Consider the following 72089-nt stretch of genomic DNA (forward strand, 5'->3'; position numbering starts at 1 on the left):
GGCTTAGGCAGGGAGAGAGCGATTAAACATGGCCCTGTATGAACATTGTTTCTCTTTCTCATTGGACCTCTTTTCCTGGGTGGAAGAGACTGCATATTGCTGGGCTTACTCAGATTGACTCTGAGATGTTTCTCAAGTGGGAAGCAGAGTCTTATGACCATTTCTTTGGTAGACCAGATGTTATGTTTGATTGGATGCTGCAGGGGTCCAACATTTCTGTCACTACTAACTTATAATATACCATCCCATAATGTCTAGGCCATCAGATAGACATGCCAAATTCCAAGAACTCTACCCCATAACTTCTGACTTTGGACTTGGCTCAAAGGGTATGCTGTTGTTGATGGCTGAGTCTTTCTTAAAATAGATTTTTAAAAAAATGCTATCAGGTGAGGATATTATCCATAACATTTCATCTCTTCAAGATGTCATTCAGTAAGTTCTGGAAAACTGTTGAGGTATTTCATAGACAAAATGACTTTTTTTGTGTGTTCAAAATGAGTTGAGCACCTTAGAAATCCATTCTCTACTTGCTGTCTTTCTAGAAACCAAAATTGTAGGTGTCTCCAAGTACAGATTTCATAAGGGTTTGTCCTGCATAGAACTGGTTCAAGAACTAAGTGCTCATGTGTAGAGAGGGTGTAAAGAATGTTGACTGTATTAAGATCTGAATAAACATGGAAGAGGCCATCTTTTCTTCCTTTTTTTTTTTTTCCATTACAAAAAGCCCTGAGGCTTATACAGGGAGGATGAATGTCTGAACAAATCTCCACTCCAATGTGATTTTGATATGTTGGCATAAACACAGGTCCTACAGAACAGATTGATTCCATAGCCATACCCCTTATGTGAGGATGTGTAGTTCCTCCTTTTCCTCCTCTCCCTCCTCGTCCTTCTTCTCCATTTCCTCCTTCTCCTTCTTGTGGCTCTTAATATGGTGGCAGACATCTTAAGGGAAAGAGTGGATGAGGATTATTAAGGAGATATATCACATCTATATAACATCTATAGACCATGGGGAAACATAGGTTGGAGAAGCTTCTCCTAGTCCTCTTCTTGAAGTTTGAAGCAAACCTTTTTGCCCCATCATTGGGTTTCCATGTTTAGTTTATTTTCTGGAGCCCTTTTGGACTGAGTGGGGAGCCAGGACTGCTGTATCTGGATGTGGTCTATCACTTATGTAAGTCTTACTACCTTAAGGTAGAATGAGGAGTCAGTGATTTCGACCACATCTGGGAAGTAGAAAATCCTTCCTATGACCAACAAAGGATGCACAATGCAGGTAGGACCCAACAGTTTCCTGGAAGTTGGATTGTATCTCATGGATATGGCATCTTTGGATGAGTGGGCTGCCCTGTTGTGGAGCAGGCACAAATATACATTTTTTTTTTCTGGGCACCATTGGGTTGTAGGTGAGGGTGCTAATATATGGAGCCCCTTTTCTCTGGACTGGAGGGCTAGGGACCATGCAAAGAATGAGCAGAAGGTTGATGGAGCAGTTTTAGTTCATGGGCTCAGGTCAACTCATGGTGCAGGGTCTCTGGAATCCTCAGAGCTGTATCTGATTTTGCTCAAGACCTGGCTAAGAAGCCAGAGCTCTAGGGTTCAGTGGGCCACCAATTCTGTCTCTGACATAGTCCATAAATGGCTTTTCTGTCTAGCTCCTAGCTGTCAGGAGCTCTGGTCGACTTTTTGCAGGAGCCTGCCATCAGAGGAAAGGAACTGCCCACTTTTCTGCATTTTCTGCCATAAATGGGAAGAAATAGGACAGGATTTGAATTGTTTTTCCTCCCCTGTGGAGTAGAGTATTTTAGTTGTGATTGTTTGTACCCTGCCTCATTCCACAAAGAATATGAGGTGGCTTACATAAATGCATATAATATAAAAGAATGAAAAAAAAATTGAATGAGACAGGTTGATGTGAAAATATTAGTAAAATGAAGCCTTGAGTAATTTGATCACCCCAAAATGCGTACTTCATGTATGTATCCTAGGATTGGACTGTGAATGTGTACCTCTGGTGGAAGGAAGTCGAAGTCCTAAAACACAATTCAATAAAAGGAATTCTAACAGGGGAAAAGGATCAATGCAGTCTTTGAAACTAGAACTCTATCTCATTTGGGATGTAAATTGTATTTCTAAGACCAACTTTTTCACTTTTTAAAATTAGCTTTTATATGCTATTTGATTCATACAAAAGAATATTCATAACCTATATATAGCTTATAAATTACAGTAATATAGTAAAAAGCCAGGATCCTTCACTCAACCAGAGAATGATACATTCCATAACTTGTATCTGTCTCTGTGCTCCCTCCTCATTCCCTGTCCTGCTTCTCCTCTCCCACCAGAGAGAATCACTATCTCAAATTCTCTTTATCATTCTTTGGATTTTTGGTTTTGTTTTATCCCAAATGTATAAACACATAAATGATATTTTGTTTAGTTTTGTTTTTTTTTGAAGATTTGTTAAAATAATATGCAGATTGCAACATGGGGGCTTAAGTGGGTAGGAGAAGAATAAATGAAACAAGATGGAATTGGGAGGGAGACAAACCATAAGTGACTCTTAATCTCACAAAACAAACTGAGGGTTGCTGGGGGGAGGGGGTTTGGGAGAAGGGGGTGGGATTATGGACATTGGGGAGGGTATGTGCTTTGATGAGTGCTGTGAAGTGTGTAAACCTGGTGATTCACAGACCTGTACCCCTGGGGGATAAAAATATATGTTTATAAAAAATAAAAAATTAAAAAATAATAATAATATGCAGATTGAAGTCTTCTGGGATTCTTTCTTTTCCATTCAACATTGCTTCTGAGAGCCCATCATGCTGTTGCATGAAGTTCCCTCTTCTTTACTGCTGTGTGACCACCTTTTAATGAATAGACCATGCTTAATCTATTTTCTGTTGTTGAACCTTTCGGCTGCTTCAAGTATTGCACTATTATGAACAATGGTGCTGAAATCATCTTTGAATATGTCTCCTACACATATGCCACATATGCGAGAGTTTCTCTAGGGTACACATGTAGGAGCATAAAGCATATTGGATCTGCTTCATAAGATAATGCCAAAATGTTTCCTAAGCAGTTGTGCCAATGGAAAGTCCTGCTAGTGGAGTATGACCTTCCTCAAGACATTAATTTTTGCTCTATAGTGGCATAAAAACAATCTCACATGGCATTAATTGCATTTCCTTGGTTAGTAAGGCAGTTGAATTTCATGTATTTGTTTTATATTTTTCTCTTCCGTGAAGTATTTTTTTCTTATTTTGAACATTCTTTCATTGAATCTTTTCTTATTGATGTGTAAGAATATTTTATATTTCTTCTCATAGGCCAACTGTTTTTTTTTTTTTTGTAGCCAATTTCATTTACTCATATGACTTCAATTTTTTTTTCTATATGGTGATTACTCACAAATCTAAATATCCAGTTCAATACTTTCTTTTGAGTGTCACACCCATGAATCCAGTTGCATACTCAACAACTTTACTTAGATGTCCCATAGGATTATGTGGCTCAACATGTCCAAAGTTGAGCTCATCATTTTCCCACCCTGGCCAAATTATTTTATTTTGTTTTCTATCTCAGGGATATCACTACGAACAAGTCAGGTGTCCAAGCCTTAAACCTAAGTGTGGTTTTGATGGTAAGCTCTCTCTCATATGCTATGTATTAATTAGGATACCGATTACTAAATGTCCCTTGAATCCATTCCTGTCTCTACATCCCCAATGTTCCTTCTTTATTCAATAATCACAGGAAACTCTAATCACCACAGAGCCCTCCTAACTGAACTTCTGGCTTGTAGTCTTGCTTTTCTCCAATCTATTCTCCATGCTGGAGCCAGAGTGATATCTTTCTAAAGCACTTCATGGGGTCAAGTTACTCCCTTGTTAAAAGGTTTTTATGGCTTCTATTTCTTACAAAGGTCCAAACACATCATGGCTCAAAAGACTCTTCATCTGACCCCAGTTTACCTCTTGTTCCTTATTTATTGTCATGTCCTCATCTTGTTCTGTGCTCCATTTATGCCCAGATATGGTGGAAGCTGTCTTACCTGATAAGATTAATAAAAAAAAGTTTGTGTAAAAATGCTATGTAATGTGTATTACATTTTAACTCGAAACACATAAATGTGTGTTTGTTCAGTAATGTTTTGAAATGGGGCCAAGAACTTTTCTTGGAGTGTGAGTAAGTTGATTGGTGTTGAGAGTCATCGTTCTCACATAAACCACACCAATAATGGATTATTTATGATTTCCAGTTACAGTTTTTAAAAAAGTGGATCATGGACTTGACACTGGCAAAACAATATGAGTGCATAATTCTTTTATGTTTTAAAGACTCCCTCCCCACCAAATAATTAAAGGTATTTCATCCACATCTAATTTGATAGTATTTTCTTTTTAGGACTCATCTGTATGAAATCTTTTCAAAGAATTCTGCTTCGAATGAAAATAGCAACTTTTTTTGGCAATTATTTTCATTAGGTTACGTGACATCTAATTAAATTGCATAATTAAAATAACATTAAGGAGTGCCTGGGTGGATCAGTGGGTTAAAGCCTCTGCCTTTGGCTCAGGTCATGATCCCAGGGTCCTGGGATTGAGCCCTGCGTGGGGCTCTCTGCTCACCAGGGAGCCTGCTTCCCACCCCACCTGCCTCTCTGTCTACTTGTGATTTCTGTCCGTCAAATAAATAAATAAAATAAAATAAAATATTAAAACTGGCATAAACAGCTTTGGGAACAGACACAACTGATCCTTGATAAACATGTAACTCACCTGGTGAAGCAAACGTACACAGGCTCACCAGTCACACACGCTCTGTGTGCAGCAGGCAGCAGTCAATTTGTTTTACAAATAAATTAATATAAGGAAAAGACTGGTTAAGAAAATGCCAACTTTATTTGCAATCCTTTTAATGCTCATCTCTGGGCTTTTGCCTAGCAGTTTCTTTTGCTTGGGATCCTATTTCCTAATTAAGTTCACTCCTAATTCTTCTTCATGTCTCAATGTACCTATCACTTCATCTGATAAGCCTTCTCTAATTCCCCAGAACATGGATAGAAATCTCACCATGTGCTACCTTAGGTTTCTGTCTTCCTTTCTTAGGTTCTCCATATTTTTGGGCCAGATGGTTCTTTCTCACTGGGGTCTGTTTTATGTACTGTAAAATGTTTAATAGCATCCCTGGCCTCGCCTAGATGCCAATAGCACTCTTTCCCAAGTCACAACAACCTAAGATGTCTTCAGATATTATCAGTTCCCAAGGGGACAAAATTGCCTTGGTTGAGAACCACTGCTCTAGTTGATAAATGTTCATTGAATGACAAAATAACCTTATTAGTTGGGCTGATAGAGAATTGAACAGCAACATAGCAGCATATAAATTTAGGAGAGCATGTAGGTGCTATTTCAGATAATATTTCCATGCTATAAAATATATTTCAGTGCATTTTTTTATCTGGAACAGTGCTGATGATTTAGGAAGTTGTTTTTACTGTCTATAGTAGAAACTTACTAGTGATGTTTTGTATATTTTAAATTATTTTTTTAACCTAATACAAGTCTGTCTCTTCTTCATTCTACTTTGCCATCTGCCCAAATGTTAGGCCTTCACTATGGGAAAGAAATACTCTATTGGTCAACTGAGATCTACCAATACATTTCCAAGTAAATTTTGAACTCCATGCTCCTTAAGTTTGTGAAGGAATGAATGTGTGTAAATAGGAAGGGTGGGTTAGAAGTGCTGTTAGTTTAGCACACTGTCCTAGCCTATAATCTCTCTGTACTTGAAAACAAAGCTCATTAAAAGTGAGTATCACTTTCCATATATTCTTGGTACTATCTCACCTACATATAAAACATTTAATCATTTGTTCGACAAATATTTCTGAGCACTTAATGTAGTGCCTGACACTGGATTAAATGCTGGCCATTATAAAGATGCTATGTGATCTACCTAAAAATAAGTTCAGGCTATATGGCTATTAGTTTACCTTTGGGCTAAATGCTGGCCCATATCCTCCATGTTATCTAGCATATGCTTCTCTTGATTTAAGGAGAAGCTGAAAGATGATTCAGAAGACAAAGAAATGGTCAAAAGGCTAAGGAATTGCTAAGATCAGTGAGGTTCTCTTCTGTGGGAGGATACTGCTAAGTGATAAGATTCATCTAAAAAAGGGATCTCTCACAGATGTACACGTTCATCCTGGACAAACATCACAGACATGCTCTGGACTTGCATGCTGTCATGCACTACAGGTGACTGTAGTCACCCACCCAATCTGAGGCTTGGTGCCTATGCCTTTCCGTATTTGTGTGCCAGTGACTTGGTTTTCAAGCCTAAGGAATTCTCACTATGAAATCCTTACCTGCTAAAGTTCTATGTGAGGAAGATGGGATCCACAAACATTTCCAGGAATAAGTGTTGTGGTTTGTGATTCTTTTCCCTTGAACTGTTGGAAATAACAGGTTTAATGACAAACCTCAGAAGGGCATGCTGGCTTTCTATTAACTTATCGCCAACAGAGCATCAGAGGGAAATTCCTGCTGGGATCCCTGCTGTGGTCCACCGTGGCTTCATTTTCCATCTCTGGATGCTTCCAGCCCTGCAAACATACACAGTGTCACCATGGCGACTCTGGACAGTTACACACATATGAAAAGAACATGAGGCAAAATATCCCCTCTGATTCTTTGTTGGGAGGGAAAAGGAACTTTCAAAGCTTTCAATATCACCCTGTTTATCCCCTAATTTTCACACAAGAGCAGCTGTCTCAGGCATCAACATGGTGTCCTTTGGTTTTTCTTTTCGTTTTCTCATGGACGTTAACTAAAGCTATGGAAGATCTGCAGAAGACACTGTTCAAGAAGAACAGAGCTTCATACCCCTGAACCCACCCCTAAAATAGTTTGCCAGTTGTTTGGTGGAGAAGTGGCATTGATAGATGACCACAGCTCTCCACACTGGACTGAGATGCTCCCTGTTATCTCACCAAGTCTTCTTACTTTGCCTTGTGAGCTTCTGGTTTTGGACCTCCCATCTCCATTCCCACCCTAGTTCAGGCTGCCACCTGCTCATGTCTGCATCATTGTGGCAGAATCCCAACAGCTCCCCTTTCTTCTGATCCCTCTGTCTACTCTCCTCCCCAGCTGCTCACTGCCCCATGTACTGAGGAAGACTAATTTTTCCAGAATTGTCCTTGCAGGATCTGGTCATGGCCATGTCACACTTGGCTCTGGTTCACATTCAACATTGTTTTCCATGGGAAATTAGGTTTACATGAACATCAAGTGGTGACAAGAAAGACAGCTGTAGCCTGAAAGCATATACATAGTAGCAGAGAAATGATTTTGAAAATGTTGGTGGTAGAGGGTGGTAGAGAGTCGGGGGAGTCACTAGAGGTAGAGGTAGGGTGAGGGAGGAAGGGGACAAAGGGCAGGGCTTATTCATCAGCCCTACGAAAAAGAATTGTGTCAAGAATGCCATCTCTGATCCCTTGGTGATGCATTTTTGGATGTTATATTAAGGAAGACTCTGAAACTGTTCTCTTGTTCTGTGATGAAGAGTGATGGTGGTCAATTGCTAATGCTTGTGGTTGGTGCAGCAAGAGGGATTCCCCTCCCCTGAAATAAAGGAGTGTATATTCTCTAAAAAGTTGAGTATGGAGAAAGTCAATGATCAAGGGGCCTGTTTGGAGGAGGAGCAGCAGATCTGAATAAATCAACTTTCATTTTCACCCCTTGGCTCTAGAATGAGGGTCCACCCACATCATCAAACCCAAAGTTTTCTGGATTTCAGGATTTTCCTCAGCCTGGCTCAGACAAATGTTAATTCCTACTTCTCAACATAGCTCTTTTGCTGAGGTCAGTCATATCACATTTTTAGTTCTTGAAGGCAGGTCCCAAATGCTTGCTTCTATATCTTGATTCTAAGCCCTATTCCTTCCCCTACTTCCTGAAATTACTTGGTGTCAAAGCCAAGTTCAGGACTGCTTTTTCCACAAGCTATGCGGACAGCTCCACCCACAGGGATCTATCTCATCCCCTTTTGTGCAGCTCCAACCCCCACAGTGCATACATTCCAGGTTGGCACTTCACCCATGTCTCCTTGTGTGTTAGGTCTATCCTATAAAGTGAGCTCCAGACCATAGACAATGTTCTGCTTTACCAAGCCCTGAGGACAGGGTCAACTTGTGGAAAGTGCTTGGTAACCACCTGTTGAGATTCTGTTTTCATTCAAAAGTTTGCAATGTAGGTGTGTCATACTCCTGATTACCTAATCAATGTGCATTCCTCTCTTCTGCCTTGGCCACAGAACCCAGTTTTTTCAGTAGTATTATAACTAGCTAAAAAGCTACCTTTCCCAGTCTACTACATAGCTAAGTGTTAACAATGAAAGTCAAGCAAACACTGTTGGGCAGGACTTCTGGACAAGTTTCTTAAAAGGAGGATAGAGACAGGTGTTTTAAAAATATTTTTTTCCAGTTTGTGGCTTGTCCTTTTATTTTCCTAACAATATCTTCCAAAGAGTAAAAGTTTTTAGTTTTGATGAAGGCCATTTTGTCGTTTTTAATTTTATACATTATGCTTTTTATGTCACATCTAAGTCTTTGCTCCTCATAAGATACTCTTAATCTCAGGAAACAAACTGAGGTTTGCTGGAGGGGAGGGTGGAGTAAAGGATAGGGTGGTTGGGTTATGGACATTGGGGAGGATATGTGCTATGGTGAGTGCTGTGAAGTGTGTGAGACTGATGATTCGCAGAGCTGTACCCCAGAAGCAAATAATACATTATATGTTAATAAAAACTAACTAAATAAAATAATATAACAAATGGTAAAAATTTTAAAAAAAGAAGTTTTTGCCCAACCCATGGTCACAAAGATTTTCTCTTATGTTTTCTTCTTGAAAATCTCAGTTTTAGTACTTCCTTTTGTGCCTATGACCCAGTTTGAGTTAATGTTTATATAAGGTGTCAGGTACAAGGTTATTATTTATTTATTTATTTATTTATTTATTTTTTACAAAGGGATATTCCATTATTCTTAGCACTAGGTATTGAAATGATCCAAGTTCTAAACGAGCATTAGAGACCTCTGTTGATGGACTCTAGGGGGTCCTAGAACCACTGACTTGGGAATGGGAGAGAAGAAATAGAGATGATTCCTTGGTTCACCAGATTCTGGAAGGAGCCCCTGACCTTCAAAGGGTGAGGGTCACCGCTCATGTCATTCAGTCTTTGTCTTCAATCACTAAACAAAGGCAGCCACAATACAGAAAGAAAGATGTCAAAGACTATGTGAACTACGTAGTCCTTGAGAAGAAACTGATAGGATCCCTTGGGAGTAAGCCTGTACAAACATACACAAATTATTCTTTATAATAGTATCAAAGCTGAGGCTATAAAACCTTATAAAATCTGATACCAGGCATCTTTAACATAACACATAATTCAAAGCAACTGTGCGGTTGTTTCAAAGTTCATTCTTCTGGGCCACTGTGTTTTCAATGGATGAAACTTACTGAGCAAGAGTATTGAAAACATAAATTGAAAGCAAAACTTTATTTACAAGGATTTAGTGAAACTTTCCAAAATTAGTATTCTTTTTTTTTTTTTTTGAAGATTTTATTTATTTATTTGGCAGAGATCACAAGTAGGCAGAGAGAGAGGGGAGGAAGCAGGCTCTCTACAGAGCAGAGAGCCCGATGCGGGGCTCGATCCCAGGACCCTGAGATCATGACCTAAGCCGAAGGCAGAGGCTTTAAGCCACTGAGCCACCCAGGCGCCCCCCAAAATTAGTATTCTGAATTCAGAATCTTGTAATCCCCAAACATTAACTAGCTGAAATCATCAGAGATCTTCTCTTACCTCACCAGACTGGTCATGAGGCTCTGCCAGTGGTGAACTGCTTAATGTCTACCACCTTGGATTGGAGCCACAGCAGACACTTCCTCATGGGGGTGAGGAAATTAGATACTTTCCTAATGGAAAAGCGAGCTAGACTTCTATTGGCCTTCCATTCACTGTAGAGCTTCTTGCCCCACATTTTCCAAGTTTTTGGTCAGATCACACATTGACTGACATTTCCATGTCCCTACTTCCTGAGGAGCACTGTACTGTGACTCAGCCTAAGTCCACAGCTCCCTGATTCACGGAACTTACAGAACCAGAGGGCTGGAAGGAATCTTGGACATTAGCTGCTCTGACCCCTTTAATCTGCAGTTGATAAAATTGAAACCCAGATAAATGAAGTCATTTGCCCAAGGTCATACAATCAGAGGTAGAACTGGCACTAGAAGCTAGGCATCCTGATTGCCAAACCAGCATTCTTTCCATTATACACAGAATAGAAAAATGGAAAAGCAAACAGACCTAGGAGTCAGCCAGATCTGAGTTTGGATTCTGACTTTTTGCTTGTAACCTATGTAACTTTGGGAAGGTCAGTTAACTTTTCTAAGCTTCAGTGTCCTCATTTTGAAAACAGAGATAAATATTCAGCAAATATTGATTAAGGATTTTTTTTTCTGGACTAATGCATGCTGTTTTTGGTTCTGGGTACATAGTAGAGAATGGGACAGGCCAACTCCTTTGGCCCAAGATGCAGAGTTTAAAATCTAGTGAAGGATAATAGAAGTACCTCATTAAATGAGGTGATAAATATGAATGTTTTAACATGACTCTTGGCAGAGTCAGCATTTAATAAAGGGTAATAGCCATGATACTTTTAATTAACACTATATATTCCAAATATTTATAAATTTACTGTCTCCCCGAACAAGGCAAACTATTAGGGTGACAGGGCCTGATCTCAGTTTTCTACCCAGTACCAAAGTATCTACTGTCCTCTTGGAAGCCCCTGATAATTTATTTGTTGATCAGAGTACTGCACTAACCTACCTTCAAACTTTCAAGTGGGTCCCCACTTCTGAACTTCTGTGACAGCTTGTTGATTAGTCCAGATTCATAGATCCTTAGCTTCTCAACTGGGACCTCACCTGAAAGACTGCAGAAGCTGGTGATCCTCTGCCAACCCCTTGTGTCCTGCAGCTGATACTTCCCCAGTGGACCACTCAACTCCTTCTTCCTCCTCTTATTTCTGAGCCATGGCCACCAGGCCCTGCTTAGGATCTGGCTCTGGCCTGCCATTTGGCCCCCTCATCCCTCATTTGGGATTGTTTTCTCTTTCTTATTTATCCCTGATGTCCTCCCAGAGCCCTCATACTGCCCATGACACCATTCCTGCCAACACTTTAGCATAAACCCTAAGGCAGGAAATTCTCTCCCTGTGTCGGTGTCATCTCATCCCATTCTGGGTCAATGGGACAGCTGGTAAAGGAAAAAGCCCTTGGCTTTAGATGCTCATAAACTCTAATTTATCCACCTCCCCTCACATATGGGCAGGGTGAGCCATGGCCCGAGTTGGTGGGTATGGGTATAGCCATTTTATAAAGGAGAGAAAGTGGGAATTAGAATGGCCCATGCATATGTAGCAGAGTGCTCTCAAAATCTCGTGTCTCTCCTTGCACTGTCAGATTTCAGTGGTGTTATTGTGATTTTTCCCCGATATATTGGTGTCTGCTACCCCAGTTCAGCCCCAGGTTCTCCAAACAGAGGAGGTTATAAAATAAGGAATATAAGTTTAAGTGGGTGTGTTTCGGTATAACAAACCTATTTGTATAGTCCAGGTCTTTCCACTTTCTCCTTGGTGAGGTTAATTGAAAATTAGGTAATAACAATAGGTAATACTTATGGAGTACTTGGAGATGCTATTCTAAGTAGTTTAGATATATTAACCTGTTTAAGCTTCAAAACAACCCTGTAGTAGGCATTATTATAATTCACTTTATTATAGATAAAGAAAGAAAGGCACTAGGAGTTGAGACACATCCCTGGCAGCTTAGCTCCTGAGCCATCATACAATACTACCCATGGTCCATTTATTTCTCAGTAATTCACATAAAAGAAATGTCTTTTATACCAGGGAAGAGTAGCAATTTAAAATGAGTGCACATTCCATCCACATTGTTGTCAGAAACCGTTACTAAGGTAGCAAAAAAATAGGAGGAGCAGTGATATGTGCTGGGCTGCAGTTTTCCTTCTTGCAGCTTTTAGGCAGGAAGGACACCTAATTCTTCTCTTCTCTTGGGAATTTAAGCTTCAGCCTTTCATATCTTTTTAGTGGCAGCTTCTGGTCTATCCAACTGGGAAGGCTCCTTCCTTGTCCAGACTGTCTTTGTTAAAAAAATTTTTAAAAAAATTCCAGAAGATTTGTAAATTAAGGTATTTTTTTTAGTGAGAAGCAATTATTCTGACTGGTGGGCTGGGCATGTATAGCTCAGCCTCTTCTCCTTCTTCTTTTTGTATCTGCCAATGCACTCCTATTATGCTCTGCTTCTGGAGGGTAGGCCCTGCCCTTGCAGGTAAGACATACTCATCTAGAACTTCCATGGCTGGGTGGTTAAGTCTGCTGAATTTCAGAGTCCAGTGTTAGGAAGCTCAGTGTTGCAGCACATTAAGCCACATTTTCCATTGCCTTTTTCAGTAATGAAGTTGATATTTTTATTTTCCTTTTTCAGTTCGTTGCAAACATAGACAGGGATAAGGGGAACTAGCCATTTCCTTTCTTATTACTAGAGTTGACCAAATAAATCATAGGTTACTGTTTAAAAATATATAGGTACATATGCACAAATGCACATATATAAAGAACTGTAAATTAAGAACTACAAATTTTTCAGGGAAGGCTGCATCAGGGGTTTTACTTTCTTCTCCCCAGGCTGAATATTCTGTGCTTGGAAACTGGACTACTGGGAAACGGAGGAAGTCTGAGTGTCCTAAAGTAAATGATCTACTGCTCATAGAACTGAGTTTTCCCCAATCTGTCTTTCTAGCCAGTCAAGATAGAAAGCAGAAGTAAGCCTAAAGCAGGGGCAACTTGAAGTTGTCAGTGGTAGTTCCAGGCTAAGGTCAAAAACAAATGTGAGTTTTGGTTAGATTGGGTTTGATCTCAAATCTTGACCCAGAGGAAACCTGTGTACCATTTAGAAAACATTTTGTTCACTGTCATAGATTAAATACAATAAATGTTTGGGCACTTACATAGTGCGCTATATGGGCACTAGCTTCTTTCCATTATAAGATGCTAAGGACATAGTGTATTAAGTGTGGTTATATGATATAGTCACTGTTTTTAAGTAGTTTACAGCTGAACTGAAAAGACAAATATGCACCCATCATACAAAGATTGACTATCATATATAGTCAAAGAGCCAAAGAACTAAAGAGCTAAGAAATGAACAAACACTAAGGAAATTAGGAAAATAATGTAAAAAACATAATAAGAATATTGAGAAATAGATATAAAAATTACGTAAAGGAATCAAAAAGAGATTTTGGAGCTAAAAATTACCATAACTGAAATTAAAAAAACAATAAGAACAACACACACACACAAACACACACACACACACAAGTAAGGATTTCAACAGCATATTTGAGTATGCAAAAGGAACAATAAAGAAGATAGTATAATTAAAATTATTATCAGCAGAAAGAAACAGGAAGGAAGAAAAGTGAACATAACCTAAGGGATTGTGGACAACATCAAGTGGACCAATGTATTTGTTAAAGGAGTTCCAGATTCAGAAAAGAGAGAAAGGAGCCAAAGATTATTTGAAGAATTAATGGCTGAAAACTTCTCAAGTTTGATGAAGGGCATAAATCTACAAATCCAGGAAGTTCAATTAACTCCAGGTAGAATAAACTGAGAGAGTCACATTGAGACACATTATGATTAAGTTGTTGAAATTACAAGACAAAGAGAGAATCTTGGAAGCAGCAAGAGATAAACAAGTCATCATGTGCAAGGTATTCTCAGTGAGATTATTAAGCAAATTCTCCAAAACTTTGGAAGCTAGAGGCAGTGAGATGATATATTTAAAGTGCTGAAAGAAAAAAAGCACAGTTAATTAAGAATTTTACATCTTGCAAAACTACCCCCCCCCCAAAATGAGGGGTAAATTGAAACATGCCTAAGTAAACAAAAGCTGAAGGATTTTATTATAACTGACCTGTCCTACAAGAAATGCTAAAGGGAGTTCTCCAGGTTGGTATGAAAGGATGTTAGATTGCTGTTTGAAACTGTATAAAGAAATAAAAATCTCCTGCAAACTTAAATACCTGGGCAAGCATAAAACTAGTATTATTATAATTTTGGTTTGTAAGTATTTTAATTTTCTACATTGAAAGATGATTACATAAAAAGTAATTACAAGGGAACCTGGGTGGCTCAGTGGGTTAAGCCGCTGCCTTCGGCTCAGTTCATGACTCAGGGTCCTGGGATTGAGGCCTGCATTAGGCTCTCTGCTCAGCAGGGAGCCTGCTTCCCCCTCTCTCTCTGCCTGCCTCTCCATCTACTTGTAATTTCTCTCTGTCAAATAAATAAATAAAATCTTAAAAAAAAGTAATTATAAATTTATGTTATTGGGCAATGTTTAAAGATGTACTTTGTGGTGCTAATAACATGAAGTCAGGACCAGAGCTATGTAGTATTAGAGCTATATAGTGATTAAAGTTAAGCTGTATTCAATTCAAATTAGATTGTTATAACCTTAAGATATGTATATAATCCCCACAGTAGTCACAAGAAAATATCTACAGAATATGCCCCAAAGGAAATGAGAATGGAATCAAAATGTGTCACTACAAAAAAAAAAAAAAAAAAAAAAAATCAGCAAAACACAATAGAAAGCAGTGATGGAGCAAATGAGAAACAGTAAATGAATAGCAAAGTATCAGGAGTAAGACCTTCCTTACAAGTAATTATCAGTGCATTAACTGCCCCCTACATCAAAAGACATAGATCCATGTTGCATCACCACTTCCTCATAGAGGGTATGTGCTTTGGTGAGTGCTGTGAAGTGTGTAAACCTGGTGATTCACAGACCTGTACCCCTGGGGATAAAAATATATGTTTATAAAAAATAAAAAATTATAAAAAAAAAGACATAGATCAACACAATTGATTAAAAAATATCTAACTATATGTTGTCTACAAGATATTCACTTTAGATCTACAGAAATAGATTGAAAATGAAAAAATGCGGAAAAAAGGATATTCCATGTAAAAAGTCACCAACAAAGAGCTAGTGTGACTATACCAATATCAGACCAAATAGATTTAAAATAAAAAAAAACAGGGGTGCCTGGGTGGCTCAGTGGGTTAAAGCCTCTGTCTTTGGCTCAGGTCATGATCCCAGGGTCCTGGGATCGAGCCCCGCATCTGGCTCTCTGCTCAGAGGGGAGCCTGCTTCCTCCTCTCTCTCTGTCTGCCTCTCTGCCTATTTGTGATCTCTGTTTGTCAAATAAATAAATAAAATCTTTTAAAAAAATAAATAAAATAAATAAAAAATAAAATAAAAAACCATTACAGATGCCAAGAAAGAGCATTGAATATTAATAAAAGCATTAGTTTGTCAAGAAAATCTAACAGTTATAAACACATATGCACCAAACATCAGAGCTCCAAAGTATATGAATCAAACAATGACAGAATTGAAGGGAGAAAAAGTTTTACAGTAATATTTGGCGACTTCAAACCTCAGTTTTAATAATGGATACAACAACTATACAGGAGATCAATAAAAACAAAGGGATTGAACAACAGTATAAACCAATTAGAACTTAAAAAAATATATAGCACATATCACACAGTAACAGTAGAATATTCATTTTTTTCCTCAAGTATACATGAACATTCTCCAAGATAGATCATATCTTAGGTTGCAAAACAAGTCTTAATTAATATTTGGAAATGGCTAAAATAGCAGATTTTGTGTTATTTTACCACAATAGAGAAATTAAAAAAGGATTTAATACCATTTAAAAGAGAGCTATAATGTTATATTATGAGTAGACACATTTACGTTCATATTTTCTAAGAAACAATGGATCGTATAAATCATCCCTGGTTCTTTTGTCTTTATGATTAATGGCATCCAAGTTCTTCACAAGATGGCCAAATGTGCTTATGTGAGAGAGTTCTATTATCCCCATCACTTCTCACTTGTCATATATATGAGTCTAACATATTAATATTTACTTAGTTATTTAATATTGATATATAATTAACACACATTATATTTAGTTTCAGATGTACAACATGATGATTTGCTATTTGTATACATTGTGAAATGACCACCACAATCAGTTTAGTTAACATTCATCACCATACATAGTTAGATTTTTTTCTTGTGATGAGAATATTTAATATCAACTCTCTCAGCAACTTTCAAATACATAATACAGTATTATTAACTACAGTCACTTTAGAACACATCTTTATATTTAGGCTTTGAAAATTGGATATTTATTGTGGTAGTAAGTCCTTTTTCTCTTTGGAAAGCTAAAATTGATGATTTATTTTATAATCAATGGCGTATGTAAATAGGTTAAATATGGTAGTGACCCTAAGATTTAAATGGCATGTTGAAGATCATAAAAGAATTATCTGTTAGGAGGGAATTAATAAAGGGAGACTTCTTGGTGCTGACTTCTGGGACTGGCTGGAAAGTGGCAACACAGAGTAGAAGAAAGGAGGAATGGTCACATTTTAGGTAAAGAGAATAGACTAAGTAGAGATGTGTGTCAAGGTATAACTGTTCCGGTCACTATTCCAAGATCTTTATATACGTTTGCTCACAAACCTCTTGACAAGTCTATTATTATTTTTTTTTTATTATTTTTTTGACAAGTCTATTATTATTAACCATACTTTACAAATGAAGAAATCCAGACACAGAAAAGATAGTCCCTGCATGGTCACACAACTAATAAATGGCAGAGCTATGATTTAAACCTAGGTAGTCTGGTGAGAGCCCACCCTCCAACTACTACTAGTTTTGCCTGTCCAGATCCTGGTAGGAGTCCTTATAAAAAGAGAAAGAGAAAAAGGAAGTCAGTATTTACTGAACACATAAAACTAACAGCAAATGAATTTATAATAGTTGAACACTATTATATGGTTGAATATTAGCCAAGGAATCCTTATCCCACAAGAAAGGAGCTTCCTGTTACCATTTGCAGTCTAATTCTTACATGAATATTTTGATCACTGTATCAAAGAAGCACTATTAGGCTTTAGATCTGTCACAGGTGAAGGTGTCTCCCTATGTATGGGAAAGGGTCTCTTGAGCAAATCACAGTATATTTTGGGTGTGTGGGTATGGGAATGTCTTGGATAGGCGATGGTTGTTAGGTAAATTATTAGGTGCTTGCCTTTATGGCTTCCATTTCTAAATAAGAAAATTGAGGCTTAGAAAAACAGAGTAACTATCCCACAGCTGGGACCCCAGTGCAGATCTGTCTGACCCTCAGTACTCTAAACTAAAGAGTTAGGGAAGTATGTGCCTTTAGGCAGACATATTTCTGGAGCTTTCCTCTAAAAAGCTTGGCAAGTTTTGTATTGTGTTTTAGTAAGGGAGGCATTCTCTTGTTCTTTTATGTGCTAATGATTAATGCTTTAGAGCCATTCCAAAGGGAGGCCTCTGGGGATATAGGACTTCCTGTGTTACCCACAAGTTTGATATGTATATCTTTTATGTCTTCATATAATCAGCTGATAAAAATGTTAACTATAACATGGCTAGAATGGGGAGGCATTTCAAAATAATAATCAAAAGACTTGAGTTATGGGACAAAATCAGTAAGATGAAATTCAACCGGGTAAAATGTCAAGTCCTGACTTGAGGTTAGAAAAATATATAAAAATGTCTAAATACAAGGTGGTAAAGAAGTGGTTTAAAAAAAGTTTGCAGTGTGGTTGGCTGCACTTGAAATATGGTGATGTTGTGAAATGAAGAACAAAACAGAAGGTGGATTTTTAGGTTGCTTTAAAAGCAGGATTAGTATTCAGAGCAAGAGAAATGGTACACTATTGTCCACACTGCTGGTCACACCCATCTAAAAATCACATCAATTCTACCTGAAAATGGATGTTGACAACCAGAGGACTGTGGTCAGAGGGAGTAGGATAGCAAGTGTTGAGAAAACTCTGACAAATATGGAATAATTCAAGAAAATTGAAGTAGAGAAGGACCTGGGTCAGAAAAGCCTTTGAGAATAGTTAAGTTACACACTCCCCACTGGGCTCATTAGAACTCTGAATAGCATGCTATTCATTGTCTTCCTTTAGTGCCCAGTTGCCATTTGAATGTCTTCTGTCCTGACTGAACTCTCTTATATAGTCTTGGCAAACTCTCGCATGTTTCAGGAACTACATGATCCTTTTGCACTGGCTTTACACCATACTCAGTGTCTTCTCCTATTTATAGGAAGTTGTATAGAGCTCTTGATGTACAAACCCAACCCTTCCAAACTTTCCACTCAGCATTATGCCTGGCAGTCCTCATATGCATGATGAATGGCGATACAGATAAGTCTTACACACTGAAGACAATGTGGTGGCTATCAGTGCAGGGCAAAGAGATGAAACACTCCTTGTTCTCCACAGGCCAACCCATGGGTTATGTCCATGCTCCTTGTTCTCCTGACTCCTTCGGGGCTTTGTTCTCCATCATTTCTCTCTCTTTCTTTAATTTTCAATACCACCTCTCCAGCTTTAACTTGAGACCCATCCCCACTTCATTCCATCCTCTCCCAGCCCAGCTCCCAGCAAATCCTTCTCTTTTCATTAACCTTTAGGAAAGTTGTCTGCATTCAGACTTTCTGTGCAATCCAGTTGTCCTTTAAACCCTGGAGTCTGGCTTCTGTGTGCATTCTGCTGGAATTGCTTTCACTCTGGTCACTGTTTACATCCCAGTTGTAACTGCAGAACTTTTCCCAACAGATTTTACTAGAACTTTGCTGCGTCAGCTCATCCTTATCGTTTTCTTTCCAAAATCCCGATTCCCTTGGCTTTTACTCCATATATCTGAACATGGGTTCTCTTTTCCCCACAGAGTTCCTTTTCTCCTGCCTCCCTTTTCACTACTGGTGCTTTTTGGATGTTCTCATGCTTGACCAGCTTCCCTTCTTACCCTAAGACTCCACTGGCAAAGTTTTAAACATCATTATGTGTAGAAGACTCTCAAGTCTGAATTTCCAGCCCAGACTTCTCTTCTAAGCATCAGATTTGACAAATCTAAAATAGACATGCTTTTCCTCTTCTAAAATACCTGGAATCCTCATTGGTTGGCACAGCTATATGGTCACTCAGACAGAAGGCTGATGTTATCTTTCAGGCTTGCACCATCTGATTCAGTTACCAATTCTTCCTGTTTTTCTTTTCTCAGTAGTCCTTGAACATTCCTTTCTAGTTCATCCCTACAGCCACAGCTTTATTTTAGATCCTCATCTTGTCTGCTGAGATGAAACAGCCTCAACATTGACCCTGCCTTTCCAAATCTCTCCCTCTCCTGTTCACTCTCCACAGAACCATCAGAGCCATCTCTTTAAACCTAAACCAAGCACGTGATCCCCTAGCCCACGGCTTCTCCTTTGACTATAGGCTCCAAACTGCATACTGGTGTATGCGTCTCTGTTATCTACCTCTCCAATCACACATCTCACCATTTCTGGCCTAATTCCTTTCCCTCAGCAACAAGGAGTGACAGTAGGTTTTGTCCCTTTTTCTGCACTTGGATCCCCTGACCTTTGTCCTCTCGGCCTCTCTCAGCTGTTGGAATTCCCTTCTAGATACTATCAAGACAATCCCTGCTCCCTGCCCCACTCCTGCTTGTCTATGTCAGTGATGCAGATATGTCTCAGTGCTCAAAGCATATCATCTGTGGACAGATGCCACTCACCACACTGATTTTGCAAACATATTTTTCCTATAATTAATTCTTTTTTTTAAATGACTGAAATACATACTTAAGTTGGCAGACTTGGAAGAAAATTCTTCCAATCTCACTAGTCTAGAAATTCCATTATTGAAATATGAATAGTATTTCAAGTCCCCTTTCTATGTGTATTTATACACATAGGTTCATATATAATAATGGTATCAGACATCATTCTTTCAAAATATATTGAGCATTTTCATATGTGCCAGTCACAGGCTCTACTCTCATTCAGCTATGGTCTAGTTGGACAGTCAGGCTTTAACCAGAATCACAAAAATAAATGCTAGATACAGTTCTACTTATACAGTTGGCACTATAAAGAAGGAGGGGTACACGGAGCTGTGAGGGCGTAAGAAAAAGAGAACGGACTTGCTCAGGAGATCAAGATGAATGAGTTAAGATCTAAAAGAAACTAATATTTAACTAGCTCAGAAGTTTTGTATACTGTTGAGTATAATCTGCTTTGCATTTTTTTCCTTTTCTTTTTTTTTATATAATTTTTTATTTTTTATAAACATATATTTTTATCCCCAGGGGTACAGGTCTGTGAATCACCAGGTTTACATACTTCACAGCACTCACCAAAGCACATACCCTCCCCAATGTCCATAATCCCACCCCCTTCTCCCAAACCCCCTCCCCCCAGCAACCCTCAGTTTGTTTTGTGAGATTAAGAGTCACTTATGGTTTGTCTCCCTCCCAATCCCATCTTGTTTCATTTATTCTTCTCGTACCCACTGCACTTATGAATAAACTGCAAACATTTCTCCTTGGTTAAAATTCATTTTTTCTTTCAGACATTGTCTAGGTATAGTATTCAATCAGATGGATATATTGCAGTTTAATAAATTCCCCAACATTAGATATTTAAGTTTCCTACTTCTTATTATGAATTATACTTCAATGAATATTTTGCACATGTATTTTTTTTCATTGGACATGCACATATATGTCCCTGATAATTTCCTGAAGATATATTTTCTGCAAGTGGGAGTCCCATGTCAAAAGATGTGCACCTTAAAGTTTTTGCAAATAACTGCCAAATTGCTCTCTGGAAAGGCTCCACTGATCTACTTTTCTTTCCACCACAGATGTGTGGGGAATGCCTGACTCTGCATGTTCATTGGCTCAGGGACTTCTTTCCCTTTTTAAATCTGTAGATTTTAACTATTAAAAAAAAGTGTCATCTCACTGAAGTTTTGGTTTTAATGTCTTCACTGGCATTGAGGATGAAATTTTGAATAGATTTTTGTAGCTTTTTTTTTTTTTTTTGGGCCAGTTGTTTATTTATGTCTATTGTTTTCTGATTGTCTCAGTATTTGTTTCTTATGTCTTTGAAGCAGAGGCTCTTTAGGCCCAATATAGTACCTAGAACAGGGTAGGTGCTATAAGAGGATGTTTTTAAGTGCTTGGTTTCTAGGGCTTTACCAGATACCGGCACAGAAGGAGGGTGGCAATAGTCAAGCTTGCTCCGATCTTACTGTCTTTGGCACCCACCATGGTTAGAGAATTAAAATCTTCCTTCTGAATCATATGATTAGGTCACATGGGCAAGTTTCACTTCTGCTACTACACAGCCCCATGTACCTACTCTTAAATATCCTTTAAATGTAAAGAAGAACTGAGCTCAGTGGTCTAAAATGTCTCTTCAATATTAACTTCTCCTTTAAACTTCCAACTCTCGAGGGGTCGTCATGAAACCTCCAACTCTGAAGCCACTGACTCTTCCCAAGGAGAATGGCATCAGGCAAACTGAGTAGCTGGCAAGGACCCAAGTTAAGGACCCTGACATCTCTAGGATGTAGGAATAATCAGTCTTCAATGTCCAAAAAGAAGAAAGAGGATGACTGAAAGAATATAAAAGCATATACCATAAGGAATGATTTAAAGATCCATGGGTATTTATCCAAGAAAAGGAGTGATTTCAGAAGTGAGAAAACATGAAATCTGTCTTCATTGCACTTTAATTATAAAAGCTATAAAAACATGAATTTTTATGGTGCAAATTGGATATGGCATAGTGGGTTAATAAAGGAACATAATTAACTTTGCACAAGCTACTTTGCTTATGTTAGTTTGTTGGTCATTAATTCATTTACTTATTATTCATTCATTCAACAAATGTATTTTAAGTTATTATATATATATATTTTAAAGATTTTATTTATTTGAGAGAAAGAGAGAGAGAGAGTGGGCATGTGCACAAGCAGTGGAGGGACAGAGGAAGAAGGAGAAGCAGACACAAGGGGCTCGATCCCAGGACCCTCAGGTCATGATCTGAACTGAAGGCAGACTAAGTCACCTAGGCACCCCTATCTTTAAGCTTCTAACAGGAGCCAGACATGGTGGTAGGTGCTGGGAACTCAAGGGAGAACAGTTATCTCTGCCATTGTTCTGGCTGTCATGGAGATTACAGAATCAGGAATAAGCCAGTGCATCAGGATCAGGAACTAGCTCTGCTCTGGGAGGACATAAGCTCTTGTGTGTAGCATGCTGATGTTGCCTGAAAGACCATGTCTATCTTAACAGTGAGAGGTAAAGGGTTAGAAGAATTTGTAAGAACTACTGTATTAATTATAGTGCTGGTAGTGATAGGAAAGGGAGAGATCTTTTGTGTAAAAGGTAAGTATACCCAGACACTAAATTTGCTCAAGGATGTTTAAGTTTTGAAACTCTCCAGGTAAAGCTATAAAGAAAGGTTATTGTTACAATATCTTCATGAAACAAATAAAATATTCTACTTTATTATCCTGAGTCTCAAGCTCTCTAGCTTTAATATTCTCCTTCTCATTGAATGATTATTACCATAATGCATTATTTTAGAATGCAAGCTTTCCTGGAATGCTATAATTGAATGATGGGAAAGACTGCATTTGAGCTCCTTCTCTTGTTCTACATAACCAAGTGTCAAGGAAAACCAATGACCAGAAGCTGTATGGAAGAATATTTTGGTTAAAGCTAAGGAAGAAGAATTTTGTTAGGGAAGAAAAACAGAAAAGATGATCATTTTTTTTTCCAGAGAGTAAAGAGTTGCCTCTATAATAATAATGATAAAGATGATGGTGATAGCAAGAGCAGTGACACTTGTACACTTACAATGTTCCCATGTGCTGTGTTGAAAGTTGTGAGTATATTATCTCATTTAATCTCAAAATACCTATGAAGTATTATAATCCATACATATAGATGATGAAAATGAGGACAAGCTAGGCAAAACATACAGCCCAAAGTCACAGAAAGTGGCAGCATGAAGCTTTGAACACCTGCTTTGGAGGACCAGCTCCAATGCCTCTGTTCTCAATTATTAGGCTATTATGTCAGGTTTTCATCACTGGAGGTGTTCAAGCATAAATTGGATTAGTGCATGAATGAAACAATAAGTAGGGGATTCAAACTTCAGATGAGAATGAGGGTCACTGGGCTGGTTAACAGCTAAGTTAGTAATTCTAAACATTTTTTGTAATGGATTCTGTTGAGAATTTGACAACAATATGTAGACTTTCTCCCTAGAAATACCCATGTGTGCACACAGATGCAAACCATCACAATGCAACATTTTAAGGAGTGAGGATGCTCATGCATCCCTTGACACCATCTGTGCACTCTAGGTTGAAATCCCTTGCTCAAAAGACACTTCTGCACTGCTATATGCTTTTGGAGGTGGATTTACCTCCAAGTTCTGATTATAAGTGTTGAGATGGTGCCACCACCATATGGCACTAGTAGAAAAAACAAAACAAAACACTGAAAGAGAAGCCCTCTTTACACATTTTTCAAAGCAGGCTTTATGTGCCATTGGAAATCTCTCCCTTGGCTGTTACAATTTCAGGTGCATTCAGAATGACTCAGAAATAGAGACACAAACCATATGTAAAGCCTCCACTCATATTATTATTTATGGGGCACAAGAGCCTGTCCCTCCCTAGCAAGCCCCATTGCCAATAAAGAAGTGAAGGGAGGTTGGGGAGGTGGGGCAAGACCGTGGGGGGAAAAGTGTCTGTGGAAGGAAATATTTTTATATGTTGTTGATTTCTGGTTCCTGCCTTGCCTGATAGTGCATGTGTTTCCAATCTGAAATGAACCCGTGAGCTCAGTATCTAGAGAGAGAGGCCATCAGGCATAGGGCCCCTCCTCTGCTGCTCCACATCCCACTCCCTGCCTGCACGCCAGTGGATGAGAGCTCTGGTACCGCGGGTCTGGAAAATATTCTTTAGCTGGCCTGGGCTCCTTAGTCTGGTACCCATTTCAAAAATATATACCTGTGTCTGTGAGCACGTGTGCATTGTATGGGGTTTCATTCTCATTTAAAACTTCTCATTTGGACATTTGGATTGCAGAAGTTTCCGGGGGATTATGGATGCATGTTAGGGCCTTTTGAGTCCCCTGAGGAGGTTTACAGTGTTTTTCCTCTTCTCTGACCAGCCTTTCTATTTTAATGCATTGTTACATGCTGAATTGCTTTGGCATCAGTCCTCAGAGCAGGGCTCTGCACAGGTTCCTGATGATTTCTGGGGGAGGCTCGGCAGGGAGGCAGAACTGCAGAACAGGGGACAGAATGCCAAAGGATGTGAAGAAAGCATGTTTCTGTTGCTCCACCCCTCGAGTCTGCTCTGCTTTGACTCAAGGCCTCTATCTCTCGTCAGGCCTTTGGAAATAGGCTCCCAAATCTTTTCTCTGCCGCTACCTTGTTCCCAGTCTATCCACCATACTGCTGCTGGGATAAACTTTGTGAAACACAAAAATGTCATTATTTTGCTTAAAAGACCCCAATAGCTTCTTGATATCTTGTTGTAAACAATAATCCCAATAGCTTCTACTGTTTATGAAGCTCTTACTCTGTACAGGCAGTTAGCAAAGTATTCTTCATGCATTACTTCTGGTAAGATTAGTTTTGAATAAGTTTTGAATAAGATTGGATAAGATTATCCAAACAAACTTACCAGACAAGGTTTACTGTTCTCTGCACTTAACTGAAGAGAAAACTGACATTGAGAGTCTGTAATCAAGTTTACATGGCTGGTAAGCCCTGACATTGCATAAAGTTGGGTAGCTTATACCCTGCACAAGGGCATCAAGCGGTAGGGTAGATAAAGCCTTAAATCTAGCCAGGCCTTTGTCTGCTAAACCCTTTCTTTCCACAAGCCTCCTCTCCTAATTTGCTCTGTATTCAGGGAGAAACACTCATTCTTCAGGTCTTAATTTACCATCATCTGTGACTGCCACTTTCTACACTGGTTCAATTTGGTGCCAGTGCTTGTAGAAACCCAGAGATAATCAAATACAGCTATATACCTCAGAGATTTACAGTCCTATAGGGGAGACAGATGACACAGACAGGTGATCCTTCCATCCACTGGAGGAGACAGATGGCCATGGGATAATTCCATTTCAGTGGGTTAAGTTTAAGGCAGAGCTATACACAACACATTCTGGGAGCACAGAGGAAAACTATCTTATCCACCTTAGTTAGGGAGTAGAATATAGGAAGAGGCCCAAGAAAACTTCCTGCAGGAAAATGATGCCCAAGAAGTTTTATTAATGGGTCCAGTTAGCCAGATAAAAGTGGCAGGAGGAGAGAAGGAATTCTAGGCTTTAGGAACAATACGGAGGCATGAACAACACGGGGTATCTATGGTCTTGTTTGGAAAACTCCCTTGTAAGTGAATTTACAGTGAACAAACGTGAAATCTTTAGGGGAGATTTGGTTGGAGACTCCAGAGTAAACCTATGAAAGTTTTTTACAAAAAATGTTCATGTTCTCTAAATTCAGGACAGTCTGCTAACAGGCAATGACCTTCAATATGGTGAAATTATCCCCAGTAGTCACTGGGCTTATAAAGCTTGAGAATAACCCTTCCTTGGGGATTTAGTGGGATGCTGTGAATACATTCTGCCAGCTAGAAGATGGTGGACATATTCAGAGGACTTTGTCTGTGTTTGCTTCTCTACTTTCATGTCTCATCTTTCAGATTTTATGACACATGCTTTCAGGTAGAAAAAGCTTTGAGTCACCTATACTGACTGGCGCATTGTTTCTGGGCAGGTATTTCTTATAACTCTTCCCAAGTATGTGGGACTTTATTGTTTTTGCTGTGGTCACTGTTCATTTGATGTCAAAGCCCACCTGGTCCATCACGCCTATTTCGGCTCCATTTTAATATTAAACTCCACCAACTAATGAATTCTAAGTTCCCTCTACTTCTTTAAGTCTAAGCCTTCATGGGATGAAGATCTATTCTCACTATGCCATTTGTTTTCCCTCTTGTTTTTGCCCTATTAATTTTTTTAAATCCTAGTAATGCATTAATATAACAGAGTCAAGTAATGTGATAGGGCTGATAACAGGAAGATAACAGGGGCTGATAACGGTCCCACCTCTCCCCATCCCTAAGCCTTCCCACTGAGAGTGTGTGTCATTTGCAACCCTTGACTTTTTCATTGTGATTTACTTTCATTTTTCTAAGTAATTTGTTTATTATAGTTGGATTTTTTTTTTAACTTAAGACATCATGCATTGGCCTCCTACATGGAAGATGAACATTTTAGGTCTTTCACAATAGTTAGTGCACATAGTTTGCATAGTTTAGTTCTCTGTCCCTGCAATATACATAAAGTTTCCCTTTCTACATTCCATAGTTATGTCACAATTTTGCTTAAGCCAATACTACATTTTTACATGATTATGGCTATATAAACATTATTAGTAGTTGAGCCACTAGATATAACTAATTTCTTTGTTACATACATTTTTTTTCCCCTTGGAGTGATTTTTCAAGTTTTCTATGAATCTATCAAAATTTTTCCTCAAACTCTTACAGAATCATACAATTCAGAGGGAAAGATGAAGCATGAGAGACTGTGGACTCGAGAAACAAACTGAGGGTTTTGGAGGAGTGGAGGGGTGAAGGGGATGGGAGAGCCTGGTAGTGGATATTAAGGAGGGCATGTATTGCATGGAGAATTGGATGTGGTGCATAAACAATGAATCTTGGAACACCAAAAAAAAAAAATTAAATTAAATTAAGATGTTAAAAAATTGAAGTTAAATCCAATTTTTTTTTTGAAGAAAAAATAAATTCCTCTGAGTAGGGTCAGAAGGATCAAGCAGATTATTGGTCTATGCCCTAACCCCTCTCAGGCCCCTCTCAGTGCCTTTCCCCACCTTGCTCTGACTACAGTTTCCTCTCCAGGCCTGCTACACAACTCTCCCTGGGATTCCCTCCACTATCATACCCTGCCATCATGCTCTCCTCTGATTTAAACCCCTTATTTTCTGCATACTGCATCTTCCTCTTTCTTGCTTTATTTTCTCCCTCCCCCACTCTTTTTTGGTGGAGCAGCAGCTTCTTGAGAAGGGTACATTGGAGATAAAGGGTACACAGGAGACAAACTTTTTGACAAAATTTTTGTTAAAAATTTTTTATTATGTCATGTTAGTCACCATACAGTGTATCATTAGTTTTTGATGTAGTGTTCCATGATTCATTGTTTGCGTATAACACCCAGTTCTCCCATCACCGAGTTTACCCATCCTCCCCATCTTCCACCCCTCTAAAACGCTCCTTTTGATTCCAGAGTCCACAGTCTCTCATGATTCCTCTCCCCCTCTAATTCTGCCCCCTTCATTTTTCCCTTCCTTCTCCTAATGTCCTCCATGTTATTCCTTATGTTCCACAAATAAGTGAAACCACATGATAATTGTCTTCCTCTGTTTGACTTATTTCACTTAATATAATCTCCTCCAGTTCCATCCACATTGATGCAAATGTCGGGTATTCATCCTTTCTGATGGCTGAGTAATATTCCATTGTATATATGGAGCCCATCTTCTTTATCCATTTATCTGTTGAAGAACTTCTCAAACTCAACACACAAAAAACAAATAATCAAGTCAAAAAATGGAGAGAAAACATGAACAGACACTTCTCCAAAGAAGGCTAACAGACACATGAAAAAATGTTCAACATCATTAGCCATCAGGGAAACTCAAATCAAAACCACAACTATCATATAGTTTCACTTACTTGTGGAGCATAAGGAATAACACAAAGGGCATTGAGAGATGGAGAGGGGAAGTGAGTTGGGGAAAATTGGGGGGGGGGAGATGAACCAGGAGAGATTATGGAGTCTGAGAAACAAACTGAGGGTTTTGGAGGGGAAGGGGGTAGGGGGTTGGGTAAGATTGGTGGTGGGAATTATGGAGGGCATATATTGCATGGAGAACTGGGTGTGGTGCATAAACAATGAATTTTGGAACAGTGAAAAAAATTAAATAATAATAAAAAAAAACAAAACATTGAGATACCACCTTGTACCGGTTAGAATGGCAAAAATTGACAAGACAAGAAACAAGAATTTAGAAAGGTTGTGGAGAAAGGGGAACACTCTTACACTGTGGGTGGGAATACAAATTGGTACAGTCACTTTAAAAAACAGTGTGGAGGTTCCTCAAAAAGTTTAAGATAGAGACACCCTATGACCCAGCAATTGCTCTACTGGGTATTTATCCCAAAGATACATATGGGAGTGAAAAGAAGGGGCATGTGCACCCCAATGTTTATAGCAACAATGGCCACAATAGCCAAACTGTGGAAGGAGCTGAGATGCCCTTAGATAGGGAGACAAATATTTAAAAATGTCTTTACTCTACTCTCACTCTTGGCTGAAAGTTTGGCTGGTTTTGCATTCTATTTGGAAAAGATTTCTGCACATAATTTGGAAGGCATTGTTCCACTGTATTTTAGCTTCTATTATTGTTCTTGGAAAGTCCAAGCAATTCTGATTCCTGATTCGTTATGGGTTCCCCCCTCCCCTTTCTCTGGAAGCTTTTAGGATCTTATTAATTTGCCAATTTTGAAATGTTATAGTAAAATATCTTTATGTTATTTTTCTATATGTTTCTGTGTTATTTTTCTATCATATAGTAATATAACTTTATGTTATTTTTCTATAATTTGGTGGGGTCCTTCAATCTAGGAACTCATTTCAGTTTGGGGGAAATTTCTTGTATTATTTCTTTAATTACTTCCTCTTTTTGATTTTATATCTTCTCTGTACTGGAAATTGGTTATAGGTCTGTCTGGATTTATCCTCTGACTTTTTACCTTTCCTCTCCTAGTTTCTATTCCTTAAGTTTGATTCTCGGAAATTTCATGAACTTTAACTTCTTGTCCTTTCAGTTGCTTTGACTTGACCCAGGACATGGCAGGTAGCAGGAACTTGGTGATGGTGAGGCATAGGGGCCATTACAGTGGCAGAAAGTATGGTAAGGAAAGATACAGAGGCACAAATTTGCAGGTATGCTTGAAGGAAACCAGCCAGGCTACCTTGGAGAGTATAGGCCAGGGAGTACTTTGGAGGCTCTTGACTACTGATGTAAGGAGTTTGCACTTTGTATTCTTGGCAGAAAGAAGCCATTGAAGGGTTATGACACATATCACAAAGACAAGCAAGCAGTTCAAATAAGACCTGAAGCATGTAAATATTTGCCTTAGTTATAAAAAATGACACTAGAGACTGATGTTATTAGTGTGTACACTACAAGTCACTTTGCAGGAGTGAAACTCGATTGAGTAAACTCCTCTTCTATCCAGCCTAGAGCTTTTTACATATATTCGGCTTTGGCTGGTTGGACTTCGGGGTTTGGTCTATGAGCAGATGAGCACTTGTCTATGGGCCACCTGACATGATTTATATGGGGATCAGACCAAATTAAAGGAATGCATAATGTTTTAAGGGCTGAAGGAAGGATACATAAGGGAGATCTGGCAGATTGTATTAATCAGGAAATGCTGGTGAATGGGGAATTCTGAAAGGAACAGGTGGCTTATTGAATCAAAATGTGGTAAAAATACAATGGAAGGTTTCAGGAAGCTCAGGTTTTGTAGGTGGCAACAGCTCATTGCCAAGGTTCTTCATCCTTGCTACATTAGGATCTCAACACTAGGTCATACAAGGACCAAAACACCATGGAAAATTAAAAATGTACCCAACCAATCAATTGTTCGGTCCATGTGATGCCAACTAATTTCAAGGGAAACTACTGTTTAATCTCAGTTGTTGGTTGCTGTGACAACAAATGGGCACAGTCCTTGTGCCTGACACATCTGACACATCACTCAGTGATGCAACAGCAACATCTGGCACCACATGATTCTTGTGGGCAACCCTGCAGTCACCACAGACCATATAGGCTTAGTAATTAACTTGTCAACATTCCCCACCAGTGGCCAGAAATTTCCATGGGTCCTGGAGGGCTCAGCTCATAGTATGAGCCATGGTGTAGAAAGGTTGTTTTGCCTTGACTCTTGGAACCAAGCCTGGCCTTTCTGGTGGGCGAGTTTACTAGGACCAAGTCTTGTCCTTTGCTTGTGTTGTGTATTTTCAGTTCTGCAGTCTTCGTTGCTATCCTTTAGAGGCCAGCACTATGGTCCTATTATAGATTGAACCCAACTCCAGGTAAATGCAATCTGAAAATACCCTTCTAATGTATGATTACTTCAGTTTTGTATATAACTAGCATTTTACTCACTATATGTTAAAATTTACTCTACCTAAACTTCTTCCCCTGAGGTCTCCCACTCACTTGAGAATTAGATCTGAAATGTTTTTCCTTTCTACAAAACCCTTGGCCCTGATTGTCCCTGAGTATCAAGATAATGCATGTAAAACACACTTATTGCTTAACATTTGACATACAGCAAACTCTGAATAAATGGTATTTGTTTAATTACAATTACCCCCATAACATGACAATTGTAACATCAACATAGGCACCCTCGGTCTAGAAATCACCTTCTATACGAGTTCCTTTTTTAGAGAGAGAAGAGTGCAGGGTTGGGGGTTGAGGGGGTGGTTGGAAGGGGCTGAGGGAAAGGGAGAGAAAGAATCTTAAGCAGGCTCCATGCCCAGAGCAGAGCCCAACACAGGGCTTGAACTCATGACCCTGAAATCATGACCAGAGCTGAAATCAAGAGTGGTATGCATAGCCAACTGAGCCATCCAGGTGGCCCTCTGTTCAGGTTTCTTATGAACAGTCTTATCCAAACAGCAGCAATTATCAGGGAGGGAAGAGGCATTGACCTCTCTGGTGTGGCCTACAGTCAGTTATCAACTTTAAGTGGTAATCCAGGAAGGGAGAGTGTGTCTTCCATATATGACAGGGATTGGAGGCCCCTATTATTTTCTTGATCAGCTCCAAGTCATCCAAACCTAGAAGAAAATTTGGGGGTAGTTAATAGTTCCTAGTTTCCCTGTTAAAGAAATCTAATTAGAAAAATAATAATTCATCTTTTTGCTTATGGCTTGGTGTCTTCACTATTGTACTGAGAGAGAGAAAAAGACAGAAGACACAGTTCTAATTATCAGAAATCTATCATTTAGTTGGCTAAAGGAGATATTCATACACAAAAAACAATAAATAACTTTAAGGAAATGTTTTTAAAACTTCCCAGGTACTATCCAAAGCGATCTACATATTAAATGCAATTCCTATCAAAATACCATTTTTTTTTTTTGCAGAAATAGAAAAAAAAAATCCCTCCTCAAATTCATATATAGCCTCAAGGGAGCACAAATAAAAAAAAAAAGAAGAAGAAGAAGAAAAAAAATCTTGAAAAAGAACAGTTGAGGAGTATCTGGGTGGCTGAGTCAGTTATGCATTTACCATTAGCTCAGGTCATGATCCCAGGGTCCTGATATTGAGCCATACAGCAAGATCCATGCTCAAGGAGGGAGCCTACTTCTTCCTCTCCCTCTGCCACTCCCTCTGCTTATACTCTCTCACATGCACCCTCTCACTCTCTTTTTCTCTTATTTCTCTTTCTCTCTCAAATAAACATATAAATAAGTAAAATCTTTAAGGAAAAAAAGAAGAAAAAGAACAGTTGAAGTTCTCACTCTACCTGATTTCAAAACTTACTACAAATCTACAGTAATCATAACAATACAGTATGGACATAAAGATTGACCTATAAACCAGTGGAATAGAATAAAGAGCCTAGATATAAACCCTGCATGTATGGTCAAAGATTCTAAACAGTAGTATCAAGACCATTCAAAGAGGAAAGTATTGTCTTTTCAACAAATGGTGTTGGGAAAACTGGATATGCACTGCAAAAGAATGAAATTAAAGTTTGACCTAATGTCATTTATTTATTTATTTATTCAAAGATTTTATTTATTCATTTGAGAGAGAGAAAGAGAGAGAGCATGAGCAGGGGAGAGAGTCAGAGGCAGAGGGGAAAGCAGACTCCCTGCTGAGCAGGGAGCCTAATGCGGGGCTCGATCTCAGGACCCCAGGATCATGACCTGAGCTGAATGCAGACACTTAACTATCTGAGCCACCCAGATGTCCCTGACCTAATGCCATTTATAGAAATTTAACTCAAAATTGATTTAAATAACCGAAATGTAAGAGCTAAAACTATAAAACTCTTAGAAGAATATATAGGAAAAAATCTTCATGACAGTAGATTTAGTAATGATATTTTTGATGACACCAAAAGCATAGGCAACAAAAGAAAAAAACATAAATTGGACCTATCAAAATTTAAAAACTTTTGTGCATCTAATGACACTACCAACAGAATGTAAAAGCAAGCCACAGAATGGAAGTAAATACTTGAAAGCCACAAAGCTGATAACAGATTAGTGTCTGGAATATATGAAGAATTCCTATAAGTCAACAACAACAAAAACAACCCAATTAAAAATGCTTAAAGGATCACTACGTTTGTATCTTTAGGGTAAATACCCAATAGTGCAATTGCTGGGTCATAGGGCAGTTCTATTTTCAACATTTTGAGGAACCTCCATGCTGTTTTCCAGAGTGGCTGCACCAGCTTGCATTCCCACCAACAGTGTAGGAGGGTTCCCCTTTCTCCTCATCCTCACCAGCATCTGTCATTTCCTGACTTGTTTATTTTAGCCATTCTGACTGGTGTGAGGTGATATCTCATTGTGGTTTTGATTTGTATTTCCCTGATGCCGAGTGATATCAAGCACTTTTTCATGTGTCTGTTGGCCATCTGGATGTCTTCTTTGCAGAAATGTCTGTTCATGTCCTCTGCCCATTTCTTGATTGGATTATTTGTTCTTTGGGTGTTGAGTTTGCTAAGTTCTTTATAGATTCTGGACACTAGTCCTTTATCTGATATGTCGTTTGCAAATATCGTCTCCCATTCTGTCAGTTGTCTTTTGGTTTTGTTAACTGTTTCCTTTGCTGTGCAAAAGCTTTTGATCTTGATGAAATCCCAATAGTTCATTTTTACCCTTGCTTCCCTTGCCTTTGGCGTTGTTCCTAGGAAGATGTTGCTGCGGCTGAGGTCGAAGAGGTTGCTGCCTGTGTTCTCCTCAAGGATTTTGACAGATTCCTTTCGCACATTGAGGTCCTTCATCCATTTTGAGTCTATTTTTGTGTGTGGTGTAAGGAAAAGATACAAACGTAGTGATCCAAAGGGGCACATGCACCCGAATGTTTATAGCAGCAATGTCCACAATAGCCAAACTATGGAAAGAACCTAGATGTCCATCAACAGATGAATGGATCAAGAAGATGTGGTATATATACACAATGGAATACTATGCAGCCATCAAAAGAAATGAAATCTTGCCATTTGCGACAACATGGATGGAACTAGAGCGTATCATGCTCAGTGAAATAAGTCAAGCAGAAAAAGACAACTATCATATGATCTCCCTGATATGAGGAAGTGGTGATGCAACATGGGGTCTTAAGTGGGTAGGAGAAGAATCAATGAAACAAGATGGGATTGGAAGGGAGACAAACCATAAGTGACTCTTAATCTCACAAAACAAACTGAGGGTTGCTGGGGGGAGGGGGTTTGGGAGAAGGGGGTGGGATTATGGACATTGGGGAGGGTATGTGCTTTGGTGAGTGCTGTGAAGTGTGTAAACCTGGTGATTCACAGACCTGTACCCCTGGGGATAAAAATATATGTTTATAAAAAATAAAAAATTAAACATGCAAAAAAAAAATAAAAAAAAATAAAAGGATCTGAAACAAAAACAAAAACAAAAACAAAAAATAACAAGTGTAGTAAGGATGGAGAAAAATTGACACACTTGTGCTTTGCTGATAAGAAAGTAAAATGGTTCAACTTTGTGAAAAACAATTAAACATTGAATTACTGAATGATCTAGCAACTTCACTCCTGGGTATATATCCAAAAGAATAGAAAACAAGAACTCAAACAGATATTTGTATGCCAATGTTTATAGTAGCATTATTTGTAATAGCCAAAAGGTGGAAATAATCTAAATGTCCATTGGCAGTTGAACAAATAAACAAAATACAAGGAGATATTATTTGGCCCTAAAAAGGAGTGCAAATCTGAAATATGATACAGCATGAACAAACTTTAAAGATATTATTGAGTGAAATGAGCCAGACACAAAAGGACAAATATTGAAAGAGTCTACCTATATGAGGTACCCAAAGTAGTCAAATTTGTAAGTCAGAAAGGGTAGTTGTCAGGGGCTGAGGGAAGGGAGAAATGGGGAATTATTTAATAGATGTGGAGTTTCAGTTTTAGAAAGACAAAAGGTATATATTACTGTTAAACTATACACTAAAAAATGGTTAAAATGATAAATTTTATGTTGTTTACTTTACCACAATTAAGAAAACAATCCCTGGAAATCCAGATGAAAATAAGACTACTAGCCTGGGAGAGAATGGAGAAGGATGGCTTCTTGGAGGAGGAGGTCTTACACAGAAATAATGACTGCAGTTTGACAAAGAGAGGACTGGTTTGGTAGGAGCAGCCAGCCAGCAGGTTTGGGGCTCTGCAGAAGAAGAGGATGGATAAACCCAGGTAGTGGGGAGGAGCCTGCAGGGGAAGGAAGGCTGCTTGGTGTGGGGTTGGGGAGAGTCAGGGCAGGCTCTTAGGAAGGAAATAATTGCAGGAAGAGAAACCATTGCTGCTGTGTTATCAGAATGGTTTGGAAGAGAAACCGCAAGAGAAAGGAGTCAGCCACAATGGCTAGGATCCTGTTGAAGCAGCCCACACCTGAGCTCTCAGGGCTTGGGGTGGGGGTGGTGGGAATGGGAATGAAGGGCCAAGGCAAATATTTGCAATCAGGCATGGCTCCCACCTTCTCTTCTTGATTGCCAGTGGTTGTTTGGGTCCTCTGCAACAGGGAGTCGAGGGCCAGAACCTCCTCTATTTGCAGCGTTCCTGTGTGGGCCTTCTAAATGTGAGTCAGATGTGTCTGAGGGATAGACAGAGGGTGTTTATATGGATTTTCTCCAAAAGATTGTCTCGTATAGTAGATGACAGAATTGGATTAGATGGTGGCTCTTTCCTGCTCTTAAATACTGTGACTCACTTATTTGAATAATAATTTCTCAACTCACAGCATGTGCCAGGCACCATGTGAGGCAAATACAAGAGTGAATGGCAGGCATCTGTTCTCATGTGGCTGCCTCCCCTGTTTGTGTCCTCCTTATTTCAGTGAACTCATGTGCCTAGCCTAATACCTGGCACAGATTAGATCCTTAAAATGGTACTCATTGTTTTTACTGCTCCACATGGCCCTAGTCATCCTTCATCACTTTGTCACTGCTCATGTGTGCTCTTTGCACACACACGACACCCCCCCCACACGACTTTTTCTGGTTGTTGTAAAGCTAACCCCAGATCACCCACAGTCACTGTCACAGCACAGGCATGAGCTCACCATGCACAAAGTGGGACTGATATTGCTTAGCAACTGGGAAAATAGCTCCAGCAGGCCCCACAGGGGCTTTGCACTTCATCCCTGGGGCATGTGGGAATGGAAGAGCTTCAGTTGAAATAAAGATACAAACGAACTGAACTGGTCCCCAAACATCATTCTTTTTTTTTTTTTTTTTTTGCTTTCTTTTAACTTTTTATTTTTTATAAACATATATTTTTATCCCCAGGGGTACAGGTCTGTGAATCACCAGGTTTACACACTTCACAGCACTCACCAAAGCACATACCCTCCCCAATGTCCATAATCTTTATGTTGCCTGACACTCAGGGGAGGGATCTTATTTGCACCTTGCTTCATTTCTCCCTTATACTCCAACATGTGCCTAAAAGGGGCAGATAAGATGGAATAAGCATTCAGGTTTGGGGTATCTCTAAGTCCTCTCTTAGATGCACACAAAGATTCAAACACACACAGCGATGCACACACTCAGATGCTCATGCACACACAGTTTGGGGTGACTTTCTGTTCTGTCAGTTTGTGCTGAGTCAGCTCTTTGCAGTCAGGGGCGGGAGCCAGAGCCATCCTGTGTGTCTGTAACAGTGAATGAGAAAAAAAGATGTTCAGTTGGCAATATTTTGCAACCACTACCTGCTGTCCTTCCTGGGTCTTCTGCATGGCATAAACTGTACGAGCTGGGGAAGTTCAACATCCGGGACAAAATGCTGCCGTCAGCCACACAAAGTGGGGAGGTGGGGTGGGTTTCAAGGAACTAATTTCAGGATTTAATCAACTGGTAATCCTGGTTTGCCTTTGTAGATGCTTTAGGTGTTCAATTACCGTAGAGAGATGATTTTAAGGTAATGGATAGATTTTTCATCAGGACAGCTAAACTGAAGAATTTTCCACTAGCTTGCTAGATCAGAAGCAGCAGCAGGGCAAGAGAGTTTTGCAGTAACTTTGTGAAGATTGCTTTGTGCCCCTGGCCCCTAACCATGGAAACTGTTATGATTAAGAAACTAGGGCACGTGGGTGGCTCTGTCGATTGAGCAGCTGCCTTCAGCTCAGGTCATGATCCTGGAGTCCCAGGATCGAGCCCCACATTGGGCTCCCTGCTCAGTGGGGAATCTGCGTCTCTCTCTACCCTTCACTCCATTTGTGCACGCTCTCTCTCTCTGTCTCAAATAAATAAATAAAATCCTAAAAAAAAAAAAAAAAAGAAAAAAGAAAAAAGTAGAAGGCCTAGAGCAACGAAACCTCTATTTACAAATGATAGTACGTCACACCAGGAGGAGAGGTAAGTTGTCTGGGCTCACGTATTACCATGAGTGAGTATTGTCGTGAGTCCTGGGTCAGGTCGTCTGGGGCTGAATCCTGAGTCTGCTACTCACTGGCTCTGTGATCTAAGACAATTTGCCTTCTTTAAAATGGGACTAATGATACTTCATAGGGCAGGTGGAAGAAATATTGGGGCTGTGTCCATATGGTTAGAAGCCCAGACTTTAGAAGCAGTGGTAACTTCTCCCACTCTAGCCACCTAACATTTGCTTAATTAATTAATTTTATTTGAGAGAGAGAGAGAAAGCATGAGCAGGAGGAGGGGCAGAGGGAGAGAATATCAAGCAGACTCGGCACTGACCTTGAAGCCCAAAGTGGGGTTCAGTCTCACGATCCTGAGATCCTGTACTGAGCCGAAATCAAGAGTCAGATGCTTAACAGACTGAGCCACCCAGGTGCCCTACCACCTAACATTTATGTGAATTTTTCATTCCCTTTAATCTCACACCCCTCGATTCTACCTTGGGTGCCTTTATCTGGTCAAACATCATCAGCTGTCCTGATCCTCAGTCTTTAGCCTTGACCATTTTATTCCATTTTATTCCTACTTGATTATTTCTTCTCTTTGGCAGGTCCTTCTATTAACATTTTTGCTCCCACTAATCACACCTTGACTTCTTTTACACCTCCTTGTCCCAGATCTCTTAATGTCAAATAATGTCTATTATTCTGACCCTGTAGTCAACTCATAGCTTGTTAGAAAATTACCATTCCCCAAGTCTACATATAAAATTTATAATATAATGTTGCAAGATTCTTAAAAATATTGACCCAGTCCATATAAACTTAGATTTGGTGATTTTACTTCTTTAATCATTATCTTAGTTTGGGGGCTGGACTAGATCCAGGGAGATTTGGTTCCAATCTTCTAACATCTTCCTCCTATGGGACTGAAGCAAGAATTCGGGTAACCCTGAAAGGATTATGATTCAGAGCTAATCCAGGGTAAGTCTAAAATGAAAAAGGGTCTGTAGAAATGGTTATTTCCACTCCCTTCTCTTGATTCACTCTGGATTTCATTTCAACTTGGCTTCAGTCCTCACCATTTTATTGAAATGGTTTTTGCTAAAGTCAGTAATATGTGCTCTATTCAATGGGCATCATTATTTTTTTTTTTGGACTGTTCAATTCACATTTTGGACTAATTATTCAAAGTCTCTGTGGCTGATGCTATCACAAGCATTAGAAAAAGAACACATACTTAGTAATAAGCACTGAATTTAGACATTGTTCTCATTAGATCCTTTTGCCTTCAGGAAATCAAGAATTTCTAGAAATTATTAAAATTATAAAAAGAGATTAATATTTATAAGCTTTTTACCTCAAATTTTGCTTATTATAACCACATTAAAATACCGACATAGCATAGTCTTTGATCATGAAGCAGCAATGTATCATAGTGGATTTATTTTAATCCCTACCCAAGAATGACATTTCAGCAAAGCCCTCATTTAGTAAGATATATATTCAGATACGTCAGGAAAATGACATTTAAAAATTTATAATACATTTCCAGGTAATGTCAACCAGATTAAAAAATAAGAATCAATGCTGTTATATATGTCCTTGAGCTGTGAAGTTTCTCTGGTAATGAAATCATCCTCAGGAGCTAATATTCAAAAATGTAAATTCTTACACAATAGTTTCTCTAAATCTCTTTCAAATTCTTCAATTAACAGAAATATTTAAAAATACTTCAACTATAAACTCAAGTTGTAATGATTTAATTTTTAATTTTATTTTTTAAAAATACAAATACCTTTGTTTTTAGATGTATACAGCAGTATACATTTGAGTTAGGAGGCTCTTGAAGTCCAGTAGGGGAAATGTTATAGAAATACATAAAAAATATTCATATCACAAGCCTGAGGATCCTTACATCCTTTTTAAAAGAACAAGCACATTCATACAAATGGAAGGGATGTGACAAAGAATTTTAAAGTTCAAGAGCCTATCACAGTAACAAGGCATCAATAATGGGCAAGCGGTGTCTTGCAAGCTTCTCTCCTACCCATTGCTCACCGAAGTCTCATTCATTTTTCAGGTGGCCTTTGGTGCTCACTATCTGTTGGATGTTATTTGTGGTCTCCTTCTTATTAGATTTTACAGTTTCTGGTATAGTTTCTGCTTCTTTCTTTGATTCACTGGGACAGGCTTTTTCCCGGATTTTTGCTACACAAATTTGGGTGGAAATTTCTGTATTAGGTCTAGGAGTAAAGCATCCACGTGTTGTCTCTGAAAGGTAGAGCTTGGTTCTTCTTTCCTTTTGGCTTTAGGTTTGAGTTTATCTTGCTCTTCATGATCTTTGAAGTGCCACCATTACCCTTCGGAAGGATGATATTGATGCTATAAGTTCATCACAGGCAGTGCAGTAAGCACCCTAGAGTTTATAACTGACCCCAAGTCTGGTGCTAAATAGATCACTCCAGCAATGATATAGCAAGTAGTAACAAACATTGAATTTAGACATTGTTCTCATAGATCCTTTTGCCTTCAGGAAATCAAGAATTTCTAGAAATTATTAAAATTCTAAAGAGGTTAATAAAGAGGTAATCTACCAGTGGGATAACTTGGGTGGGGACTGCCACTTTTGCTTCTGAAGGATAAAAAGAGTGGGCTCTTGAGCATGTAAAAGGATGTATTCCACTCTAACCATTTGATTTAAGTGTTCTAATGTTAGCCTCTGCATTTTGACCACCTCATTACTATATGAACTATGGTAAAAAAAGATTACTTCTTTCTGAAAAGTAATCCAGGACACTTTCACTGTTCAAAATGGGGATCTAGGAACTGTCAACCCAAGAGATTCCAGCAGATTATATCGGGTATCAACCACCGCCATAATTCTCAAAGCGTTCATTTTTATTTTTTTTGAATCTTAAAAATTTCTTTTAACAAACTAATGTTTATAAAATGATCATTATTATCATCCTCATCTGATTCAAAATTTACCCTTTAGCTTTTTGGCTCTGGGACATGCTCAACCACCTTTGTAGGAACATGTCTTCTTCCCCATAAGACTTATCCTCCCTAATCAATCCCTCAATAACTTGTAGTAGCAACATTTTAGAAACACTCCTGTCATAGATTTAAAGGTGATTTAAAATAGACAAATTTCTAGATGGTATTGACATGTTGGTATTTGGACTTCTGCTTTGGGTAGAAGTCTTCAGACCAGTGCCTGGCCTACTGGTTTATTATAAAGAATAGAGGAATAGCCAAATGAATTGGAAGAGATGCATGGGGCAAGGGTTGGGAGGAGATTCCCTTCCCTGTCCTGTCAAGCCATCTTCCCAGCATCACCAACCTGGAAGTTTCAAAGATGAAGAAAGATTTTTCATCTTTCTTGTCCACTATGGCATGTTCACACCACTGACCAATCTCTCCTTCTTGGAACATTCTGTTGCCTTTGTGATGCCACACACGCCTGGCTGGTTTCCTGCTTCTCTGGATATTTATTCTCTCAGTCTTCTTTGATGGATCTTTTTCTTCTGCCTGATCTTTAATTTTAGAAGTTCTCAGGTTTTTTTTTTTTTGAAACTTTATAATTTTTTATTTTTTATAAACATATATTTTTATCCCCAGGGGTACAGGTCTGTGAATCACCAGGTTTACCCACTTCACAGGTTTTGATCCTAACCACTTTTTCTTCTCCCACTACCTTTCTTTGGGAGATCTCACCCACTTCTATGGCTTCAAATACCATCTACAGGATGACACCCCCCAAACCTATGTCTCTAGATAAGGCTGCTCTTCTGAGCTCTTCCCTCCCTTCACATGCAGGGCCTGTCAATTTTACCTACTACCCCAATGCCTCTACTTGTCTCTCTCCTCTGCTCCCTCTTTTGGGCAAATTCAGCACCCCTCATTTGAGTGACTGACAGCTTGACAGGTTTCTCTGCCTCCATTCCAATCGATGTCTTTTGCACTAAACAGCTAAAATATTTATAAAAGCAAATCAGACTCTATCATTTGCCTGTGTAAAACTCTCCTGTGGTTCATCCTTACTCCTGGGATCAAGTCCAATATTCTAACATGGTCTCTTAGGTCTTAAATGGTCTGACTCCTACTCAAGTCTTCAGCACCTTGGCTTCTTTCAGGCTTTGGAATTTACCAAGTTTCTATCCATCTCAGATGCTTCTCACATCCCACTTGCTTGCCACATATGCTGCTTTTATACACTTGTGTGAACTTTTCCCTTGTGGTTTTAATCACAATTGCCACTAAATATTTGTGAAAATTATGCATTTATTGTTTATTTCTCCCTCTGAAATGTTCCTTAAAGTCAGGCATCAGATCTCTTTTGTTCAGCCTTTATCCCTAATGTTGAACATAGTTTTATTTGGCCAAATAAATACTTCTTGAAGGCTGAATAAGCTAGTGAGGGGGTGAAAGGCAGAGAAGATCCTGGCATCAGGTTTTTGCCTGAACCTTAAAAGTGGTTGCTTAGGGGGGCGCCTGGGTGGCTCAGTGGGTTAAGCCGCTGCCTTCGGCTCAGGTCATGATCTCAGGGTCCTGGGATCGAGTCCCGCATCGGGCTCTCTGCTTGGCAGGGAGCCTGCTTCCTCCTCTCTCTCTCTCTGCCTGCCTCTCCATCTACTTGTGATTTCTCTCTGTCAAATAAATAAATAAAATCTTTAAAAAAAAAAAAAGTGGTTGCTTAGGTTGGTGTCTGTGGATAGATGTGAAGCCCAGCCTTTCTGCAGATATGAATTTTAGACTTCCACAGAGGGACTATCTGTGTCAAGGTCATTGGGTATCCCAAGGACAACACCCTGTGTGAATAAGCTTGATGACAACAACTCTGTGAGACTACAGGGTGTCTGGATTGGCTCAATTGTGAAGAAAGAGATTGTGACATCACCTTGCTTTAACAAGTAATGAATTGGTAGCATGATGCTGTAAAAAGAGCAGAGCTCAGGCTAAAGCAACAAACACACTCTGGTTTGAATCCTAACTCAAAAGCCTATCATCTTGTAATACCAGACAAGTTATTAAATTTCTCTGAAACTTTGGATTGGGTACATATCTCATTAGGTTGTTGTGGGAATTAAATCGTATAGTCCATGTTAAGTGCTTAGCAAAGGGTTTGGCACATAGCAAGAGCTGAGTAAATGTTTCTCTCATTATTATTATTATCATTATTAGTGGTCTCAATTCTCTAGTAACAAACTATTTGGCCTTGGCTAGGTTGCTTCCTCCAACTGTAAGATTATCATCTTTCTGGACAAAGTGACTTCTGTAGTTTCTCCAGCTTTAAGATTCAACGATTCAGGGAAATTTTAGGGCTCATCCATGCTGGAAATCTTTGAGCCACTCCCATGGGAGATGTAAGAACAATTTCTCTTTGCAGCCATACTCAGATGGACATGTCCTGGAAGATAAACAAGGATGACACACACAGGAGGGGAAAGTCCAGTCTAGTCTGGCCTGGTCCTGCTTGGAACCTGGCACTTCTGGGATATTTAGAGACAGATATTTCATGACAGCCACATCATGTACATCTTTCTGGGAATGATGGCAGATGGCAGGAGAGAAATCAGAGAAGCAGAATGACTTGAATTTATTTTCTTGGAAAGATTTTGTTGGCAAGATTTATATTGTGCCTCATAAATGGGCAGGGAGTCTAACTGAGCAGGAAGAACTGGGTTTGAACTAATCTCTCTTGGATGACCAAGCCCAAGGACATTGCCTCTAAGAGCCCAGTCCTTAGCTCCAACTCACCACCTGCCTTCTTCAGAGGTCCTACGCTGTCTGTCCTTCTACCCCTTTGGTGATTTGTTTAATATGATACATGTGTAATTTGAATCCATTTAGATGAAATATATGGGTGGAAAAGAAGATAATTCAGAAAAGAACAATGACTAAGTAGGAAGAGATAGGGGAAAGAATGGAGATATCCAGTGCAATTAGATAGGATTCTATCCAGCTCAGTGACAGAAAACCCAAAATCAGTACATTAAGGTTTATCCAACCTGCTCATTAAATGCTGGAGAGCCAGCATTGTTGTTATTGTGGGTTGTTACTGTGGCTCCATAATTGTCAGTGACCAAACTCCTATGTGACTCATCTGCCATCTTCAATAAGCAGTATCTGTCTTGTTGCCCAAGGTGGTGGCTCCAACTTTTGTCATCATATCTGCATTCTAAGCAGTTGGAAAAGGAAAAGGAGCAAAGGGGAGGGGAAAGACCCATCTCTTCCCTTTAAGGATAATTTCCAGAAATTAAACACATTGCTTCAGACTTCTTTCCTGCTGCCCAATACTTAGTCATATGGCCTGATGTAGCTGCAGAGAGACTGGGAAATGTGTCTTTACTTTCAGTAGCAACATGTTCACCTAACCTTTGTGGGGTTCTGTTACTGAGGAAGAAGTTGGGAACAGGGCTTGGAGGACACACCCTGAAAACAAGAATGAGCACTATACAGTGATGTCATAGGGATAGCCACCGTCAGCCTGGGGTGTCAGCTCTGGAGCCAGGCAGCCAGACCTGGTTGGAATTCTCATTCTACTACATCCCAGCTATGCAATGTTAGGCATGTTTCTGAATCTCTCTGAGCAGTGGTCTTTTGTAGGTGACACTAATAATAACTACTTCAGAGAACTGTCACCAGAAATAAACAAGGTGATGTTTGTAAATTACCTGGTGTCATCCTGGCAAACATTTGGAAGCTTACAATAGATGTTAATGATCACAGTGTTCGGCTTGGATGCAAAACCTCTACAGGATGTCCTTTTCTTTTGGCCCAATTGAGAATGAGATTTCTAGCTGGTTATCATCGCTCTTGTGACCATTACCCACACCCTTCAGAAAGGCCATAATTTTCTCTTCAGATAGATTAATCTCTTGCTTGGTTTTGAGTTCCTCTGAAAGCCAAGATCTCCTGGACAGAATGGAGCTCTGACATTTCAAAAGTAATAGCTTATAATAAGAAAATATCAGTGAATTCCCTCTTTAATAGTGCTTCATTCTCTCAAACATGCACTTAATTTAGGCTTAATGAGCAGTTATTGTCCATTTATTAATAATTCCTTATTAAAAACACATTGTAGCCTGTGGTGTGATCACAGAACACCAAAAACAATCCCAGCCACTTCCACTTTCTCCACCTACTACTGAATGGCCAATGTTTGTGCTACTCCAAAAGGATTTTATTAACTGCTATTCATTGCAGGAAAGGAACATGCTTAAGGCTATTTCTTCAATCTCCATCCTAATGATGACTATACCCCAGCCTATGCCCCTAAATGGCAAGGCCTAATGTGAATTCAGATATCTGCTGGATGATTTTCTTCTGCAGATTGTGGATCCTGCCCATACATTGTACTTGCTGCCACACTGAGGCAGAGCCAGGGTCTGTGTGATTTCTTTACACAGTACCAGAGGTGTCATGTACGATTTCTGATAATACTGAAGCATAATTAATGACACTTGACATTTACATGAAGTTTTGCAACTCATGAAACATTTTTATATGCCAATGAAAATAATAAGGATAATACTAACCATTTATAGAATATATACACTAAGTATGTTATACACATTATCTCTAAATTTTAGCAAGATGGGCATTATGGTACACCAGTTTTACAAATTAGGAAACTGAGACTCAGAAAACAAGGATGACCTATTCAAGGATACAAGTTCAAAGGAGGAAAGTTTCGAAAGAGGCAAGGTTAGACTCTTTATGCATTTTCTTGATTTCACTATAATTTCTTGACTCTTAAGGGAGTCAGTAGAAGAAAAAAGAAGGGGACAGACTTGGGTTATTCAAATGTCACCTAAAGGAAACGTTTTAGAACCACAGCTGAATAGTCCCTCCAAGACAATTCTACAGGTTCTAAGCAGCCCAGAAGTCTTCTTCCAGGTTCCTTTCTGGCTGGGGGAACACGGCACCTGGTTTTGAGGGTTAGTGGCTAGGAAGGGCTGGTGACACAAAGATGTTATCTTCAGGGAGTACCCGGGTACTGGCTCAGTCAGTTAGGCATCTGTCTTCAGCTCAGGTCATAATCCCAGAGTCCTGGGATTGATTGGGCTCCTTGCTCAGCTGGGATTCTGCTTCTCCTTCCCCACCACTCGTGCTTTCTCTGTCAAACAAATGAATAAAATCTTTTAAAATAAAAGAGAGAGAGAGAGATGTTATCTTCTGATATGACAGTCCAAGCCCAGCACCATTGGCAGGCTGTGGTGGTTGGGGCAGCCATTGGGCTTTTAATTATTATTAATAAATAATGTTACTTTTTCCTTTCCATATTTAACGTTACAGTTTTCCTTGGTTTATTTCATTCTATAATTGTATCTCTTCTAGTTAGAACATTGTTTCTTAAACATCAGTACAGAGGTTTCTTCCTACAATTTTTATAAAAGTTTCAAATTGCATTGTCAATATTGCTAGTAACATAAAAACTACTGATCATTACTATTTCTTTTATCATTTTAATAGGCTGTGCAGTTGGATTATTTTGTATTTTTTATGTTTGATTTTTTGGCTTGTTTTCTTTTCCTGTATGCTTTAACTATGGTTTTTATATGTAAAACATTTACTTAATTGAAATACAAAATACTGCAAAACATACACTCAGAAGATTTCAGTTTTATCCCAAACTTTTTCAACCCACCTTTTTTGTAACGCTACATTTAAAATTAACATATAATGTATTATTTGCCCCAAGGGTACAGGTCTGTGAATCATCAGACTTACACATTTCACAGCACTCACCATAGCACATACCCTCCCCAATGTTCATAACCCAGCTACCCTATCCCTGCCCCCCTACCCACCAGTAACCTTCAGTTTATTTCATGAGATTAAGAGTCTCTTATGTTTTGTCTCTCTCCCAATCTCATCTTGTTTCAATTTTTCCCTCCCTACTACCCATGACGCCCTGCCCTACCTCTCAAATTCCTCATATCAGAGAGATCATATGATAATTATTTCTCTGATTGACTTATTTCACTTAGCTTAATTCCTTCTAGTTCCATCCATATTGCTGCAAATGGCAAGATTTCGTTTCTTTTGATGACTGCATAGTATTCCATTGTGTGTATATATATATATACACCATATCTTCTTTATCCTTTCAGCTGTTGATGGACATCTAGGTTCTTTCCATAGTTTGGCTATTGTGGACATTGCTGCTATAACCATAGGGGTGCATGTGCCCCTTCAAATCACTACATTTATATCTTTAGGGTAAATACCCAATAGTGTGATTTCTGGGTCGTAGAGAAGCTCTATTTTCAAGTTTTTGAAGAACCTCCATATTGTTTTCCAGAGTGGTTGTACCAGCTTGCATTCCCACCAATAGTGTAGGGTTCCCCTTTCTCTGCATCCTTGCTAACATCTGTCTTTTCCTGACTTGTTAATTTTAACCATTCTGACGGGTATGAGGTAGTATCTCACTGTGGTTTTGATTTGTATTTCTCTGATGCCAAGTGACGTCGAGCACTTTTTCATGTGTCTGTTGACCATTTGGATGTCTTTGCAGAAATGTCTGTTGATGTCTTCTGCCCATTTCTTGAATGGATTATTTGTTCTTTGGGTATTCAACCCAGTTTCTTTAACCATTGTCATTAGTGTCTGGACTCTTCTTTCAGTTGACTTTTGCAAATATAAGTATGTGTATGAATATAAGTATGTTTTTACATAGATACCCATTAAAATATTCCTATTTTTCCTTATTTTTTAAAGATTTTATTTACTTAAGATAGAGCGAGAGAGAGAGCAGTAGAGAGCACATGAGCAGGGGGGAGGGGCAGAGAGAAAAGGAGAAGCAGACTGCTCACCAAACAGGTACGATGGGGGGCCCCAACTCAGGACCCTGCAAACATGACCTGAGCCAGAGGCAGATGCTTAACTGGCTCAGCTACCCAGGTGCCCCCTTTTCCTTCCCTATTAAGGCAAAACATTTAATTGCTAAATCACTGAATATGCATGGTAGACCTCACCCAATTTCTATTTACATATGATTCAAAGGACATAGACAAAAGCAAGAAACTGGTGAAGCATTCTTCCTTTGAAGAGGTAGGATTCTCTAGAGCTCCCCCGTGTCTTTTCACTCTTGTAATAGGACGCATTCTGCTACATGTTTAACAAGCAAGGATTAAACAATGAACAAGGGCTGTTGCTGTTTTGGCTGAGAACCTTGTAGGATTTTCACATGAAGGGTAACTGGTTTACTCTATTGTGGGTAAAGGAAGTGTTTCTTCAAATCAGGAACAGCCAGATGGATGAGATGCATGAGATAAGACATGTGGGAAGTGGGGCAGAGCTTCTGTGCTCTTGGGCGTGCTGTTTCCAGCACCTTCATGGTCTTCACCAACCAGAAACTCAATCATGCCTTTTGAGCACTCTCTGATCAATACCATTTCAAGCTCTATGTGCTTGTCACCGACCTAAGAGCTTTACAAACATGGTTTCATTCAATTCTTACAACAGTCTTACAAAGTAGATTCTATAATCTGTTTCACAAATGAGGAGAATGAGAGTCTGAGAGGTTAATGCACAAGGATGCACAGCTGATAAGAGGTGGACCAGGATTCACCTCCCGTTAGTCAGACTCCTCTGAGCATTTGAACACTACCCATTCCCCCGCTACCCAAAAGTTCACCTTATGCCACTTTGCTTCTACAAAAGACCTGCATTAGTAGCTGTTTTTGCTAACTGAAAGAAATCTGAAGAGCATTTTCATTTTTTCAAAATAATATTGATTCTTTGCTTTACGCCATTTCAGCTTATGAAAGGTTTTGTAGGAACTCCACTTTCAGCTAGCAGGGGAAGCCTGCATTTTGAATGCAAATAAAATACTTAACACAATGAAATGCTTAGTCAAAAGCTCAGGGCCTGGAACATACCCAGTACCCAGCAACTGGTAATTATTGACTAGTCAGAGTTTGGAGCTCACTAGGGACAGGGATTAATCATTGCATATATGTCTTTCTATGTCTCTGTGTGCGCATGCAGAGCAGGACAGTGCCAAATGCTGACCAGGCCCTGACCCCCAGTGACTTCAGAAATTAGAATACGAGTGAATAAGGAGCAGTGTAACTTGAGCTCCACACTGCTCAAGGCATGCAACGTGGACATGTTTGGTGACGGTCAACAGCTTGGCTTTCCCAGAGGAACCCGTCCGGCTGGGCTTAGAGTCTCAGGCTCTCCTGGGGGTGAAAGAGCCTGGGAAAAGCTATGATGAGGAACAAGAAGGTCATTGCCAGCTGTAAAGGGTCTAGGATTTGGTTTCCAGAGAAAAGGGAGAAGACATGGGTTAACTGAGTTCAGACCTCAAAATAACGAAGGGGACTTGTCCTAATTCTAGTAACCAGCCACTAGTTGTGGTGAGTCAAGGAAGTGGTAAAGCAGCAGGGGCTGGGTGCCTGGGTGGCTCAGTTGTTAGGCGGCGTCTGCTTCAGCCCAAGTCATGATCCTGTGGTCCTGTCCTGGGATTGAGCCCCATGTGGGGCTCCCTGTTCTGCAGGGGCCTGCTTCTCCCTCTCTTACTCCCCTGCTTGTGTTCCTTCTCTTGCTGTGTCTCTCTGTCAAATGAATAAATAAAATCATAAAAAAAAAAAAAAAGCAGGGGCGAGCCAAGTGTTTAACACCCCTCCTCAGGGGAAACGTCCAAACATGATTCTGGCTTAATCTTACCCAGTCTTTGTAGAAAACAACTGCGGTCACTCAAGGGAATAAACACGTCCCATTTGGACCCCTCCAGCATTGGTGGCAGCCACCCTCAGCCTGTCACAGAGTCACCCTTTCCTGTAGAGCTTCCCTCTCCCCACCAGGTGGGCCTACGCCCAGCTCCCAGGCCCACCCAGTCCAGTCTGTTCCTATACTGTTTGGCCCACTTTTTAGCCAAGGGGGCCACCTCAGGAGACATCCCTAGCTGTTTGCCAGATTCTTACTAGGCCAAACTCCGTGTTTGTCATTGCATATGTGGACAAGTCAAGCCAGAAAACCTGGGTAAGCTTGAACCATGTACCTGGGCAAGGGAGGAGTGAGAGCTGCATTGCAGACAAGCTGAGGGAAGTCCACCAAGAAAGGATTGATTTGCCTTTGTTAATGGGCCTCCTCCAGTCTTGAAATGCTAACAGCTAGAGGGAGTTAAAAGGATTTCTGAAAGGTTTATTTTGGGGTGGGTTTGAAAGCTCCCCTCTCTTGCTCTGTTTTTCTTTTTAGACAGCTTTGCACAAGGGGCAAGTCTCCTGCCAAAAGGCCTCGTAATGCCCCTCTTTGGGGACTGAATTTATCCGCTCAGCTGTCCCTTGTAAATTTATTCCTGTGTGAGATTTTTCCCAAACCATTCATTCCTCCGCTTAGCTCAGGCAGCTGGAATGCAGGAAAAAAAATACATTTTTTCTTTTTCTTTTCTTTCTTCCTTTTTTTTCGTTCTTCCCCCCTCCCCCCAAGAATGTGCCTTTTGTGTACCGAGAGGGGCTGGGCTGAAAAGAAAACATGTGAGCCCATGCACCTACACATGCAGGGCTACCAAAGCACCATGGATGTCCTGGGAGCTGCCCTGGGTTGGGGGGGTGGCATAGGGCTCCTGCGATGCCAGCCGATGAGGGTGTCTGTAACGTGGGCCTTGGGTCCTCAGCCTGGGTCACAGCCAGAGAAACACCTCACTGGTTGTTTCCATGGCAACATCACAGTTTCACTGGAATGGAAAGCCTCGGTGGTTTAGAGCCAGGAGCTGCTTTCCAGCTGCACGTGTGCACAAAGCTGGTCCGTGGGGAGGAGGAGGAGGGTGTTGGGAAATTTTACTTTATTTTTCCTTGAGTGATTATGGTCTCTGAGGCAGGTGAGGGCTGTAGAAGGAGTTGGGGTGACATACGTGTTTAAAGAATTTGGGTTGCCTTAGGGACAGTGAGAATTTTCCTGCAAGGCACGATCACTCGGGAGGCCTTATATTTTGGGAAAGCAGGAAAGGGTATGTTGGTATAAGCAGGCATATGAGCTGACTGGCCTGTCTGTCCTCTGCACTCCCATGCTGTTTCTCCTCTGAGGCTAACCAGCATATAGGGACAGTTGAAAATTTAGCAGCAACGGCAGAAGAGTTAGAACAGGAGTTGGCCCCATTTTCTGGAAAGCACTCATGTGCCATGGAGCAAAGAATAAGCTCTAAGTATAAGAGATTAGAGGTCCAGGCATCCTGCTGTGTGACATTCCAGCCAAGGTAAGAGCAAGCAGCTAAGCACCAGCAACCTAGTTCCAGGTTCACATCTACGCTCAAAGCATTTTGTGAGGGTTTCTGCCAGCAACGGCTGTATGAGAACGCAAAGACTCCTACCCAAACGGAAACTTGGTTTTCTTTCATGGAAGACAATGTTGAGAATCAATGAGCCTGCAACCATCTTTTTTTTGCCAATAGGATATATCCACTCTTTTTGGTGCCAGTACCGCTTATATCCCTACGGCAGCAGGATAATATTTGGGGAATCTGAAGTGTGATACGCATTATTCTCACACTCTCAATGGCCTGCCACCCATCTGAAAGCCTGAGCTAATGTGCATGTTTGTGGTTTTAGGGAGGGATTTCTTCTGCTGTGCGCTTTATGAACCACCCCACCTTCCTTACCTGCAGCTGGGTCGATGGGGCCCAACTGACTGCATGCCATGCCCAGGAAGAGGCAAAAAAAGAAATGGAAATTAGAGCCTCTATCTTTAGGGAGTTTGCCATCTGATGTAGAGTATGGTTAGGAACTATGGGAGGCCCAAGTGAACTGGAGAACACCACCAAGAGGGGCCAGTGGGGCCCATTAAAGGCTTCTCAAGCCTCCGCCTGCATAAAAATCAGCTGATTATGTTGTGAAGTGGTCCATTCAATAAATGCTGCTCTGGGAGGGGCTGAGGTGGACCTTTCTGACAAGCTTCTAGGGAATGCCAACCCTGCTGATCCACTGATTACCCTCTGAGTAGCAAGGGACTAGAACACTCATCCCGTGGGGCCTGGAAAGGATTCTTGCACTATGGAGAATGAAAGCATAACTTCCATTCAGTAGAACTTTCCTGCCATTGTGTGTTGGCAGGGGTCATGGCTTCTCTTCTGTAAGCCTGTCTTTCCTGTTCTTATCCTCCCACAAACACTAAGTGATTCAAATACCAGTTGTCAATTTCAGAGTGCCATGCCTTGGGGTGAGTGAGTTTAGGGGCAACTACAGTTTGCTTCTGGAATTGCAATATCCTTTCATGGCTGAGAGTTTAGCACTTAATGTCAGGCAGTCCTGGATTTGAATCCTGGCTCTCTTGTGCATGTAGCTATGCAACCGTGAAGTTATTGTTCTCTGTAAACTTAACTTTCTCAGCTGTGAAGACTAAATGTAATCATGGGTGTGAAGCACCCAATTTTTATTAGCTATTACCATTATTGGCTATGAAATAAATGATACCTATCAGAAGTTATTAGCTGGAGGCCCACAGCCTGAACCTGCCCTTCCCCTAGATCCAGATGGGTTTTATTTGGCCCATGCAGTATTTTAAATAACATTGACTTAGTTGCCAACATCTTAAAATTGGTAGAAGAAGAATAAATGAAACAAGATGGGATTGGGAGGGAGACAAACCATAAGTGACTCTTAATCTCACAAAACAAACTGAGGATTGCTGGGGGGAGGGGGTTTGGGAGAAGGGGGTGGGATTATGGACATTGGGGAGGGTATGTGATTTGGTGAGTGCTGTGAAGTGTGTAAACCTGGTGATTCACAGACCTGTACCCCTGGGGATAAAAATATATGTTTATAAAAAATAAAAAATTAAAAAAAAAATTGGGAAATTTCACATAAAAATCGGAATTTGGGGCTTATGTTGAAAAATCATTAGCTCTGACAAACCTGGCACCAGTTTTTTGCATGGTAACAGGCAGCTAGCTAGCTGCAAGGCTGAGTAGAAGCTCATGACTTTCCAAGGGGTCTACACCTCCAGTGCACCATCGGCCCCATGTCTCTCCTTTGTGTTCTCTCTTCCCCTGAGCCATAGGCCCTTGGGTCCTCACACCTGTTGGGTCCTTTCTGACTTTAGAATTCTAGAGATTTGGGCCCTTACTTGCTGGAACTCAGCAAGTAAAGGATTACCTTGCCAATAATAAACGCTTCTCCTGTTTACATGAGAGAAGTCTTCTAGCCTCTTCTTTGTGATCCAGTAGAGCGGTTGCCTTGATTGCGCTCAGCAATACGTCTGGGGCCAGAACACTCTGGCTTTGGTGTCTCCCTTGCCTGCCACTGACCACTGGTCATCTCAGTATCATGTCTTCCTTGCTCTCTCTTCAAAGCCTAAAATGCTCATGACCTTGTGCTTACAGTTTGGGCATAAGGGTAATGGGCATCAGTACTTTTCGGTTGGACCCTTTTTTTTTTTTTGAGTCTCCAGAGCTACCTGGATCTAGCACCAAAGAATGTTACTTCTTGAGTCAATTCAATACCCAATACTAGACTACGCTGCTGGCTGTTATCCAGAAATGCATTGGTGCTTATGTGGGAAGGGCCATGATGGAAAGGAGTCTTCTTGCTCTATCTTTAATTTTCCAGCTTTTTATTTTTTATGGGCTGGAGGTGGAATCACAATGGGAGAGAGCAAATGCAGGCACAGAATGAAGACAAAAGCACTAAGCCTTGATTCTTTTCTTCACAGGCTCTTCACAGGCTTTCTTCACAGGCACAAAAGTTCTGTGAAAGCTGCCTTCTCCTATCTGCTTCAGACAGACCCCTTAGGGTAGGGTGCTGTGTATGGGTATGGGGAGAGTTCTGGGAGGGATATAGGTGCAGGTCTGAGAGGGACCCCCTGGTGGTTGTTTCTGGGTGGGTGAATCCATTTCTTTGACCCCTATTGAATAATCCTATGTGCATCCTGGCCACATCCCTGCCGCCCAGGCTCCTACCTCAGGGTAGTGTTTTCAATATTACTGTTGGTTGTTGGTTATCTGCATGGCAGGAAAGAGTAGGATGGCTGCCATTAGAAAATGGGACTCCAACGACTCTCTGTATTTGTCAGATTCTCCACGCTGGGGACAAATGCTCCATGAATTTTAGTTTTGTAGGTTTATATGTGATGGTGGATGAGAGACTTTGTAAAAGAGCTTGATGTTCCCTGCCATCCCATCTAGAAAGCAGGAATAGAACAACACGAGTATTTTCAGAAGATCTGAAGAAAATATCATTCATGCAGAATCAAGCTTCCTATTCAAGTTCCTTCAATCAGCTTAACAGGGGAGCAAGAGATGACCGATAAAATTAAATAAATAAATAAATGAACAAACAAATAAATAAATATTTAAGTGACACATGTTTTTTCCTAGAATTTCAATAGCCTTAATATAATTCACTTGTATTCACTGATCTACAAAGAACTTGCTCCCATCAGAGGTGGGTTTTACTTACTCTATATGTCTGGACATGAATGGCCTTGTTCTCTCGAAGTGTCCAACTGTTTGGCCTTGTGAATACAGGCCTATCAGATGACTGAAGGGATTGTTGAGCCTGCTGGCCTGGAGTTGACCTGTGAAGAGGCTGCTGGGACCCTCTGCATCTCACACAACCACAGGAAGCTAGGGAGGGGAGGGCCCTGAACCTGTCTCTGGCCTTGTCCCTGCAGAGTGCACGTTTCTTTACACCAGGTTGTGGGTAGTTTTCCACAACAAATGTGTACCAGAATCAACTGGAATCTCTGAAAGTGCAGATCCACTGAGTCAGAGTGCTGGAAGTCAGCCGAAGACTACACTTTTAACAAGCACCCCCAGGTGACTCTGAGCTTAAGAACACCAGTCTCACATGTGGACTTTAAAAACTCATGTGGAGAATGTTTCTCATTCCTCAATTTAAAACATTCTTTAATAGTATCTCTGCTTAGAGTGGAGAAGTTCCAGGAACCAAAATGCCAAGCCCTGGAGGGGACAGGATATGGGCTTCATAATTGTCTCATGCTGTTTCGTACTACATTGGGGTCAGGTGAGTGAGGGCCTCATTACCTGGGACACCTGCTGTGAAGGAGCTTCTATAACCAACTCTGGATGTCCTTCTAGTTAAGTTTGAATTGTTTTCTTTAAAGACTTGACCCGAACACCCCTTGGTTCCAGGTGGAACACATTTTCACTTAAATCCATCAAATGTTGGCTCTGAAGGTAATTTAAAGATCTATTCCAGAGCCCCCATTTTTATAAATGAGGAATTATGGTTAGAAACAGACCAAAAAAGTATGCTTGGATGATAAACTCCCGAATATACACTTAAGGAGCTTCATGGTGAGAGGCACTTAGGAAGAGAGCAATGGGTTTGGAAGAGAATCATTCTCAAATTCAGCCATAACTGAGCAGAGATGACCTCCAGTTTCCCAAGAATCCTTTCTAGAAGGCATGCATGCCAGGCAAGGACTGTAAAGTTCCTGTCCAACCCAGCCTTCCCTCAGAGCCTTCAGCTCAGAGAGAACAGCTTGCCTGGCTCCACCCTGCTTGAGCTGGTCCTTTCACCCAGAAATGCACCAACCTCTGTAAATACTGAGTACCAGTTATGTGCCAAGCTTTACTCTAAGTCCTGGTGTATATGGTTAGCAGGAGCAATGGGAGCTCCTTTCACAGAGTTTATTATCTAATTCTAAACTTATTAAATTCTGTTTCTGTGTTTTTAACTGTCCAGTGTTGTCTTGAGTAAAAATTTTGATGTTCGGATTTTTTTTTAAGATTTTATTTATTTATTTGTCAGAGAGAGAGAGAGTGAGCACAGGCAGACAGAGTGGCAGGCAGAGTCAGAGGGAGAAACAGGCTCCCCACAGAGCAAGGAGCCCGATGTGGGACTCGATCCCAGGACACTGGGATCATGACCTGAGCTGAAGGCAGCTGCTTAACCAACTGAGCCACCCAGGTGTCCCTGGATTTTTGATTAAAAAAAAAGTCATAATTTTCTCATTCCACAAACATTCATAGGAAACCACATGATGTTAGGCATTCCCATACCCCAAGGGCCAAGTGTTAGGTGCTGGGTGTTCAACAGTAAACAACACAGACACAGCCCCTTTTTCATGGATCTTGCAACTGAAGATAGAGTGACAGTAAACTGATAAATAAAAAACAAAGAAATTACTATGATGAGTACTTGGGAGATATGATAGAGAGACCTGGGGTGGGTAACTTACCAAGACTGGGGATAAAGAAAGCTTACTCTAAGGGTTATATTTGAACCAACGTTTGAATGATAAAAGGAGCCTGTCAGAGAAGAACTGGGGTAGTGCAAAGGCCCTGAGGCAAAAGCGAATTTGGTGATATTCCAGAAAGAGAGAGGTGAGCATGAGGCAGCAGTAGGTAAGCACCAAACTGTCAGGGCCTTGCAAGTGATAGACAGGGTTTAAGCTATGGAGAGATTTGGTATAACTCAACGTTTTAAAAATATGTTCTGCCTGTGTTGAGAAGAACAGACATGGTGAGATGAGAAGGAGAGCAGGGACACTATTGCGGAGAAGGGCTTGAGTCCCCGGTAGGGGTGCAGATGGACTTGGGTATAGTCAGGTTGTATTCCAGAGGAACAGCTGAAAGGATTTGAGGCTTGAGGGCTTTTTACATGAAAACCTTTTGAGAAGGTATGAAATACACAAGGGAATACTAGTATTTTCTGGAGTCACTTCACCTTATGCTTCAGAAAGGCAGGTACAGTGTCATTGTATGCACCACTGTGTACAGTACAGGCTTACAGTGAGTTGCATGGTAAACAGTTGCTGAATGTAAAGGCCACAGTCACCAAACTGTGGAAAGAACCAAGATGCCGTTCAATGGACGAATGGATAAGGAAGGTGTGGTTCATATACACTATGGAGTATTATGCCTCCATCAGAAAGGATGAATACCCAACTTTTGTAGCAACATGGATGGGACTGGAAGAGATTATGCTAAGTGAAGTAAGTCAAGCAGAGAGAGTCAATTATCATATAGTTTCGCTTACTTGTGGAGCATAAGAAATAACATGGAAGACATGGGGAGATGGAGAGAAGTGAGTTGGGGGAAATTGAGGTGGGAGATGAACCATGACAGACTGTGGACTCTGAGAAACAAACTGAGGGTTTTGGAGGGGGAGGGTTGGGTGAGCCTGGCGGTGGGTATTACAGAGGGCACGTATTGCATGGAGCACTGGCTGTAGTGCATAAACAATGAATTCTGGAACACCGGAAAGAAATTAAAAAAATAAAAAATATGTATTTTTATAAAAAAACAGTTGCTGAATGTGTAAAAATGAAAGGAATGATGACGTTCAATGTGGCTTTCTTTTTTAAGTTTAATTATTTTAAAAATGAGATTAAATTAACACGATAATTAGCATGAAATGAAATACATAATTTATACATCCTGTTTAATGAATTTCTCTTGGTTTTCTATGGCCATTTTTCCTAATTCTGCCTTTATGTTTCAGGCTGTTTCTCCTTTATGGCCTTGACCTCAACTAAAACATGGCCTCTCAAGTCTTGGCAGATGGCAATCCCAGTAAGCGGATCAACTTGGCCTGGAGCCATTGGAGCTCCTCTGCCACTTATTGTTAAGAGAGCATCACGGATCTGTAGCCGATGTTGCAGTATCTCCTAGTTCCCGCTGTGCATGTCTCCCCATGAATGATCTGGGCCAGGTGAAGGGACAAGAGAGGGTAGGTTGAAGGGTAGGTTGGAGCACACTAGAGAAAAATCACTCAAAATCTGGTGATGGGCAAAATATATCTGTCCTGGGGGAGGAGGAGAAGGACCATAAAGGTTATGGTTAACCAGTTTAGATTTTAACATAGTGATCATAGGCTAACTTCTCTTCCTTAAATTGTCTATAAAATTTAAAAAATTCAAATTGTCATTTGTAGCAGTTCTAATGTCTGTTTTCCTCATTATTAATGCAGTGGATAAACTCTATGATATGTATTCATTTTTATATTTGTATGACAGGGAGTTACGTCTTTGAAAATGACCTCTGTGTCATCTTTTCTTCTGAGACTGTTTAATTTCCTACCCTCGCCCAGGTCCCCTTTCCCCAAGGGTCTAGAGTAACTCATGGGGCTGGTGTCCCTAGGGGTCTTATCCTGCCTCATGGTCATAGTCCTGGGCTGGCGGAGGGTTTGGGACATGTGTGCATCTGTTCAGTGTACGTAATGGAGGTGTGTGGAGGGAGGTGGTATTTAAATCATGGTGCTGGGGATACAAACATCCATCATGAACAGTCTCCTTAGTTTTCCATTTGCCAAGTTGTTCCAGGGCCCATGGTTGCCAGCTTCGGAGCAGGTGACTCATTCTGAATGGAAACACGTGTATAGAAACTCATAGCTCCTCTCCACCCCTGATGGGGCTGCAGGGACCCACCAACTTGGCACTTTCTTTTGCCCCTTTTTGATGTATCAATGGGACCCTGGAGTTTACCTCCCTAAGGGTTTCCTGAAACATTACCCATTCAGACCTTGCCAAGTTGCCAGGTGGGATAGAAGGGAAACAAAAGTGGCTCTTGAAGACCCTGGAGCTGGCCTTAAATCCTGACACTCCTGGAGTGTGAAAAGGTCTGAGGGGACAGCCAGGTTGAGGTGAAGCATTAAAATCTGTGGTTTGTCAGGAGAGGAACATGAATATAATTCTATATTAACAGTTGACTCACCTTGGGCAGCCTGTGAATGTATAACTGCCTTATAAAATGGCATAGAAATGCAGTGTCTATGAATGTGAGAGATGGCTGGGTGACAAGAGTCATCCCACATCTGGCAGAGCCATGGGCACAGAGGAGGCAGGAGGTGGTTATGGAAGGTGCAGGAGCCATATTCTTCTTCTGTTTGGGGGCAGAGAGCAGGCTGGGCCTAAGCCCATCACCAGTGTTTGTGTCCCATCTGGTACATTTTTCCTTTGCCTCAATTTACTCTGTCAGGATAGCTCAACTTTGATTGCAGATAAAACATCAAGTGCTTTATATATCTAGCTAATAATACCTATGTAGTAGGTATTATTATCATCACAGAAAGGAGCAGAGAGGTAAAGCAATTTGCCCAAGGTCACACAGCTGGCCAGTGGGCAGAGATGGGACTCAAACCCTGGTGTGTTTGGCTCCCAAACACCTTGGTACTATGATACACTTGCCCCTCCAAGTAAGACTGTGGATCCTGTTGTAGAAAAATGTTAATAATAGGACTGAGGAACTGCCAAGCTCTTCCCTCTGACAAGATTGATTTTTTCAGTGAGACTGTGAGCTTAATGAGAGCAAAAGCTCAGGCCTTACACTGCTTTATGTGCCCTCAGACCCCAGAAGTGCTAGGCATGCAGGGAGAGGACAAAAAGCAGTATTATTGCTGTGAACTTCCATTAGGATGTATAGAGTTCTGTTATGTGTTTGGAAAGAATCCATCATCTCAAGAGGCTATATAATGCTCAAACCAGCTTTAGAAATTCTCTTTGGAAATTGCTTTCTGAGCCTCAGGCACATAAATATACTTTTATATACATCTTCAATCATGGCAAGCCTTAGTCCTGTGAGGCTAGCTTTGAATGCTAGAGAAATCCAAAGGCAATTCAGAGCCAAATTTGGTGAAAGAGGTGACTTATCAATTTCGAATTATCAGTTTTGTTTAAAAACAAGCTGGTGTTAGTGTAAGCAGCAAGGCAGATGCTGTTGAAGAGCTCGCAAACCCACATTGAAGACATCCCTGCAGTAGGGGAATTTTAACACGGTTTTGAGCAAAAACCCTGCATTTTTGGGTCCCTGCTTACTCTCACTCACTCTCTATGTCCCTGTCATCTGGCTTCCTTTCAGTTTCTTGCGACAACACATATTACCTGTCTCAGGCCTTCATACACATTATTTTCTTGCCTCTTTTGGCTCAGCTCATATGTCTAGCCTAAGCTTATGTACCTTTTCCACAGCGCAACCCTCTTACCCATGATTCCCTCCTGATCTTTTTGTTTGAACTTGTAATGATAGATTCCAGGACGTTCCCACTGGTAATAGACCTTGGCTCCAACTCCTTCCCGCAAGCTTCCTGGCGGCAGACTGTTGTTCTGCTCGTCACTGTGCCCCCAGACCTCAGAACAATGTATGGTATGGTTTGGCACTCAACAAATATTTTTGAAAGAATAAATAAATAGGAGCTTCCAGGATACCAGCTACCCAAGTGTTTCTCTACCTCTCTCTACCTCGCTCTGCCACCTCATCTACTGACCTGCTTCCTCTTCTGTCTCTGCTGGACTTCTCAGAATCTTTTGCCCTTGGCTCCCTCTGAGTCCACTTCATTGGTTCTCCCTCCTCTTCTGGTCTTTTATCATGTATTCCTCAGGTTCTGTTTTTAGCATATTTTCTTCTCATGCTAAATATTATCTTCCGCCCTGCCTCTCTGTAGAGCTCCAGTCTTTTTCCAACTCCCCAACTTTGGGCACCCAAAACCCATCTCAAGGACCAGAACCATTTCTTTCCCCTCTTGCTCCTCTTCCTGTACTTTTTCTCTGGAATGTTTTAAAATACATCCAGTCTCCTAAAAAGAAACTGTAACATGATCTTCACCTTCTTCTCTTCTCCTTCCATCTTCAATTCTGCTTCAGAATGTCATTTGCATCTTTAATTTCCTATCCATGCTGGTGAGAAAATTCCAAGGTAGGTCCTCATTATTTATCATTTCTCAGCTGGACAATTAAAATGGCTTTAGGGGCACCTGGGTAGCTCAGTCAGTTGAGCGTCCAACTCTTGCTTTCGGCTCAGGTCATGATCTCTGGGTTGTAAGATCGAGCCTTGCATTGGACTCCATGCTCAGTGTAGATTCTGCTTGAGATTTTTTTTTTTTCTCTCTCTCTCTCTCTGCCCCCATCCCTCACATGCTCTCTCTCTTAGATAAATAAATCTTAAAATAGCAACAACAACAACAACAACAACAATAATAATAAAGAAAACAGCTTTAGACTTGCCTCCATCCCTAGACAGCTCTCAAGCTTCACCAGGCTTACAATTCATCCTTCAAACAGTTGTCTGAGTGACATCATGACCCTCCATTGTCTAAAGAATAAAGCCCACAGTCTAGTGTTATCTATACCACTACCTCCTTCATTATTCTTGGTCTAGTTGTTCTTAAGGTGCAGCCACTGGATCAACTGTATATCAACATCACCGGGAAGCTTGTTAGAGGGGGAGGGGGTTTGGGAGAAGGGGGTGGTATTATGGACATTGGGGAGGGTATGTGTTTTGGTGAGTGCTGTGAAGTGTGTAAACCTGGTGATTCACAGACCTGTACCCCTGGGGATAAAAATATATGTTTATAAAAAATAAAAATTAAAAAAAAATAAAAATAAAAAAATTATATTAAAAAAAAAAAAAAGAAACACAAATTCTTGGGCTCTACCCCAGGCCTACTGAGTCAGAAACTCCTAATGGAGGGGCAGCAATCCATGTTTTAACCAGCACTCTAGATGATCAGATGCACTCTGAGAGTGAGAACCGCCGCTCCGGTGGTATCAGATTAGCATTCATCTCTGAAGATTACAATTATATTTGTGCCATATGACTTTGCGCATGCTCTTTCATCTGAGTAGAATGACTTGCCTTCTTCATGCTCCACCCCCTACATCCCACACTCCATGATTTTTCCACCTGCCAAATTCTTGTTCATTATTCCAGGTCCTGCCCAAACTTTACTCCTCCATGAAATATTCCCTGATTCTCCCAATCAGAATAAATCTCTCCTGTGAGTTTTCACTGGTGCTGCTCTTTGACTATTAAGATGTATTTGATTTTACCTCATTAATTTTTTGTCTTCTCCACTTGACTGTGAGCACCCTGAGCACAGTGTCTGACACATTTTTCATCCTAGTAGCCACAGTCTCCCATATAATAAGCATTTTCTGAATTGACTTGGATTGATGTACCATTTCATATACATTGGCAGGAAAGGGTGAGGTTTATTTTGGATAAATAATCAGGCCAGAGGCATACAGCATCCCATTCCTTTATGAACTCAATATGCCAAGGTAGGTATCCTGTTGGCCTCTCTCCAGCAATTTGGGTTACCCAAAGTTGGGTAGCTTAATCTTAGAGACACACCTTGATTAACAAGAAGCCTTAATTTATCAAAAGATAGAATATTTGAAGAGGACAGACAGAGAGCAGATAATCAGAAAGGTGATGATAGGAAAGACTCAGGACTCCAAACCTACACATCTAAGCTAACAAAGGAAGCAGATTGCCACCTTGCCCCCAAATCTCAAAAAGAAAAGAAACAAAGGTCTGTAGCTTTCTGATCTGCTGGTGCTGGTGAGGACATGGCAAAGCATTTTTTTAGTTATGAAGTCATTAGTTAATACTGATGCATTTTTTTCCCTCTGCTTGTTATGAACTGAGTTGTGTTCCCTAAAAACCCATATTTGAAGCCCTAACCCTAAATATGACTATATTTGGGGCCCCAATTCAATAGAACTGGTATGCTTTTTAGAAAAGGAAGAGACATCAGGGATGTAGGTGCACAGAGAGAAGCCATGGGAAGACCCAAGAAGACAGCCACCTATAGCCCAGGAAAGAGATATCTGCTGGCACCTTGATCTCGGACTTCCAACTGCCAGAACTGTGAGAGAATGCATTTCTGTTGTTAGCCACCAGTCTGTGGTATTTTGTTATGACAAACTGAGCTAATACCCTGCTGCTTTCATTTTCTTCTCCACCCTTTTCTTTTCCCTATTCTTACATTCCTACTTGCGCGATGTCCAGCTTCCATTCTTTTCTTTTCTTTATTTCTTTGTAAAAACAGAAAGAAAAATGACCAAAGTACAAACTAATTTGGAGACTGTGGTTTAGAAATCTATTGGATAGCTCAGAATCAGAACACTGGAAGTTTGGGTTTCCATGGTAGCAAATCTTCCAACTGAAGTCATGTTTCCTGAGTTTCTGTTCCATTAGAGCTTTAAATATATATATATATATATATATATATATATATATATATATATATTCTCACAATTACATGTTATTTTGATGCGTCTTATGGGTCCACCCTTCCTGATATGATTCTGGCTTTCACTGAGTTCTAATGTGACTAGGGACTAAATGACTAAAGAATTTTGATGAATTCAACCTTCCCTAACTCGAATTAGGGGTGTATTTCCCATTCTGTATCTCATGTTCACCCTCCACCCAAGAACTTCAGTCCCAGGAAATAATCTCAGAAGGGAAATCCTATTTCAGCGATCTCTGGAATAGATACTGCTTGTTACATAAATTGGAAAAATATGAGGATGTATGCAATAAAAGTAGAAATATCCTAGAATGAAGAGAGATGCAACCTAAATGAAATCCAATTTCATTTTAGCCAATTGCCAGTTTTAGTCTGGTATGTGCTAGGGCTAGAAATTATACCCTGGCCCACTAGAATAACTGAGTAAGGAAACAGTGATAAAGACAATGACAATAATTAAAAATTTTTTCACATTGCCACATACAATTTTATCATTTAGAGGTAAAACTATGAATTAATAATATTGTAATGATGTTGATTCAGTTTTATAGATGAGAGAAAGGAAGATTAGAGAAGAAATGGTGTTCACTCAGTGTCAGATATCATCAGTAAATGTAATGCCCAGGATATGAACATTTGAGTGTAATATATCTTCCATTGGTATCTGTAAGGACTTTGACTTTAAATATTTCTTCCTAATTCTTCACTTGCCTTTTAGGATACCAATTGCATATATGTTAGACTCTTTGTATTCTGCATGTCTCTGAAACTCTTGTTTATCTTTTCTTCCATCTACCCTTCAGTATTTTTTTTTTCTATTCACATGCTTTCAACTTCACTAGCTTGACTTCTTCTATGTCCTATCTGCTGTTAAGTACATCTAATGGGTTCTTACTTTCAGGTATTGCAGTTCTAGAATGTCCACTGATATTTTTAAATAGATGTCTGTTCTGTGTGGAATTTCTTCATCTTTCATTCATCTTTTTGTCTATGATTTTCTCTATTAAAATGTATTCATATTATGAAATACATATTAATTGTCCGCTAGCTCTAACTTCTGGATATTTTGTGGATCTGCTTAAGGGGCAATTTTTTTTCTCTTGATTATTGGTCCCATTCTTCTACTTCTCTCATGTCTCATTATTTATGGTTGTTTGCCAGATGTAAGGTATAAAAGAACCATAAAGACTGAAAATGTTATTTTCCCTGAGAAAGGGTTTGCCCTTTCCTCAGCTGGACAGTGTTTTACACTTTGAGGCTGATCACCTCAATGCCTTGAAACAGTAAACTGGGCCATGGCAGTTTGCAGTCAGACTTTGTTCTACCTGGTTGCTGTCTCTTGCCTCCAGTGGGGTTTTGTCGCCTATGAAATGTAAGACTGAGGGAGGTTTAACTGCATTCCTGGCCTTCCCCCTTTCTGGGCTTTAGATTTGAGATACTGTTGTATTTCTGTCACATCTGCTCTGAAAGTTGAGCTCTTTAGCCTCCACATCATCCAGATGCAAAATCTGCTGAACATTGGGTATGATTGTAAGCCCCTCCCACTAGTAAACGTTGAGGCTAGGGAGAGATTTCACCTTTCCTTGCTTGCCTTGCCCCCTAATCTCCTGTACCACCCCAAGTGCAATAATTGTCCTGTGGGGAAAACCTAGCCATGGGACTGGAACTCCCACTGCAGGGTGGGAGGGTGGGGGGAAGCTATCCTGCTTTCTCTTCCACTCTACTTACTACACCCAATCCTCCTCAGAAAGGGCCTCTGCAAATAGCCGTTCCCGCTGGCCCTGTTCATAGCCCACAGGGAAAGAAAACTACCAGCAGCCTCAACTAATTTTTCATGTGCTCTTCACCTCTGGAACTTCCTTCTTCTAGTCCTCTTTGCTTCTGTGGTTCTCCACATTGATTTTAAAAATCCGATTTTGCAATAAGTCTTTATTTTCCCTAGCTGTTGCAGGGAAGGAATGCCTACTAAATTCTGAGGAAGCAAAAGTCTAAACACTGACTATTAATCTATTTTTTCATCAATAAAAGCACACTGAGTCATATTCTTTTGCCAATATTTTATTATGAAAAATTTCAAGCCTCTGGCAAAGTTGAAGGAAGTTTATAATGAACAACCTACACATTCAGTGGTGTGTTGGTAAGCTCTCCCTCTAGGTGAAAAAAAAAAAAAGACTCTGATTTGCATGGTTTGCTGATTTCTGTGGAATAGGTATTACCACCATGGCCACATGAGTTGGGGAAGATCTGTGCAAAATCAGTTCTTGTGAGCCCATATGAGCCAGCTCAGGAATACCACTGCATAGAGCCGTCACCTAGATTCTACCACTAACATTTCATGTATTTGTTTTAACAGATATGTGTCCATTCCTGTGTCTATCATAATTTCATTTTATTTTTTATAAATTTTAGATGTCAGTAGAATTCCCTCTAAATACTTCAGCATGCATATTGACAGGAGTTTAATATTTGCTTACAATATTTTCTTTTGGTGTAAAATGAGTTCTCAGTCTTCGTTGTACATTTGCTGAGTTTTAACAAATTCATACACCTGTATAATCCAGCCTCTACTGAGATATAAAATAATATATTTTCCACGGAAAATTTTCTCAAAGTTTGGCCAACTAAAACTTTCAATTTTCCTGACATGAATGGTCGCTCAACCAGAACACCTTCATTATCATTGAATAAATGATCATTTTACCCTAAACGTGTATCTTTTTTTAAAAGATTTTATTTATTTATTTGATAGAGACACAGCTAGAGAGGAGACAAAAGCAGGGGGAGTGGGAGAGGGAGAAACAGAGAGCAGGGAGTCCCATTTGGGGCTCAATCCCAGGACCCTGGGATCATGACCTGAGCTAAAGGCAGATGCTTAACAACTGGGCCACCCAGATGCCCCTAAATGTGTGTCTTTTTTTTCTTTTTTAAAGATTTTATTTATTTATTTGACAGACAGAGATCACAGGTTGTCAGAGAAGCAGGCAGAGAAAGAGGAAGGGAAGCAGGCTCCCTGCTGAGCAGAGAGCCCCATGTGCGGCTCCATCCCAGGACCCTGGGATCACGACCTGAGCCGAAGACAGAGGCTTTAGCCCACTGAGCTACCCAGGTACCCAATGTGTGTCTTTATATTGGTTCCATTTTATACTCACCAGGATAAATAATAAGACATTTGCATTACAATATATAACTTTGAAAGGAGGTGTACCATAAAAACCTGAAAACTTAGTACCCGAAGTGTATACTTTCATTGAATCATGACAGAAAAGCATCATAAAACTCAAGCACACACTAAGTTTACAAGCAACCTCTTATCCCATCCCTTCAGACTTCCTTTAGCTCCAGCTCCCACACTAAATATATGTGAATCATTCTGCTAATAGTCCTGTGACATCCTGTGGTCCCAGGGAACAAGTACCCACCACCCCTGGCTGTTCCTAACCACACTTCATTTGGCAAAATGTGCACTTGGCTTTCACCTGTCATAGCTCAAGGACAAACATCAGTGAACAGTGAAAAAAAAAAATCCAGAAAAACACTCAGCAAAAAAAGGGACAAAACAATCATTTGCCTTCAATTATGTGGAAGGATATTTTAGACTCAAGTTGTGAGAAAAATTGGGCAGTATTTCAAATTCTAAACCACAAATCCATGTTCCAGATGAAAAAGGCAGGTCAGAGAAGAGCAAATAGACATCCTTTGCCTAAAGTTTCCAAATAGAAATATTTTTAAAAATAATTTTTATATCTGTGATATTAACTATGACAGTGATTAGTATATGATGGCTGCCTTTTGTTATCTGAGAACTGTTAAAATCATAATATCTTACACATGTGACATGGTTTATAAAGTTTTTGTTTTGGTCACCTCACTTATCACACCCTGCAAGAATGGGTGGAAGTTACAAGAAGGCAGATTTCTTTAACCATTAGAGCCATGTAACAATAAGATGCGTTATTGCTAGAGGCTTCCAGAATTCATGACTTCATGACCACATGACTCTCCAATGACCATATTTTCCAAACTGAATTTGGGTCATTTTTTTTCCCCAATAAAAATATGATACCCAGAGAGGTAGAATATTCAGGAGTTTGCTGTTGTTATTCAGCTCATTAAACAGACAGGCATTTATATAGTTTCTGCTAGCCTTGTTTTACACATCTACATAGTTATGCTTTGTAGAATAACAATTTACTTAACCATAGCCCTACTATTATTTATGGTGTTGTACAATGATTGTGTTTCTAATTTTTCCATATGACAAATATTTCCACAATGCATACCATAACACAAGAACCTTTCTCTGTATGTTGGGTTATTATTTAAGCATAGTTTGAAAGGCATAATAAACCTTTTTAATACCACTGAGCAACATAATAAAAACCTCTACCAAAAAGCTTATATCGATTTACAGACCTATAAAAAATGTATCAAAGTCCCCATTTCAGTGTACCTTTACCCACACTGAGTGATAATGAGATACTAAACACTGAAGATTTGATCCATGAGGATTCAGGTTGGGTATCACCATACCAACTTTGGAGGCTCTGATGAAAGAAGACCTAATTTGTAGGTATAGCTCGATAAACTTTAAATTTCCATCTAAACTTCTAGGATTATATTTACAATCCATTTTAATGATGACATAGCTAGTGCTACCACAACTGGTTTTCCAATAAACATGTTAAAAAATATACAGTGTATCCATCTTACTCATAGCAGTTATGTTCCAAAACCTTCAGTAGATTCCTGAAACTATGATAGTACTGAACCCTATGTATACTCTGTTTTTTCCTAATCAGATACTTTTATGATGAAATTTAATTTATAAGTCAGGTACAGTAAGAAATTAACAATAATTAATAATAAAATAGAACATATGCTATAACAAAAGTTATCTGAATGTGGCTTCTCTCTCTTCATTCAAAATATCTTGTAAGGTATTCACCCATTTTCATGTGATGATGTGAGATGATAAAATACCTACGTGATGAGATGAAATGAGGTAAATGACATGGGCATTGTCATGTTATTAGGTTACTTTTGATCTGACAGTACTTCAGAAGGAGGATTATCTGCTTTCAGACTGTGGTTGCCTAAATTAAGTGACTGAAACTGCAAATAAGTGATGACTACTCTATTTGAAAAGCTTAGATGGCACAGCTATTCCATATGACATATTGGTTATAGTCTTTTGTTTTTCAGGATTTGGGGATCCTAAAATGGACATGCTTGCGAATTAATTCACTTAAGATGCAAGTTATCTTTATTCTTTAGTTATATATCTGTATATATCTACCTCATTATATAAGTAATATATAGATTATACTTGTATGTTAGCCAGCTCAGACTGCCATAACAGAATATATTGGACTGCGTGCTGAAAATACAGACACTTGCTTCTCACAATTCTGGAGACTGAAAGTTTGAGATCAGGGTGCCAGCATGGTCAGATTTTGGTGAGACTTCTCTTCCTGGCTTATAGAGGGCCATCTTCTCACTGTGTCCTCACTGAGAGAGAGGGAGAAGGAGAGAGGGGGATAGAGAGAGAAAAATCTTTTTTCCTGTTGGATTAAGGTCCACACCTTCAACATCATTTAAACTTAATTACATCTTGGGGCACCTTGGTGGCTCAGTCATTAAGTGTCTGTCTTCAGCTCAGGTCATGATCCCAGGGTCCTGGGGTTGAGCCCTGCATTGGATTCCCTGCTCAGCAGGAGGCCTGCTTCTCCCTTTCCCACTTCCCTTGCTTGTGTTCCTGCTTTTGCTCTCTCTCTCTCTCTCTCTCTCTCTCTCTCTGTGTCAAATAAATAAATAAATTATACAATCTAAAAAAAGAAAAAAAGAAAAAAACAAACAAACCCTTAATTACATCTTAAAGACCCTAGCTCCCAATTTAGTCACATTGGGGGTTAGAGCTTCAATCTATGAATTTAGGGGAGAAGCATAATTCAATCCATAGCAATATGTATTTCTAATAAACCTGTGTTATTGAGATAATATTTGAGCAATACTAAAATAGATGTTTTCAAAAAATATAAGCCATCAAATTGATTTTGTTTTCAATCTTGAGGTTTGGTCTCAGCAGTCTTTCCATGACCTCTTGTGAAATCTCTCTGTAGGTTATTAGGTGAGATGGGATTCTAACTCTCCAAATGAAGAGATAAACAGTGCCAGAATTCTCTAAGGAGCTGATTTCAGACCTTGTCCCCTTCAGGTTAAAGATCAATGCTAAGACCCTGTTATGGTTCTCTACAGCTGCATAACAAGTCATGTAAAAATTTAGTAGTTGAAAACAACAACAATCATTTTATTATCTGTTATGGTTTCTGTGGTTCAGGAATTTGGGAAGGACTTGGCTGGGTTATTCTGGCTTGGGGTCACTCATATGGTTGTAATCAGATGGTAGTTGAAACTGGAACAGTGGAGGGGGTATGACTAGAGCAGCTGGAGCCTGGCCAGGCATTTCTCTCTCTGCATATAGTTTCAGGGCATCTCCATGTGGTCTTTCTACATGGGCTAGTTTGCGCTTCCTCACAGCATGGTGGCCTCAGGGCGGTCAGATCACTTGCACGGTGGCTCAGTATTCTTACACAGTGTTCTGATTCACAAGGTGGAAGCTGCTCTTTGCCATCTATGATTTAGCCTCTGAAGTCATGCAAAGTCACTTCTTCAGCACTCTATTGGATATAAGTGAGGCACAAACCCACCCAGATTCAAGGAAAGAAAATTAGACTCCACCATTTACTGAGAGGGTCGCAAATTTCTAGAAGAGAAAATGGGATGAGAGTTAATGTTGCATCCATCTTTAGAAAATACCGGCTGTCACAAACCCCTTTATAGAATATCCAGACCTGGTAAATAAATGCTTTCCATTAAATTTTCTATAAACAGTTCCAATCCTGAAATGTTATATCCAGTTCTGGGCACTTATTTTCATCTGGGTGCATAGGAGAATGTGAAAACTCACCCCATGAAGAATGATCACGGGAACTGGCTTTATTTTTCTCAGATAAGAGTTGTTAGGGGAGATATGATCACTATCTTAGCACATCTGAAAGATGGTCATGGAACAAAGGGATCAGGCTGGGTTTGGGTTGCTCCGGAAGGATGAAGGAGTACAGGGTTTTTCAAAGAACTTGGATATCTCAATGAAGAAATTTAGAAGTTTCTTGTCTGAATTACCTCTATCTGTTATATATACTGTATACCATTTTCTTTTAAAAAGTTTCTACTGATCAAAACCAAAAAGGGTTCAAACCATGAGACTTGGTCAAATAAATGAGAGTTGTAATGGCAAAACTGGGTGTCTATTCCAAAAATAAATTAGGCTATGCCTTCCAAAATGGGAGTGCCCATATCCCAGGGAGTATAGGTACTGTACTAGTGGGTACTGAAAGCCATAGGATAAATATAGTACAATATTCACATACATTTTAAATTAAAAGCTTGAAGAGAATTTCCCAGTTATAGGTAGCTAATCAGGGTGATCCCGCTATATTCCCATGGATATTGTGTAAAAACATTTGTATTGACATACTTAAGGGCAGATTGAAGAACAAGGCTGCCTGAGTTCAAATCCTGGCTCTGTTACTTGCTAGTTATGTAACCTAGGGCAACTCAACTTCTCTGCACCTGTTTCCTCATCTTTCAAATGGAGTAATAGTGATACCTACCTTACAGAGTGATGGTAAAGATGAAATGATTTAAGTGCTTAGCATAGTGCACAGCATATATACCCCCCAAGTGCGGATTAAATAAGCAAAAGTGAGAAATATGAAGACATCTACCCAGAAAGATAAATAATAGGACACTTAGTCACTGTGATCAAGAACAGAACCTGGAAGTCAGACATGTTGAAGAGATTGCGTTTGGGGTGGTGGTCTGTAACCTACTCTCCCAAAAAGAATTCTAAAAAATTAAGACTAAAGCCGAGGTCACCCAGTTGCCGGACGGTTTTTGATGGTCTAAGCAAGGGGTCAGCAAAACTTTTTTGCCAAGGGCAAAATGGTAAATATATATATATATATATATATATATATATATATATATATTTAAAGATTTCATTTATTTTATTTGGGGGAGAGTGAGAGAGAGAGAGGGAGAGAGAGAGAGAGCAAGCACACACGTGGGGGAGGGGCAGAGGGAGAGAGGGACAAACAGACTCCCTGTTGAGTCTAGGCTGACTAGGGGCTCCATTCCAGGATCCTCAGATTATAACCTGGGCCAAAACCAAGAGTTGAAGCTTAACCAACTGAGCCATGCAGGTGCCCCCAATGACAAATATTTTAGAATTTGTGGGTCATAGGATCTTTGTCACAATGATTCGACTTTGCCATTGCAGAATGAATTATATGAATGGTCAGGCCAAATTTGGCCCATGTTCCATATCCATGATTTATTGACCCTAGTCTAGATCATGCTGGGTCTGGACAAGGGAGCTGGAAATAGAACAGTTTTTCCTAGGAAGTTTTGATGGCCACTACAATGCCACCTCTCTTCCCGGGGTGAACTTACTCCGATTTTGAACAGGTCCTGTATGTCTGACTGGGACCCTCAGATCCACAGATACATGTGAGGAAGAGCAGTACGAAATCATTCATTCTCATCACTCTCTGTTCCATTACTGTATTGCAAAGTCTTAGAAAGAGAGCTGAGGCTTTTATTTTCCTTCAAACCAGCTCCAAAACTCAGAACAATGCTGTCCATTCTGTGGATGGTCAGTGAGCCCTTGCTGACTGTCTTTATTTCTTCACCTGCAATAAGATCTCCCCAGGCCCATATGGAAACCTAAAAGTTCATGAGGGACTAATTTAGTGAGACTCTTCCAGGGGAAGTTTAGTCCCCTGGGGAGATGATTACACACTGATGGAATTTTTGCACACTGGATGGAAAAATGATCTTTGCCTTTTGGCTGTGTCATAGTAATAAGTGGGAGACTGATGATTTCTAAGAGTGCAGCTCTTCCCGGCACTGATAAGAATGGAATGCAGGCTACCATGGAGACTCAGGTCACTAATTAGTCCCAGAAGCTTCTATGCCTTGAATCTCTGTTATATTAATTATGCATCAAATTAGAATGTTTGCAAAGGCCCCATGCCAACTGTGCTGCGGAACCCAGTGACGGCATGGAGAGATCAAGGAGTGTCCCTCCCAGCACACGGCGGGGACCAGCGGGTGAAACCTAAGGCCTGAGTGTGCAATGACCCTGCCTGATCTCTGACCCAGCTGTTTGCAGCCTCCTTCCAGAGAGCTTGATATTGGGACAGAGTAGACAAAGGCAGGAGAGGAAGGGAATGATAGCCGCCCCTCAGTTGGACCCTCTGAGTTCTGCCACAGTCATGTTCATCTATGAAAAGACAGAAAATAATCAATGGGACATTTTATTTCCAAATTAAAAAAAAAATTTCCAGGTGTTTATGAACATGGAGATAACATGTCCGGACTGCTGTTGTCTGACTTACAGGTTTTTTTAAAGTTGAGTTATAACTGATGTATTAATTTCAGGTATACAATATAATGATTTGGTATTTGTATATGTTGCCAAATGATTGCAATTAGTCTAGTTACCATACATATCATCTCCATATAGTTAAAAAATTATTTTTCTCGTGATGAAAACTTTTAAGAATTAGTCTCTTAGCAACTTTCAAATATGCAGTATAGCATTATTGACAACGGTCACCATGCTGATCGTTATGTCTCCATGAGTTATTTATTTTTTAACTGGAAGTTTGTATGCCTCCACACATTTTGTCCACTCCCCAGCTCCCTTCCCCTCCAGAAACCACTAATCTGTTCTCTGTATCTATGGGTTTTCTTTGCTTTATGAATGCAATCATACAATATTTGTCTTTCTGTCTGACTTACCTCACTTAGCATGATATTTTAAGGGCTATCCCAGTGCATCTCAGCCTTTTGGTTAATATTAAGTGTAGTATCTTAAGGCCCATCCATTTTGTCATAAATGGCAAGATTTCATTCCTTTTTATGGCTGAGTGGTATTCCAGTGTGTTTGTATATAAACTGTATCTTCTTTATCCATTCATCCATCTATAAACACTTAGGTTATTTTCATACTTTGGCTGTTAAAAATTATGCTGCAATGAACATAGGGGTGCATTGCATATATATTTTTGAATTAGTAGGTTTTTGTTTTCCTCAGATAAATACTCAGAAGTGGAATTAGTGGATCATATAGTACTTCCATTTTTAATTTTTTGAGAAACCTTCATAGTGTTTTCCATCGTGGCTGCACCAATTTATATTCCTATCAACCAAAATGGAAACC

General features: G+C 40.0%; 1 pseudogene across 1 annotated transcript; it reads right to left on the reverse strand.

The window, feature by feature from the left end:
* Window positions 1-38922: 38922 nt before the first annotated feature.
* On the reverse strand, window positions 38923-39735 carry LOC309840259 (mediator of RNA polymerase II transcription subunit 6 pseudogene; annotated as a pseudogene). Its single transcript has 2 exons — window positions 39452-39735; window positions 38923-39341 (listed from the first exon to the last, which is right to left on the reverse strand). The product of its transcript is annotated as a mediator of RNA polymerase II transcription subunit 6 pseudogene (transcript).
* Window positions 39736-72089: the final 32354 nt, after the last annotated feature.

Source organism: Mustela nivalis (assembly GCF_964662115.1).
Source record: "Mustela nivalis genome assembly, chromosome: 9".
NCBI lineage: Eukaryota > Metazoa > Chordata > Mammalia > Carnivora > Mustelidae > Mustela > Mustela nivalis.